At 34.9% G+C, this 72,089-nt stretch overlaps 4 protein-coding genes and 1 long non-coding RNA gene across 5 annotated transcripts; 2 read left to right on the top strand and 3 right to left on the bottom strand.

Moving 5' to 3' along the window:
• Positions 1 to 17,093: 17,093 nt before the first annotated feature.
• Positions 17,094 to 17,845, top strand: LOC127812439 (uncharacterized). Its single transcript, XR_008025915.1, has 2 exons — positions 17,094 to 17,173; positions 17,263 to 17,845. It is a non-coding gene; the product is annotated as an uncharacterized LOC127812439 (long non-coding RNA).
• Positions 17,511 to 19,207, bottom strand: LOC127812438 (probable WRKY transcription factor 41). The gene is made up of 3 exons (XM_052352815.1): positions 18,665 to 19,207; positions 18,427 to 18,555; positions 17,511 to 18,266 (listed from the first exon to the last, which is right to left on the bottom strand). Exons 1-3 carry the CDS (start codon positions 18,970 to 18,972, stop codon positions 17,669 to 17,671), a joined length of 1,035 nt encoding a protein of 344 aa, XP_052208775.1. The 5' UTR covers positions 18,973 to 19,207; the 3' UTR covers positions 17,511 to 17,668.
• Positions 19,208 to 36,795: 17,588 nt separating this feature from the next.
• LOC127813761 (uncharacterized) lies at positions 36,796 to 37,590 on the top strand. The gene has a single exon (XM_052354899.1). The coding sequence runs from the start codon at positions 36,941 to 36,943 to the stop codon at positions 37,421 to 37,423; it is 483 nt and encodes a 160-aa protein (XP_052210859.1). The 5' UTR covers positions 36,796 to 36,940; the 3' UTR covers positions 37,424 to 37,590.
• Positions 37,591 to 45,557: 7,967 nt separating this feature from the next.
• LOC127813760 (high mobility group B protein 6-like) lies at positions 45,558 to 48,148 on the bottom strand. Its single transcript, XM_052354898.1, has 8 exons — positions 47,609 to 48,148; positions 47,245 to 47,370; positions 46,865 to 47,136; positions 46,668 to 46,773; positions 46,507 to 46,572; positions 46,224 to 46,394; positions 46,022 to 46,131; positions 45,558 to 45,886 (listed from the first exon to the last, which is right to left on the bottom strand). The coding sequence occupies exons 1-8, from the start codon at positions 48,071 to 48,073 to the stop codon at positions 45,691 to 45,693; spliced, it is 1,512 nt and encodes a 503-aa protein (XP_052210858.1). The 5' UTR covers positions 48,074 to 48,148; the 3' UTR covers positions 45,558 to 45,690.
• A 2,712-nt stretch (positions 48,149 to 50,860) lies between these two features.
• LOC127813455 (protein trichome birefringence-like 23) lies at positions 50,861 to 53,307 on the bottom strand. The gene is made up of 3 exons (XM_052354414.1): positions 53,085 to 53,307; positions 52,600 to 52,877; positions 50,861 to 51,895 (listed from the first exon to the last, which is right to left on the bottom strand). Exons 1-3 carry the CDS (start codon positions 53,305 to 53,307, stop codon positions 51,113 to 51,115), a joined length of 1,284 nt encoding a protein of 427 aa, XP_052210374.1. The 3' UTR covers positions 50,861 to 51,112.
• Positions 53,308 to 72,089: the final 18,782 nt, after the last annotated feature.

Genomic DNA, 72,089 nt, shown 5'->3' with positions numbered 1-72,089 from the left:
TGTGTGCAAAATTGAGAGAAAGAAAACAGAGAGGGCTTGCTACTGCTTTTAAACAATTCTCCCCCCTTATTTTTATTATTTTTTTATTCTAAATTGAATTATTTTTCTTGTTCGCATAGCCTTCTTTGGTTACTGTACAATCGATAATTGATTTCACAATGCATTATTTGCAATTCGCTGCCAATTACTGTACAATCAATAATTGATTTCATACTATGCATTATTACTGTGCACTATGCACTATTGGCTGGGGGGTCAAATGTCAACTTTTAACCAATCATTTCCAAAGATATATTAAGCACACGATGTCGATTCCAAATACAACACTATATGGTGTGTGACTTTCTAAGTTCACTACTTGTTAGCAATTAGATAACATCGAAATCCTTTTCGGTATTAGTCAACCCCTTGACCCATCACCAAAACTTCTTCAAATCCCGGCGACATTCTAAGAGTTCCTAAATAGCGCCTAGCAGCGGTTCAGGACAGTATAAGTGACAGTGAAGTCTTATTTCAAGTGAATCTATTACAGTTGATTATTACCATGTGCTATAATCCTTCCATCACCTAACGTCCCGACTAAATGAGATCCATAGAGTGACAAACTCAGTAACTATGTGTCAAACCTCATTAATGTGATTAGATGACACCTAAGAAAACACATTTCCTAACTTTCAATTTTCCCTAGGTAGAGACTATCCTGTCACATTAATAGTAGATCACATAGGATGTTCGCTCCATCAAATACTGACGAGGGCGACATATCATATTTCCAACACCTTTCTCCATATACCAGCAATACGGAACCACATAGATGAATGTTTCCACCTCCTTATTAGATGGTTCGGCTCATTAGCAAATCTTGCACACCAATACACAAAATAACATGTCAGTTCAAGTCTAAAGATCAACACACCATTGCAACCTGATAACTCGATCATTATCCACCATGCCATTTGGCCAGTCATCGACGTCATATTTGATTGATCATTTTCTAATGACCACCCACAAGTTTACTGATGACATCTCGTGTCATATGGCACTTAACACACCATCATCCCATCAGTATCCCCATAGCGAATGAGGTAGTAACCCTTGTGCTAGTCCATACTTGATTAATCAGAGTGCCCATCCAAAGAATCTAAGGATTAAAAATAGTTTAAGAAATTCTGTTATCAGATAATCTTATCACACAATCACAACACCTTGAGAATAAGATTCTCACACGGAAGATCTGGAGACTCATTCATATAATTGATTGGAGAAAATATGAATGAATAAAATCTTGCCTTTTATCGATTTATATAAAAATACAATTAATGCATTAAAATAAACCCGCTAGATGTTATCTAAATCTAATATTAAAACACACAATGCTAACAAAAATTTTAGGTGTTTACCCTTCAAACACAATATAATGATAAAACTTTAACTAAAAGACAATTTAACATCATAAATTGTTCAAAAATGTTTATGGTTTATTTGCCTCAACACTTACTCTTTGTTTTTTTCTCTTGAGAGTGGTATTATGTTTGCTCTTCAATCCTTTAAGAAAATGTGTTTGGTCGAAGGATTTTTGTGTTGTCTAGATATCGGTGTGCGTCCACAACAAGTCCTTGGTTTGTTAAGATAAGTGACCCCTGGATGTCTTAACATGTTGTTGGGTTCATTGACTTGTGTCTAGGGTGATTCTTGGTTCGTCGATGTAAGTGACCCCTAGACATCTTAACGAGTCTTCATGTTCATCCATGTGCATCTAAGGCGAGTCCCTAGTTCATCAACACAAGTAACTTTTAGACATCTTAACGGGTCTTCATGTTCATTAGCGTGCTTCCAAAGCGAGTCCCTGTCTCCTTAACACAAGTGGCCATTATCGTCTTAATTAGTCTTCGTGTTTATTTGCATACATCCATAGCCAGTCCTTGGTTCGTATTCATCAGCATGCATTTAGGGCGAGTCCTTTGTTCGTCAATGCAAGTGACCCCTGAATGTCTTAAGGAGTCTTTGTGTTCATTCGTGTGAATCCAAGGTGAGTCCTTAGTTCGTTAACGCAAGTGACCTTTGGATGTCTTAATGGGGCTTAGTGTTCATCCGTGTACATCCAGGGCAAGTCCTTGATTCGTCAACACAAATGACCCCTAGATGTCTTTACGGGTCTTCAGGTTTGAGACTAAAGCGATCTTGAGATGGGTTAAATTAGGTTAGGGTTTAACCATAAGCTACAAAATTTTACATGTCGAGTCTTACAATTTTTCTAGTTTTTATACTATGTGCTTGACAATAAGCTACAGAATCACTGCCTATCTTAACAGTTCTTTATATATTTGTATTGTGTGCATCACAATGAGCTACAAACTCATTGCATATATTAACAGTTCTGTTGGGTTGAGACAACTCTTGACCAAAAAACTCAAAGCAGTAATAACAGAAGATTCAATACTGTAAGCATGCACCAAACAAAATAAAGCAAACACAAAACACCAGAAATTTTTACCGTGGTTCACCCATTAATGAGGGTTACATCTACGTTGAGTTCCGGCAAAGAAAGCTCACTGCACTATTGGGACAAAACGATTACAACCTCAATATGCACAGACTCACTCTCAAATCTCACTGTATAAAATCAACTCTCACCTTAAATCGGCCCCATAACCACAGAACTACAGGCTAGAGGCACAAACCCTAGAGAGAAAATAAACATTCGTAAACTATATAAAGAGAGAAAGAAAACATAGAGAATGAACTGAGCAAACCAAACACGAGGAAGATAATCAGAGGCTGTGCGCACTGCAGATCTCGAGGCCATTGTAGAGGATATAAAGAAGACACCAACGGTGGAGATCAAGTTGTATAAAGGCACAGCAGGCAACATCGATGATCGGGTAAGTAGCAAGAAAAACGACAAGGTAAACATGCCAAGCAAAACGGAAAAGGGGGTTGCCGTTTTGGCCATCCACCTAGGGCCCAAAACACTGCCGTTTTGGGTGGCCCCGAGGGTTGCCAAAGTGGCCATCTTGCCCCTCCATTAAACATAGCGTTTTGAAGCTTCACATAAATATAACAATCTCCACCTTGAAGCTTCAACCTTTAAGGGACAAGTCCACAACAATGCAGTATGCTACAATCTTTGCCTTCATTACTCATGTTGGCACTACAAAAAAACTGGCATTTAGCGGCGGTTTTTTTTGCATTTAGCGGCGGTTTTCAAAACTGCCGCTGAACCAGCCGTCGTGGAGCATTTAGCGGCGGTTTTGACCAACTGCTGGAATAACCGCCGCTAAATCACTGATTTTGCGGCGGTTTTAAAACCGCCGCAAAATCAGTGATTTAGCGGCGGTTTTTTTAATTTTAGCGGCGGTTTTAAAAATCGCCGCTAAAATTAAAAAAAATTAAAATTTTTTATTTTAGCGACGGTTTTTCAACCGCCGCAAAAATTAAAAAAATTAAAATTTAAAAAAAATAAAAAATTAAAAAAAAAATTAAAATTTAAAATTTTAGCGGCGGTTTTAGAAACCGCCGCTAAAATTAAAAAAAATTAAAAATTTTACTCTCTCACCCGCCCGCGCCCACACGGTTGCCCACCGCCCAGCCACGTGGCCGCATATCCGCGCGCCACGTGGCGAGGCTGGAAATTAAATTTCCAGCCTCCCCCCTTCCCCAGTTTCGAACTCACAACCTCCCATATGCCATTGCATGCTTGAAACCGCCTGATCTACCAACTTCCCTTGTTATATAATTACATATATAAATTATATACCACTATTTTTCAGAATTATATTTTATATTTTTTAATATAGAAAGAAAAATATTAATTAATTTATCATTTTTTAAAAGAATAAAGGAATAAATTAAAAATAAATTAATTGAATTAAATTAATTTATTAAAAATAAAAAAATTATATATATTTTAAAATTATTAAAATTTTGTTAAATTTATTTTTATTTTTATTTTTTTAAATTAAATTTTTAACTAGTGGTGAACCCGCGTGATATGTGGGAGAGTTTAATTTAAAAATAAAAAAATAAATTTATTATTTTAAATAATTTTAACTAAATTGATAATTATAATTTTTTTAATCTTTAATCATATTGAAAAAATTTAAGTTTACTTAATTATTCACTATTCAATATGCTAATGGAGAACACTTTTAATTCAATATACTTATAAATTTTTTTTATTATATTATATTTATTTATAAATAAATATTATAAAATCTATAATATTTTCACTTAAAGACGTTCGTTATTTTCTATTTATTATATTATAATTATAAATATAAATTAAAACTCTTAAATATGAGTAAGAATAAGTTTTTTCAATAATAACAAAATTTAAAAAAAATGAATTTTGATTTCTTCCATAGTCTTAAAAATGTGATACCTTAAATATTAATTAGTATTGAAAAACTCTAATACTTGACAACCCTACTAATTGACATTTGGCAAAATACTTTATTTCACTATCATATTTTATTATTATATAAATATACATAGAATAAAGATATAAAAATAATATATTAAATAAATAGATACTTTTCTATGACTTAATTAATAGTTTAAGTTGTCTATTAATATTTCTCATAAAATTCATGCAAATTTAATAGAAAACAATTAGCATTGAAAAACTTGTATATTTAAAATTTATTATTAATTTTACATAATTAGTATATATTATTTCGAAACAATTGAAAGATTTAAATTATTAATGCAAATTACAAAATGTAAATTATTAATGTAATAAGTATTAAATGCAAGTTTTGGGGAAAAATTTTATTACTAGTTATCATTTCAAAGCAATTGAAAGATTTAAATTATTAATGCAAATTACAAAATGCAAATTATTAATTCAATCAGTATTAATTTTAAATCATTAATGCAAGTTTTGGAGGAAAATTTCTTTTTTGAAGACTATCCTATTTTTATATATGTAAAGATGCAAATTACAAAATGTAAATTATTAATGCAATAAGTACTAAACGCAAATCATTAATTTGGGGGAAAATTTTATTACTATTTATTATTTCAAAACAATTGAAAATTTTAAATTATTAATGCAAATTACAAAATACAAATTATTAATGCAATAAGTATTACTTGTAAATCATTAATGCAAGTTTTGGGGGGAAATTTCTTTTTTGAAAACTATCCTTCTTTTATATATATAAAGATGCAAATTACAAAATGTAAATTATTAATGCAAGAAGTATTAAACGTAAATCATTAATGCAAATTTTGGGGGGAAATTTCTTTTTTGAAGACTATCCTACTTTTATATATATAAAGATGCAAATTACAAAATGTAAATTATCAATGCAATAAGTACTAAATGCAAATCATTAATTTGGGAGAAAATTTTATTACTATTTATTATTTCAAAACAATTGAAAATTTTAAATTATTAATGCAAATTACAAAATACAAATTATTAATGCAATAAGTATTATTTGTAAATCATTAATGCAAGTTTTGGGGGGAAATTTCTTTTTTGAAAACTATCCTTCTTTTATATATATAAAGATGCAAATTATAAAATGTAAATTATTAATGCAATAAGTATTAAATGTAAATCATTAATGCAAATTTTGGGGGGAAATTTCTTTTTTGAAGACTATCCTACTTTTATATATATATAAAGATGCAAATTACAAAATGTAAATTATTAATGCAATAAGTACTAAATGCAAATCATTAATTTGGGAGAAAATTTTATTACTATTTATTATTTCAAAACAATTGAAACTTTTAAATTATTAATGCAAATTACAAAATATAAATTATTAATGCAATAAGTATTATTTGTAAATCATTAATGCAAGTTTTGGGGGGAAATTTCTTTTTTGAAAACTATCATTCTTTTATATATATATAAAGATGTAAATTACAAAATGTAAATTATTAATGCAATAAGTATTAAATGTAAATCATTAATGCAAATTTTGGGGGGAAATTTCTTTTTTGAAGACTATCCTACTTTTATATATATAAAGATGCAAATTACAAAATGTAAATTATCAATGCAATAAGTACTAAATGCAAATCATTAATTTGGGAGAAAATTTTATTACTATTTATTATTTCAAAACAATTGAAAATTTTAAATTATTAATACAAATTACAAAATACAAATTATTAATGCAATAAGTATTATTTGTAAATCATTAATGCAAGTTTTGGGGGGAAATTTCTTTTTCGAAAACTATCATTCTTTTATATATATAAAGATGCAAATTACAAAATGTAAATTATTAATGCAATAAGTATTAAATGTAAATCATTAATGCAAATTTTGGGGAAAATTTTTATTACTACTTATTATTTCAAAGCAATTGAAAATTTTAAATTATTAATGCAAATTATAAAATATAAATTATTAATACAATAAGTATTAATTGTAAATTATTAATGCAAGTTTTGGGGGGAAATTTCTTTTTTGAAAACTAAATTAAATATTTTAATGAATTTTGCGACGGTTTTGAAAAATCGCCGCAAATATTAATTTAATTTTAATTATAAATTATTTAATTATTTTTAAATTTAGCGGCGGTTTTTCAGAAACCGCCGCTAAATTAATTTTTTTAATGAATTTTGCGGCGGTTTTGAAAATCGCCGCAAATATTAATTTAATTTTAATTTTAAATTATTTAATAATTTTTGAATTTAGCGGCGGTTTTTCAGAAACCGCCGCAAAATTAATTTTTTTTAATGAATTTTGCGGCGGTTTTGAAAACCGCCGCAAATATTAATTTAATTTTAATTTTAAATTATTTAATAATTTTTGAATTTAGCGGCGGTTTTTCAGAAACCGCCGCTAAATTAAATTTTTTAATGAATTTTGCGGCGGTTTTGAAAACCGCCGCAAATATTAATTTAATTTTAATTTTAAATTATTTAATAATTTTTGAATTTAGCGGCGGTTTTTCAGAAACCGCCGCTAAATTAAATTTTATTTTTTAATTATTTAATTATTTTCTAAATTTAGCGGCGGTTTTTTGAAAACCTTTTCTAAATTTAGCGGCGGTTTTTTGAAAACCGCCGCAAAATGTAAAAAAAAACCGCCGCTAAAATAGTATTTTGCGGCGGTTTGCAAACCGCCGCAAAATTTCATTTTTTGCGGCGGTTTTAGAAACCGCCGCTAAAAAACCGCCGCTAAAAATCAAATTTTTTGTAGTGTGGTTGTTCCTTCAACCAACCGTGACATGCAGCAAGCCCAAACAGTGTTTGAACTTGGCTGTAGTCACAATTTTTGTTCCCATATCAGCTGGGTTGTTTTCTATAGGAACCTTTTGGATACTTACCTTTCCTTTGGCCACTTGGTCCCTTACATAATGGTACTTGACATCTACATGTTTTATTCTTTCATGATAAACAGGATTCTTACATAAATGTATAGCACTTTGGCTATCAGAAAAAACTACAACTTTACCTTGTAACATATGAATTTCTTTCAGCAAACCCTAAAGTCAGATGGCTTTTTTGAAAGCATCAGTGACAGCCACATATTCTGCCTCATTGGAAGACAGTGCAACTAAAGGCTGTAGCTGTGACTTCCAGCTGATGCAATTACCTCCTAAGGTAAAGAAGAAAGCAGTTGTAGATTTTCGAAAGTCCCTGTCACCAGCAAAGTCAGAATCCACATATCCAACAAGATCAAAGACATCACAATTTCTTTTATAAATTAACCCAATATCGGTGGAACCATTGATGTATCTTAACAAGTATTTTAAAACTTCCCAATGAATTTTACCAGGATTAGACATGTATCTACTGAGTAGAGAAATTGAAAAAGCTAGATCAGGCCTGGTACTAATCATTGAGTACGTAATGGTTCCAATGACATTAGCATATGGGATTTTTTCCATTTTAAGCATTTCAAAATTAGATATAGGGCACTGTTTCTTGGATAGAATGAAATGACCAGCCAAGGGAACATTCATAGGTTTACAGTTAGACATGCCAAACTTTTGTACAGATTTTAACAAATAATCATGTTAATGAATTTTTAGACAAGAGTTACTCCTATCTCTTTCAATAATCATTCCCAAAATTTTTCTAGCAGGTTCTAAATCTTTCATATCAAAATTAGTATTTAACAAAGATTTTAACTCACATATTTTAGACTTAAACTTGCTAATTAATAAAATGTCATAAACATACAACAACAAGTAAATAGGAGTATCAGATAACATGAAATAGAAACAATTGTCATATTCACTTCTAACAAAACCAATCCCAATTGCAAAATTGTCAAATTTTTTATACCATTGACGTGGGGATTGTTTTAGCCCATACAAAGACATTTTTTAACAAACGAACATGATCAGGATGTTTTTTGTTAACATAACCAATAGGGTATTCCATATAGATAAGTTCTTCTAAATCTCCATGTAAGAAGGCAGTTTTAACATCAAATTGTTCTAATTCTAGATCATACCGAACAACTATTGCAAGCATCATACGAATGGTTTTAAATTTGACAACAGGAGAAAATATTTTAGTATAATCAATCCCTTCCCTCTGAGTAAACCCTTTAGCAACTAATCTAGCTTTAAACCTTAAAGGATCAGTGGGTAACATACCTTCTTTGATTTTGAACAGCCACTTACACTTCACTAGCTTTTGTTTCTGTGGCCTTGGGACCAACTCTCAGGTGTTGTTGGTTATTAAAGAGGACATTTCTTCCTCCATGGCACACTACCACTTTGTGCTGTCTTGAGAGCCGACAGCCTCCTCATAAGAGGAAGACTCACTGCCTCTCAATTCCATACATGCCACTAAGGCACAATAAACAATATCTGAATATGCATACCTAGCTGGAGGTCTTACTGATCTCTTACTCCTATCTCGGCTTAACTGATAGTCCCTTAAGTTTTGCTGAGGAGAGTCATGATGCTCCACCTCAGCCTCAGGGACTTCAGTTGATTCCTCATGATCATTTTCATGATCAGATGATGAGTCACTTCCAAGGTTGGGATTAACAGAGGCTGGGGCAGCTGGCAGATCAGGCATTCCTAATGGTTGCTTCACCAGAAACTGGGTATTACCTGTTATCACAAAGTCTTCTGGGACACTAGAGTTAGGGTCGGTTTCTAAGTTTTCTAATCTGCAAGGGAAAACATTTTCATTAAATATAAGACCCCTACTTATGATTATTTTAACACCTCTAGAGCTCTTATCCCATAACCTATAACCTTTAGTTCCTTCTTGGTATCCTACAAAGACACACTTTGAGGACCTAGGGTTTAGTTTTCCTATAGATTGGTGAACATAGGCTTGACAACCAAAGACTTTTAAATTATTTAAATTCACTTTTCTGCCTAACCATTTTTCTTCAGGGCATTTTAAATTTAAAACAGTTGAAGGGCTCCTATTAATTAGGTAAGCAACAGTGGATAGGGCTTTCCTCCAAAGGGATTTAGGCATACTGGCTATGAACATTAGACACCTAACCTTTTCTAGGAGAGTAATGTTCATTCTTTCAGCAACCTCATTCTGTTGGGGTGTGTTCCTAACAGTCTTGTGCCTAGTGATGCCTTGTGAATTACAAAATTCATCAAAATCTCTATTACAAAATTATAATCCATTGTTTGTTCTTAAAAATTTAACCCTCTTATCAATCTGATTTTCGACTAAGGCCTTCCATATTTTAAACCTTTATAATGTTTGGTCTTTAGTCCTAAGAGGGAACGCCCAGAATTTTTGAGTAAGGTCATCAATAATGGGTAAAAAATACTTGTTTCCACGAAGAGTTGGTGTTTGAGAGGGACCTCATAGGTTTGCATGCAAGTACTCTAGGCATACCTTTGCCGAGTGAGTTCCTTTATGGAAACTCAGCCTGTGTTGCTTGCTGAGAGTACAAGGCTCACAAAAGTTTAGGGACTCTACAGTCACTGAATCAAGATAACCTTGAGAAGACAGTGCCCGCAAGCCTTTCTGACTCATGTGACCAAGTCTCAAATGCCAGAGATATGTCTTATCAGTTTTAACAATGCATGCAGAAGGAACAGGGTAAAGAGAACAACCATCTAACACATATAAGCCATGCCTTTTAGTACCAGTTAGGATTAGGTTATTGTTTTTAAACACATGCATGAAACCATTTTCAGCAGTATAAGAATAGCCTAATTCATCAAGAATACCAAGTGAAATTAAATTTCGTTTTAGTTCAGCACATATCTGACCTTAGTGAGCATTCTGATTTTGTTATCATGCATTTTAAAGGTTATGTCACATATTCTTTTTATACTACATGATTAATTATTGCCCATATAAACAGTGACAGATTCTTTGTTACTAAAGTTTTGAAACCATGCAATATTAGGACACATATAGAAAGAACACCCAAAGTCCATAATCAACTCATTAGTAACAATTTCATCAAAAATAGTCAGAACTTCAGCTAAAGTGTTAGAATTACTAGCAGCTATGGTTGCATTACTCTCTTGTTTCTGTTTTCGTAAAAGATCATAACAATATTTTTTAATATGTCCCTCTTTCCCACAATGATAGCACTTCCACTTAGGTTTTTGTTTTTCCCTTCTTTTCTTTGTTTTTACCCTTATTCCCCAAACCCCTAGATTGATCTCCATTACCCATGTTGTTTTTCTTTTCAAATTTGCCTTTCACAAACAAGTTATTAGCAAGCCTTTTCGATGCATTTAATTCAAGCTCCCTAGCTTTAATTCCAAATATAACTAAGTCTAGACTAAGTACAATTCTAGTAAATTGATAAGTTTAAAAGAATCATAGCCTCACTAGTATCACCCAGGGCTTGATCTGTTCCTCTTAATAATAAAGCAAGCTTGGTAAACTCATTTATGTTTTCATCCATAGATTTAGAAACATTCATTTTGAAGTTGAATAACATATCCTTTAAATAAACTAAATTAGTAGCAGACAATACAGAATATAATAATTCCAGTTTGTTCCACAGTTCAATAGGGGTATTCATGCCATCAACTTTACAAATAACACCATCACCAAGATGTAGGAAAATAAGATTAAATGCTTCTTCTCTTACCTCATCAGTTCTAGCCAACTGATCTGTTGACCACTTTCTGTCGTCAGCCTCAAGTGCGATAAGCACTTTGTGATGAGAGAGCAGGACTCTCATATTCTTTTTCCAACTACCGAAGTCGTTTTTTCCATCAAATGTACCGATTTCAAATCGGGTTATTGCCATCTTCACTTTGCACGAAGGAACCCTAAAACCCTAGATGCTGTAGAGACTCACACAGTAAACCCTCAACTGATAGAGACTCACAACAAACCCTAGTGCCTTAGACCAACACAAGTAAAAGAAAAATATGACTCAGAAGATGAAATAGCACAGGCTCCGAAAACTCTAACGGTGAATACCAGAGAAATGGATCTGATACCACTATTGGGTCGAGACAATTCTCGACCAAAAAACTCAAAGCAGTAATCACAGAAGATTCAATATTATAAGCATGCACCAAACAAAATAAAGCAAACACAAAACGCCAGAAATTTTTACCATGGTTCACACGTTAATGAGGGTTACGTCCACGTTGAGCTCCGACAAAGAGAGCTCACTGCACTATTGGGACAAAACGATTACAACCTCAGTTTACACAGACTCACTCTCAAATCTCACTATACAAAATCAACTCTCACCTTAAATCGGCCCCATAACCACATAACTACAGGTTAGAGGTACAAACCCTAGAGAGAAAATAAACATTCGTAAACTATACAGAGAGAGAAAGAAAACACAAAGAATGAACTAAGCAAACCAAACATGAGGAAGATAATCGAAGGTTGTGCGCACTGTAGATCTCGAGGCCACTATAAAGGATATAAAGAAGACACCAACGGTGGAGATCAAGTCGTATAAAGGCACAGCAGGCAACATCGACGATTGGATAAGCAACAGGAAAAACGACAAAGTAAGCACGCCATTCTAGGTTTGCTTGTCCATCCATCATTTTTACCCTTTTCCTGCATTCATTGTTCTGAAAAATAAAATTCAAACAAAAAAGAAACTACAACAACGTGAAAGTTTTTATTTAGGCAAAAAAATGTATCATACATCAGAAGGATAACATAACTTTAAATGATTTGTGTTCCATGTTTTGCTTATTTTACTTCTCTGTAAAGTCTATAGTATATATGTGTTTGGTACAATCATTTTTTTGGATTTTATATGGGTCTTCCCAATTAGTGCGAAGTTTACCTTCTTCTTGAAGGGCATTAGTCACTGCTGACTTTTGCAATACGAGATCTCCATTTGCTACAAGCTGGGTCTTTACTCCAAGTTATAATAGTTGGTTACTCTCCATTGATATGTTACCATTATAATACATGTTTGATCTCATTTTTCTTCTAATAGGTCCAAGTTTTCTTTTAGGGCTTCTAAATTAGCTTGTCATCCAAGTCGCTCGATCCGAAAGACCCAACCCCAATCTTGACATGATGAGTGTTTCTATCCCATAGACAAGGTTAAATGGTGTTTCACCAATAGAAACTCAAGGTTGTCTAATATGCCCATAATATAAAAGGTAATTCATCTACCCAAGAACCCTTGGCTTTTACCAGGTAAGTCTTTAACCCATGTAGAATAGTTCTATTGTTCACTTCTGCCTATCCATTAGCTTGTGAATATGCTACTATTCTTAATTGTATTCCCAAATTATCACAAAATAATCTAAAGGCTTCACAATCGAATTGCTTGTCGTTATTTGTGTTAAATATAATTCTAGGTAGACCAAATAGACATAATATATCTTTTCATATCATTGATTCAACTTTTTTGCAATAATGATAGCTAAGGCCTTTACCTTTACCCATTTTGTGAAATAGTCGTCAGTGGCTATAGGAAGTAATTTTTGTTGTCTTGTTATTTAGGTAAAAGGACCTAAAATATCCATTCCCTATTATGCGAGGGGGGTTGGCTGACAAAAATTCTGAATTGTAGTCTAGAAGGGCCATCGATTCTTTTAGATTTTTCTTTTCTGTTTCTCATCCTTTCATCAGAATTTCTTTCCTTTCTTTTCTTTTCTCTTTCCTCGTTTCCCCTGAATAATCTCGTTATTTTAGCTTGTATTATATATTTGTTAGCCTAAACTATTAGATCTGTTAAAGATGTGGGTTGATCTAGAGCGAGTAATTATTACGGTGGTACTAATTTTGTTCCTTGAAGAATCACAGCAACTGCCATTTTTGCTTGTAAGTCTTGAATTTCTAGAGTGGTATTTCTAAATCAATCTACATTTTGCTTAAGGGTTTCTTTATTTCCTTAGCAAAAACTAAACAAGTATGTAGTGTCTTTCTTTCTTTGGCTATTGGTAATGAATACTTTAATAAATTATCTCCTTAATTAATCAAAGGAAGAGATAGATACTTCAATTAGGCCATTAAACGAGGTACATGCACGGTCAGTCAAAGTTAGAGAGAAGGCTTGTCACATAATGACATCCTCCCAGCCATACAGTAACATTATTGACTCGTATTTTTTATTGTGATAACAAGATCTCCTTTTCTAGAGTAAGTACTGCTATGGGACATCTTGACCTTAAAAGGAAGGGTTTCTCCATAATTTCAGGAGTAATGGGATCCTCCTCATGTGTTGGTCTTCTTTAGTGGATACCAATTTCTTTTGTTTTAGTATTTGTTTTATCATTTTTTTTATGCCCTGATTGTCTCTTGTTGCTCTTTTCTTAGCCAAGGCCTAGATAGGATTCTAACCTCTCATGTTGTAGTACTTTTCAAAATTTTGGGTATTTTTCCCTATGGGGTTGAGTGACTCCAACTTTCTTCCAGATTAAGTCTATGTCCAGCCATTCTTGTCAATCTAAGTGGCTCCGCCGCACCCCCCCTTTCTCAGACGGTCTCCGAGAGATGGTCCTGCGAAAGACTCTCCCACAAGGTTTCAAGAGGATTTTCAAGTAATAGTTCATCATATCCACCTTTCACATAATCTTATAAAGTAGGTGGTAGGGCCTAGGGCATGAAGTTCTGTAGAAAAACTGTCATCTCCCAAAGAGACCTGGTACTTGTTTCATGTTGTCGTTTCAATACTTCATAGTCACTTAAATGGACAGTCAAAGGTGTTATCTTGAAGGTTCTAGGAGCTCCCACTGAGGGCATCTTCCACTGCCTACGGGGAGGGTTGTTAACATCGTGACCCTTCTCACTTTGTTTGCTTCTGGCTAATTGGGATCTCATGTGAACCATTTTTAAATGTTTTGTTGTTTTAGCTTTTTGATCAATTTCCCACATCATTGTGAATTTTGGTCGCTAAAACACAATAATAAAATTTATTTGTTAGGAAAAACCATCTTTGATCCTTTGAGAATTCTGCAAAAATTAAAATCATCACAAAACATAAGATATTCCTCTCTCAAACACTCCAATTCTTAACTTAGGTTTTCGGAAATCATAAAAGAAAGTGTAGAACTCTTGAATTAATCGAAAGTGACTTATCTAGAAGGAAATATCTTCTTCTATTTATAGATAAAATTAATAACATATCGAGATTATAATTATTACAAATAATTTTCATCTATTTAAAATTTTTAAGAGGAAATTTCAAAGATTTCTTTGCATGTTTGTCATAGGAATACCCACCAAGGACCACCAAGGAGATTCTCTTGGGGTTTGTTGGCTTTTTTTAACAAACGCCGCTGAGGGAGTCTCTCAAGACCTCTCAACCAATAGGGTTTCTCGAGACTCTTTTTTTGGCAGGGCTTAATTCTTCTAACCCATTATTCTTTTATGCTTTCGAGCTTTGAGTTTTATGAGATTCTTTTGTGGGTCTTGGTCTACATACACATCAAATGGCTTATCAAGATGGGGTATCGTTCGAGGAGATGATCTTTCCTTTAATGATTCCTCGCAATTACTCAAATCGAACAGTTCAAACTAAGCTACAATTAGAGAAGGTTTAATGATTGTCTAGTTTCAGATTTTAGTTTGGTTTCAAAAGGCAATGTTATAGTTCAATTCAGTTTCTCCATTCAGTTGAACACTACACTAAAAATTGAAATCAAACTGCACTCATCGATTTCTTTAAATGGGTGACCTAAAATTGAAATGCTTGCAGGCAAAGCATTGGAGCTCAAACTTCTCAATTTGATTCAATTTCTCGGTTGATATGAGTCAGTCACTTGCACTCCCCTAGTCAAAGCCATTTTAGTCCCCAAAATTGAATTGAATTGAGTTTAAAAGATGTTAATAATAACTTTTTTACATTTATTTTATTATTTATATTTTTTTATAAATAAAAATTCATTAATTAAAAAGAACATACGGAAGATATATCCCGAGCTAAAAGAAAAACATAAAAAACAAGAAAAATCAAATCAACATACTCGAGCATCAGCAAAAGCAATGCTATGGAAGACTCTAGCAATGAACCGATGCCCGATTATGTGGTCAGGGGTGAGCATTGTAATCAAATTGATCGAATTGTTCAAATTGAATATATTAATTTTTTAAAAAAAATTAAACCGAATCGATCAAATAATTGTTTAAATCGAAAAATAAAAAAAATCGAAAGTCACTCAAGTGAGCATAAGTGTTACTCGAGTAAAAAGAATATTACTCGATTAAGAACAATTTTTACTCGATTAACTTTTGTGAACAGATTTTTAATTTAGAAATATTATTTAATTAAAAAGAGTTATCATTCGAATAAAAATAATATTATTTAATTAAAAACATTTATTATTCGAGTAAAAATAATATTACTCGATTCAAAAGATTCGATGGTTGAGTAAAAATAATATTTTAGTCAGTTTAATTATTTTAATTTTTTTAATAAAAAAATTAAATTAAATCAAAAATAATCAAAAGTCTCAAATTAGGAAACCGCAACGAACTAGTCTAGCAATCAAATAGAATCAAAGTGTCAATTTTGACCAATTCAATTCCAGGAAAACCACTAAAAAGTTTTCCGACAGTCCAAACTGGGCTATGAATATTAGAAGTCAACTATTATCTCCAATTGCCCAACGCCACAAAAACAACTATTACTTTGTTCCCGTCAAAAAAAATACACCAATACCTGAAAACTTAGACGAGAAGCAATCTGCCAAAGCTGTTTTCCGCTCTATTTCCTAGCCGCCGAACAGCCCTCCGGCCGCCGGAGTAAGCACAGCAGCAGTGACAGCACCGTATAAAAAGCGCAATTTATGTTTACACGCCGACGTTACCAGCAGTTGCCTGCGCTTCTACACGGCTTGACATTGACGACTCGGTCAGCCAACCAACAATACTTTGTTTTTTCTTTTTTTAAATCTGGGAAATATCAGAAAAATGATTTTTTTTTTTTAATTTCAAGAAAATGCTGATGTACTACCTCTCTTTGCACAAGGTACTTTCAGTTTTAGCCGTTTGAGTGCAATCTAAAAAAATTTATTCAAATTAATTTCTCTTTTAACTTTTAATCAAATTCTATTAATAAAGATTAATATCTTATATATTAATATATAAACTCCAAAATCACTTAAGTATTAAGGCATGTGAGGAGCAAGTGGCTTGCAAGATGTCTTCTGAATTTGAAGATGAGAATATTGGAAGTCTGTAATAATCTCTCGAATAGTAATAACTAAGTAAAGTGTGCATTTTCGAGAGAATTTCTCAGAGACCTCAAGAGACTATCGAGTGAAGTCACTCGATTGTCATTTCATTTCAATCATTTAGTCTTGGTCATCTTAGAATTTCATGCAGGTCTAAGTTATTTCTGTAAATCTTTGTTTTCGATAGATTTTTAAGTCTCTTTCTTTATATTTGAGCTCACTTTATTAGATACAACGAAATTAAAACTAAAAAAAGAAATTGAACCTTATCTTAATTTTTCGCATTTGACAAAAAATCTACTTTTTGTTTACAGCAGACACAAACTATCATTTGACTTCTGTATTTGTGTTTAATTTTTAAAATATTAGATTACTATATAACTTATTAACAATAATTAATAAAAAATATTTTAATATAATTATTATCTTATAATATAATTAGATTATTGATAAAATTATATAGTAAATAAAATATTAATACATAGATTTTCAGATGTAATTACATTATTGATATAATCCAAAATTATGATTGTATGTTTAGTTTGGCTATTACGGTAATAAAAACAGTTCTGACTTCTGGCGTGTTTGGAAGCCGAGAAAAGTTGGGAGAGATGAAGGACAAGGCATTGGCAATGGTAAGATGCAACTTTGTGTTGAATGATTTCGTGGGAAAACTTTGGCGTGAATTAGGGATTTCATTTTCAATAATTTTTGTTTACTGTAGGTTCGCTGCAAATGGAATTCCTTTTGTTTACTTGGGAGTTGGAAACGATTGGATTATGGTCAGATGAAACTTTGTCTCCAGTGATTTCATGGAACAGATTTTTGAGTGAATTAGGGTTAGCTGGGAAAACTTTGTCTAGTCAATTCTTTTCACGTATAAGATGGGAAAACGATTGGCTTGATGGTTGCCCTCTTGTGTTTTGCATGATCCCAAAATGTTTGTGGAAATGCTTCAAAGAGAAATAGAGATATTAAACTAGTGAAATTTAATTGAGAAATTCTATATTGGCAGATTATCCTAAATCCCCTCTCGCTAGCTTATATGTGGACCATGAGTGCGCTCAATCTGTGTCTTGCTAACACCTACTTTATTGCCTTGTTGCTTTCTCTCAATGTTCTAAGCAGAGTTAAGTGAAGAAACCAGGCGTGTCAAATGGGAAATTGGTGTCTAGATCAGCTGGGTCGATCGGGAAATCCAGGTCCACAAGCGGAGAATTGGTAGGTGTATTATTCGTTGAGATCATCTCAGTGAGATCAGACTCCGAATGCTGAAAATTGTGACGCACTCCGAAGCTGCTGTTCTTCTGGGATGGTGGCGCCGAAAAGTAATTCGTTTCAGACCCCGCCGGCGACACAAGCGAAGGGAAAATCTGGGTTTCTCTTTCCATCCATCCGAATGATGTCGAAGGAAAGGTGAATGGAGAAGTCATCGCTTTACTGTCAATCTCTTCTGTATTGACTGTCAAGCTTGCTCTGTAGTTCAAGAGCATGTCACCGTATGGCTGTGGCAGGTGGATATTGGGGTAATCACTTCCTTCCAGTTCTTCTTGCTTTTCTATGGATGCCGGTGCCAGGGCTGTGCCTGTGCCTGTGCTGGGGATCTGCTTGCAGGTATGCTCCCCTTTGTATGTGATCTCAAATATGGTGCAATCATCATCGGATCGCTGCACTTGCTTTGTAGCCCAGCAGTTTTGAGTGTTCTTGTATGTGCATCTGTAATAGCTCCTGCAAACACAAAATAAAAATTGCATTTAGATTGGCAGAAAATCTAATAGAAGATCACGGGTTGTAGTTTTGACAATGGCCAATGCTACGAGATTACAAGTTCGGCCAGTGGAAACAGTCTCTGTGCAGAGACAGCATGTGAATAGGCATTTCAATTCACCTGGGATGTTTGGCACCAAGAATGTCTTTCTGTCCGTACTTTCTCCAGCTGTAGCCATCATCAATGGCCCCTTCGGTTCCATTCTCTGAGGAAACCCTCACCTGCTGGATCCGTATGGGCGTCACCTTTCTGCAACACCAATTCAACAGTTAGGGTTTTCGGAGAAAGGCATTATCAAACTGAAATACTCAAATTCACTAGAGATTCACTCTCAGGTGTTGTTGGAATGTGAATTCACCTCTTCTTTGAGACACCGCTCTGGTCCTGGTGGTGGCTTGGAGGGCTTCCCTCCCCGGAAAGGGAAGATTCCGCAAGGCCCGCCGCGGGATCGGACGGCTGCCTTTGCGGCTGCTGTCCAACTGATCCATTCCAGTTGAGGATCATCAGAGCCTTCTCATAAGAACCCATTATCCTCTGGAGCAAAAACTTCTGGCTCTCAGTGGAGGATGGTGAATCCACATGGAATCTTAGTTGCTTTGCCAGTTCCATGCCCTGAGTCAGCTCGTTGATCAGTGTCCTCTGTTCCCAACTCGAACAACCCTCCATTGTTTCCACCAATTCAAATCCAAAACTAAGCCCACTTCCAGCACAAAATCTCTGGTTCTTGCTAAGCTGCTGTACTCATATGGATGATCCCTGTAATTTGCAGGGCAGAAGAAGACGACCCAGAAGATAAAATCAGAATTGGGTTGAAAGGGTGAGGATTCAGATAGAAAAAAGCTGGGTTTCATGTGTTGTATTTGGGTGTAATTGTGGTGATGCTGGGGAAGATGGGAGTGAAGCTGCTGAATTTATAGGGAGAGGCTCTGTGGAATAATGGGGGGGCGAAGGGAATGAAAAGGAGTGGAAAGAGGGGAGTGAGCGGGGGTTTGAAGTTTGACTGAGAAAGCGAGTGGTTTTTTCTGCATGGACTGGTCTATGGTCACACCCAGAAGTGGATTACTGCGGAGGTCCAAACACTGACCAATTCAACATTCCAGAAACCCAATAATAATATTAATAAAGAATCATATTCTTCAACAATTTCTTTGCTTAAAAGTCTTTCACACTTCATATCACATTGACGATTCCACAACAAAAACAATTGGGCACTCAGCATAAATAATAAAAATAAGGGCTAGTAGCAGTAAAAATTTAAATTTTCTTGCATTTTTGTAATCTAATCTAAATATTTTAATTTTGATAATTGTATTCTAATTGACTTGATTAGATATAATTTTATCTAATATTTAAAATAATTTTGAGAATGTGTGTCATTACTGACATAACACAACACATCATCTATCATTAAAAAATATTTTGAATAGGCCTTATATATAAAGAAAAAGAGAAGAAAGAGCATGGAATGGATGACGATGACAGCGGCACTAGGCTGGAGGCGATGGCCAATTTGGAAGCTGAAGACAACGACGGAGGCCAATCTAGAAGGAGGAGGAGAAAGCCTAGTGATTGTCATCTTTGCCTTATCGCATGATAGTCGACATTTCTTGTTTTTGATCTGAGCTTCCTTTTGCTCATGGTCACCTCACAAAAATCGATCGACAGCCCTCTGCTTTTACCAATCGATGATGTCCTTTGTCGGTCGCCCCACCCTCTTCGTCAGTTGCTTAAGCCTGCCTCATTGATGTCAACGATCGGCCATCAAATTTCTAGATTTTAGATCAGCCTCCTTTTAGATCGGTTGTTGTTGCTATCCATCCTCTGTCTTTCCTTCTCTCTCTCTCTCTCTCTCTCTCTATATATATATATATATGGTTAACATAACATTTTATTTTTTATTTTTTATTATTTTACACGTGTACATATAGAGTCTACTCAAATATTTTTTAATAACAGGTAACATGTCACGTTAGCAATGACGCATGTCTCTCAAACTGATTTCAGGTGTTAGATAAAATTGCACCCAATCAAGTCAACTAGAATACAATTGTCAAAATTGAAATGTTTGGATTAAATTATAAAAACGCAAAAGATTTAGACTTTTGCTTGTATTAGTCCTAAAAATAAATGTAAAACACTTGGATTAATGTCACTTTCATCCTTATAATTTAGATTAATTATATTTCCGATTCAAGGTTTTAAAAAACTAAACTTGAATTGCGGGTGCTCTTTAGCAATGACGTGGTAGTTTGAACTAATGAAAGGCATTTTAAATGTTAAATTTAGATTGTAAGAATGTTCATTATTACGATCTAAATTAGAGTTTCCGTCTAATTTATCCTCCTTTTAAAATTCATTCCTCTACCCTTGCAAAGTGGGGCAAGGGATTTTGTGCACATTGGGCGCTATTTATTGTTTACAAATTCAAAATTTTGATATTTTATGCGACACTCAAAATTAATGATTAGATATTCACCATATAGTAAATAATTACTCATCAAAAAATAATTATTAATGTAACATTTTGATTTTTAATATGATTTCGAGGAATTTTCATAGGGACAGGGTGACCAATTCAAGGGGCCCAAATGGGGGTCTCTTTCCCTTTGAAATTGTGACTGGTTGTTTAAGGATATTGAGAGGCATGAATATGATGATTGAGTTTAAGAAAAGGGTCAGAGGTTGAGATTAAGACGTGATTTAGATTTAGACCAAAGAATCTTCAAACCTGCAATCCGCGTGGCCTTGTTTGCCATCCCCCACAATTAACAAAGACCAAATGCAGACTAAGTCTCTCTTCAATAAACCCTTATTAAGGAGAAATACTCTTTTAACATAATTTCCATGCACAAACAGTCCCTCCATAGTTTCCATAATTGCATGCACCTTTGTTTCCATGCATAAACTTGAATTAGGAAGGATGAAGAACGGGTCATATTTTTGTTAGAAGAAATATTAAGTAGAGAAAACAATGATATAATAGTTTTTTTAGTTTCTTTTAACGAAGAGACATCACATAACTAATGATACCGTTATTAGTCACGACTCATAATATTATTCTTATTTAAAATATTTTACTCAATAAATAAAAATATATCTTTTTAAAAAATATATTTAAACTCTAAACCCTTCAACTTAATAACTTCAAATTTAACCTCTAGGGTAGCGCCGACAATCTGCCTCATGCATTCGGGAGTCTAACATACTTCTAGGTCGTGGGTTTGATTTTACCTTCATACAGAACTATGCAATCGTCTATGTGTCTATTCAGTGGGCTACATCTCGAATTTTGACCCACGATGCTATATTGCACAGAAACGGAAACGAGAAACGTTTTTGATAAAAAAACGAAAACGTGGAAATAAATATTCTTTTAAAAAAAATAGGCATAAATAGGGTCCGAAATTGAAATATGAAACGTTTCGAAAATGGAGAAACGACACCTATAAGATGTTTCCATACAATATAGCTTGTCCGTGCACTTAAGTCAAATTTAAGTGGATCATGAATTTTAAAGAAAGTGAAATAGTTCGGGCCAAAAATTATTTGTCTATTGGGAAATTCGAGTTTGAAAAAAATAAGAATAACTTCAAATTTGAGGCGTTATTCAATAATGTGGAAAACTTAATAATCGATTGAGGTTACGGCAGCACCCAAGAAACCGAGTGACCGTGGAAGAAGGGGTTGAGCAGCAGCAGCGGCAACCGTGTGCTTTGTGGAAATCAAAAATCACAATACTAATGATAATAATAATAAAGTGAAAAAGTAATATTTGATGAAAAGACAGCAACGCAAAAGAAAGCGTCCTCATTGGTTTGCCCATAAAGGGAGAGAGCCCCACACGGGTCGGGTTCTTCTCATATATCATTATCCGACCTCAACCCATTATTATTATTATTATTATTATTATTAGGAAGGTACTTGGTTGGTACTATGTATACGTATGGTTAGAAATTTAAAGAATTTTCAATAAATATTCAACACCCTTTTTCGTCTTTTTTTTTTTTAAATAGAGTTTGTGAGTTTAAATTATATTTTGAAAATTATTATTATTTTGAGCCGTACACGTGTTAATTTGGATGGTTGATATATTGATGTCTAGAAAATTAAATTAAAAGGGAAAAAAGTTTACGATTTAATGGTCCGGGATTAAATTAAAATGTATTTTTGTTTTATAAAAAAATATAATGTATAAATAAAGAGGGAAATTTAAAATGATGACACAATTTTACAATGCATAAAGGACAAGGGGCGGGCGGCAGGGGCAGGGGGTTACTCGTTTGTCATCATTCACCGAGCACTAACCCATTTCCTAGAACTTCCATATGTTGTTTCCATTAAGGGCCAACCCAACATATCAATTCAAGTGAAGTGTCCAAGGGGTTCATAACCTGTTTGGCTTGGTCAATTCTTCAGTTTAATTATGATTCATTAAAAATTTTCCTTTTTTTTTTATTATGAATCCGATTAATTCTTGATTTTATCCATCAAAAGCGGAGTCAGTCCGGTTCACAAATTTATTCAGTAATGTTATTGTTTGAACACAATAATAAATTTATTTATTAAGAAAGTTATCGTCGGACCACTTGAGATTTGCAAGGAAGAAAATGATTAGAGGGCGCAATGCGTTTCCTACACAAACACTCCATTATTTAAGTCAGACATTTGAGATTGTTGAAAAGTTGAATGCAGAACTTCAATTAGTATATGAAACGTTCCTCTTTTGAAATAAGGGCTTATCTATTTATACGAAAGCATTAGGATTTAAGAAAAAATATCATTGATATTCCAAAATTAACTAGAATTAGAACCTTTAATAGATAATTCTTATCCTTTCCAAGACTCTTGGAGAAATTTTTTATTATTGGAGTTATCTATTTACATGTATTTACTAGGGAACCACATTTTCTTTGGACGCATGAGAGGTCTCCAAGAGACCTATGAGTCTCTCAAGGATTCCTTCTTATCCCCTAGGTAGGAATTGAACTAGGAGAGGTTTTTGGGAGACCTACAAGCCTTTTGGGGCTTCTTCTCTCTCGTTAATGCAAAAGTCAATCTAAGAACGGATACTAAATTCATCGGATACTCAACAAATTCATGGTACAAGATATGGGCCTTAATTTGTATTCCTCAATAGGGACCATAGTTACTAAGGTCATTTTGCACCAATTGACATAAATGGTTTCAATAAAAATATATAATAAATAAGGTTACAATCAAATCGAGTAAACTTGAGCTTCATTGAGCTCATGTTCAGCTCGACAAGCCAGTATCTAGGCATGAGCTCAGCTCGTCAATAGCTCAATTCAAGCTTGACTCATCAATCTTTTGAATAGTTGAGCTTGAGTGCTTCCTGGCAAGCCCAAGCTCGGGCTATTAGTAAGGTCGAGCTCGCTAGTGGCATCAAATGTTGGAAACTAACCAATACATGAGGTTATCTAGCGACAGCGACAAAATGAGGGGAAAATGTGTAACGACAGTAAACAGTGCTTAAAAGAGGCGGCAAAGAGCAACAACAGGCAAAAATAAGGCTTGTGGCAGCAAGTGCGTGATAACGGGCAATGCTTCAGAAGGGTGGGAGGATGTTCGACTATAATGAGTAGTCGCAAAGAGAAAGGAATGTGGGAGACGACAGAGGACATGAGGGTGTGTGATAATGGCAAGCAACAACAACACAACGGCCAACTTCAAAAAGGTAGGGGGTATGCAACAATGGCGAACAGTAGTAGCTGGTGATGGTTCAACCTGAGATAGAGACTTGTAGCAGCTGTGACAATGGATGGTGATTATGGGCATCGTTTCTTCTTTCTTTCTTTTCTCTTTTCTTCAATCTCCAATTTATAGTTCACAACTTGTTTTTTTAGATTTTGGGTTTCTAATTTCTAAGTCAACTATTTATTTGTCGTGTTTGGCTAGACCTAATGTTGTATTTTGCTTTATTATATATACATATATTATATTATTTTAAATTATTAAATTAATACATATATAATAATTTTAAACATATTAAATTTAATGACATTATTATAATAATCTAAAGTTTCATAATCTCATGTTCAATTATATATTTATAAAATTATGAATAAACTTATTAATGCATTTATAAATGAGCCTATTCACACACTATTTGCGAACTTCTAATCGAGCATTGTTCACAAGCTTATAACAAGCCCATTCACAAGCCTCTAATCAAACATATTTGTGAGTTTACCGAACCAAACTTTATTGAGCTCAATCTTGACTCAATTACAAATCGAACTTTAAAGTTAGGGTTAAGTTCGGCTTGTTTACCTTAACGAATGAATTCAAACAAAATTTTGTTGAGTAGAATACCAAGCTACTTGTGATCGGCTAAGCTTATTTGGGACCCTAAATATAAATTGATCGTTACTCTATTCTAGTTGAAATATAAATATAAATTTATTTATATATTTTAATATAATATAAAAATCGCATACACATTGGATATTGTTAATGTAGTATGTCTTACTGCTAAATTTAGATGACGTCTAACAGGTTTGTAATAAATACATTTGTTGTATCTTTGTATATATATTAATAAAATGTAAGTTTATCTTCATTCATAAACTCTCTTGTTTAATATATAAATGAGTCCATAGATCTCATGTTTGAAAATCTTATTCTTAGGTGTTATGAATGTTGATGAAATTCTCTGGTGATAGGACTTTTTAAATGATTTATAGTCCTTAGATTAATCAAATGGAGACTCTAATTAGTCGAGTATGGACAAGCACGGACTAGCACAGGGTTTAATACCTTGATCAGTATAAGTTACTAATGGTAAGGGTGGTGAGTCACATATCATATGACATGAGCATGTCTCTAATAAACTCGTGGATGGTTGTTGAAAAACAACGCACTAAATGTGACATTGATGACTAACCACATGACATTGTGGATAATGATCATGTCGTCTAGTTATGATAGTGTAGCTAATCCTTAGACTTGAACTAACACAATTATTTTATGTATTAGTATTCGGGACTTGCTAATGGGCCGAACTATCAAATTGCAAGATAGAGAGTTTCATCTATATAGTTTTATATTGCTAGTATTTGGAAGCAGGTGTTCAAGGATATGATTTGTCACCCTCGTTGTTAAAATGAGATGAACGTCCTATGTGATTTACTATTAGTGTGACAAAATAGTCTCTAGACAAGGTAGATAAATTATTAGGAAAGATATTTCCTAAGATGTCATCTAGTCACTCTAATAAGATCTGACACATAGTTATTGAGTTTGTGAGTTTATCATTCCATGACTCTCCCTAAATAGGGGCATTAGGTGATAATAAGATCTGACACACAGTAATCATCAATTGTAATAGGTTCACATGAAATGAGACTTCACTATCTTCTATATTGTCTTGAACCGCTGTTAGACGCTTCTTAGGAACTCTCGAATCATCATCTGGATATGCAGATATTCTTATGATGGGTCAAGGTGTTGGCCAATGCCAAATGGGTTTTAGTGCTATCTATTTGCTAGCGAGCAGTGAATCTAAAAAATCACAAACCATATAGTGTTGTGTTTAATATCAGCACTATGTATCCATTATATCTGAGATGTGTCATTAAGTATTAATGACAACAATGCATTAATTGTTAACGTGCTGGAGCACTAAGAGTCGACTGCCTCATGTCTGGGAGTCGACTCGCCAATAAACAAGAGTATACTCCTGGTGCAACCTTAGTTTTTCTAAGTGCGGTCCACATGGCAGCAAATTAGAATGATATGTGGAGGCAACAGTGCAACTTGAATTAGACGGAAGGAATTTGGCAGAAATGGGAGATTTTAGCTTGGCTTATGGTTTCTATTTTCCTCTACTTCTTATGTCTTGTTCTATTCTATAATAGGAAAATTAATTGGGAGTGAGAGTCACGAGAGTAAGAGACACACGGGTGCTGGAGGTACGAAATCCTCAGGTTAGCACGAGAAGAGGTGCATGTAGAGGTACTGAATTACACGCTAGGTGTGGATGGACTAGGACCACAATAGCTTGAGGAGGATTCAGTCTCAATACAGAAACGATTTCTATATCCAACCTAACAACGAACTTCAAGTATTTATTTATTGTATTTCATATGATGAAATAATGTGTTATTTAAATATTCAAGTTGTGTATGGTGTGTGTATTTATTGCTTCCACTGTGTATATCTAATGCACATAAAATTTTTAATTTACCCACACCACCATACGTGAATTCCTTTAGTTATAAGATATAATATTGTGAGTGTTTCCTAATTAATTTGACACCTATTCTTTTGAATTGTTTTTACATGCAATTTGGACAAAACATGGTTTCCATGTCTTTTGTTGCAAAGTTGTGTAATTTAGGTGAGAAGACCATTGCAAAGATAAACAAGGGGTTGATGGCAATTAGGTTGCATGAAAATCGAAATGAAAAATATTTTAGATATGAAACGAAAATGGAGAAACGACATTTAAAAAAAAATAGAAAACAGAAATGAGAGGTAAAGTGTAAATTAAAAAAATATAGGGATTTTTTTGTAAATATAATTTTTAATATATAAAATTATAAAAAAATAGTTATTCAATCTCACTAAACCTTTAATTTATGGGATCAAAACACTATCAAACCACAATAAATTGGGCGAGCATCTTAACAATAGAAGTCAATCACTCAATGTCTTGAATTTGGCACATGATTTTGTAACATCTTATCAACCATCTTTCAATCTTATAGTTACAAACTTACAATCTTACGGCAAAAGGGAATGATAGTGATAAGGTCGAGGCTCAAATCGATGGCAACACGAACACCAAGTAACAAGCAATCGACAGCAACAATGAGAAGAAATGACAGTAAGAGGATCGAGACTCAAATCAAAATCGATGACAACACGAGCATCGAGCAACGAGCAATCCCTGAAAATCGATGACAACAACCGATAAGTGTGAGAGTGAGAACAGAGACGAGAGGTTTGAGGCTAGATAATCTTCGAATTCAGAAATTAGGGCTAAATAAGACATGAATGAAGAAGAATACTGGAGAAAATGGGAAGAATAATATAATACATATATATATGTTGGTTAGAGACAAAATTGCTTCTGTCTCTAACCAAATTTGGTCGCTAAAACACGTTTTCAAAAAAAAAAAAATAATTGTGAAAAGCTCCCGAAAAGTTTGGTAAATTACAGAAATGATCCTAAAAACGTTTCAGGCCATATTTAATGTTTCTAAAATGGAAAACGTCTCAAAAACACCGAAACGGCATCTCCAAGCCGTTTTCATGCATCAAAAGATGGCAATACAAAATTGTAATAAAATAAAATTGTAACAAATTAAAAGTTTTTTCTTAATATTAAAAATTTTAAAATTCGATACATAATAAAAAAACATAAAAACAATATGAAATTGGGGAAGAGGAGATTCTTTCTCATGACTAGTTTATATATATAAATGGGAGAAATATATATCTACTCTAATCCTTTTAAGTAAAAGTAACTAGAGAATGTGAATAAACATGAATTAGTCTCAATTAAGTTGATTCCATTATTTTAGTTAGAAATTAGTCTGTCTTGTATTTAGTTACTTAGTAGTTACGACTTTGTTAGTAGAATAGCTAAATTGCTTTAATTTATGACCATATAAAAGGCCATACACATTTATCAAACATATTAGTAAGAATCCATTTTTTGTTCATTACTTCTCTAAACTGTTTCTCTCTGGACTTCTTCTTTCTCTCTCTCTTCAATCTTCTCATGGTATCAGAGCACATTTTGACAGAATCGAGTTCTCTATTCATCACTTACTAGCATCCAATTAATCACTTAATAATTCAACTACTTTTGAGTTCAGATCGATCAAGCTTTAGAACAACTTCATTAGAGATGGAGTACTTTGTTACTCTGGCTATATAAGACACGAAATTTCAATCTTCCGATCAACCTTAATATATATATATATATATATAAGACCAATTATTTGTTCTGGAAGACTCAAATCATGCCTTCTATCAGTGCTTCGGAACTAGAACATCATATCTTTGAGTTGAACAAACCTCCTTCAGAATTTGTTAAAGAACCGTACGTTGATTGATGATTCAAATGGACACTGTGCTGATCAATGAGAATTTAATGGCCAATTAGGTAACTCACTGTTCAACAACTCTTGAATTTGGAAAGTTTTAGTAGACTTTTGTTCACCTAAAAGGTTAATTCTAAATTCTAAAGAAGGGAAAGTTGAGCATTCATGCTTGATTTTGCTCAAAAGATAAAGACTATTTGGGAAGGTTTGATGGTTGGTTGTGGATTATGATGTTAGTGAGTGACAACATTAATTTGGTGGTTAATTTAATATGATTAACGACTAAATATAAATCATTTCGTTATAAGATAAATTTTGACGACAAGCTAAATAAGTCGTCCTTAATATACCACGTTTTTGTCATTATTGACTAAAATTTTTAATTCTAACCATGAAATAATAGAAAAAAAATATTTAGATTTAGCTAACACTTATATAAGCAATCCCTAATATAATTATATTTTTCTATAAATGTACAAATATAATTATTAAACTAATATAATTGACCATTAATGATTTATTGATAATACAATATATTAAAAAATTATGAACATATTTATAAGAATACAATATATCAAACTAATTTATTATAATTATTAGATTTATAATATAATTATATTTTTATATAAATATTAATTTGATGCAATAATTTAAATTATTTTATTATCATATTTTAATTATCATAATTATTAATAATTATCATAATTTAAATTATTTCATCAGTTATCATAAATTATTTTATTTTTATTTAACAACTAAATGTTTCCAAAAAAAAAAAAAAAACTAATTGTAATGGTAGGAGATGTCCAGCCTCTTTCCCTTAGCCAAATCCCCTTTGTCTTCATCTCCCTCTCTCAACCCATTGTCTGCAACCCATCACCTTTGCCTCCCCAACGCCTCCGCTACCTCAAGCTCATCGCCGTGCACCTCACAAGTCTCTTGGTTCTCAGCCTAAGCTCATAGTTTCTTTTTCTTTTGTTTCAAAAAATCAACTCTAAATAAAAATATGTCAGAAGCCCTACATCGTTAAACCCCTCCTATCTCTCTGCCTCAACCCTATATAAGCCCCAAACCCCCCTCTCTCTCTCTCGAGCTTTCGAGAGAGAGAGAGAGAGCTTCAGCATCTATGTTCCTAGCCTCCATAAGGTACTTTCTATGTCTACTTAATTATAGCAGTGCAATTTAGTCACAATATGTTTGTTTTTATGGGTCTTTTGTGTTTGTCAAAATTCACTACTTATTGTCAATTTCTTGAGATTAAATCAGTGGTTGGATTTCGCTATGAGCCACGCTTGAAGCTAGAAGTTATTAACATGTGGAAATGGCTTTCGCACTTAATCTTTCTAATATTTTTCTCAAGACTCAATGAGATGTGTTATACAGGATTCTTGATTATATTCTTAGTTTAATTACCGTGCGCTTGTGCTCATCATCATTTTCGAATTCATGAATGTGTGTGCATTTTTTATTGAAGAGTATGTTTATGAAATTTAAATAATGTGCAAGCACCAATCCGACTCAATTTTGCTAGGTTTAGTAAAGTGGATATTTACTTAGCTAGGCTCTTTATTTGTTTACTTGCTTTTAAAGTTTATTTTTTAAAAAGTTCATACAAGTTTAAGGTCTATATAACTCTAATAATAAAAAGTTAAATTTTGTTATGAATAGCCAACTCTATTTCTTATGGCTTAGCTAAATGATATTATTGTTATATTGTTTAGGTGAAGTACAAGAATTTGTCATTCTTATATGAGATAATGGCACCTAGTAAGAAGTGGATGAATCTTGTAAAGATCGGCTTAATGAAGCTTATCAAATATGGGCACAAAAGTTTTTAGATTATGCTTTGAAGAAGTTGGGTGCCAAAAATAAGATTCGGTGCCCATGTACGAAATGTTGCAACGCTGATTTTGGAACTCATCAGCCTATTAGGGCACATCTAATGATACATGGAATATCTACAAAGTATACATTTTGGTATCATCATGCATGGTGAAATAAGCAACGATCCTCAATTTGAGCCTGAGGATGAAAAAATGGTATCTTACAAGATGGATGCACAGGTTTGAAATTAGTTTCTTATGAAGTTTTAATTATATTTTTAAATTGAATGATTCTAGCTCTATTAAGCTTTTAATTATTATTTTCTATTGCTTCACAAAGAAAGAAATAAAAAATCAAAGTCATGATGGTTTAGTCCGTACTGGACACATTGGCTTGATATTATTTTCTTCTTAAGTTTTTAATGTTATTCTTAATTGAATGATTATAGATTTGTTAAGGTATTTATTTAAAACTTAATAAGGTAAGTTTTTTTTATTTATTGCTTCAAAGGAAAAGAAAGACAAAACCAATCAAATGATGATTCCCAATGTCTTCCAAACAATCCACTAATTATTGATGAAACTACACCACACCTAATAAAGTCAAACCATATCCGTATCAATCATCAAGAAAAAAGAAAGTATGAGGAAAAAATAATGGTATTTATTTATCATAATTTTGATATTTATACACATTAATACATAATTATATAACTCTAACAAATTTATGTGAGACAAAAAGAAAAGAGTTTGAGGAATGAACAAGAACAAAAGAGTTGCAGCTCTAAAAAATGATGACATACTAAAAGTAACTTTCTATCAAAATCGAGCTATTAGACCTAATTATGAGGCTTTTTCAAGACACTTGGGATGGATTGTTTGTGATTTTAATATTTGCTCCGTAAGAGTTCAACTTTAATAATTCTAATGACAAATTGTTAATCGAGTAAAGCCATGTATATATTAATCGAATAACACATTCCTTACTCAAGTGAGGTCAAATGTTAATCGAGTATGTATGTTCAGGAAAATTAGTTTTAACCAATTTTCAAAACATCACTTGAGTATTCAATAATATTAATCTAATAAATTAGTTTGGACTTATTGATAATCGAGTAAAAAAATGATTAGTTGAGTAACAAGTTATTATACTCAACTATCTTATCAATTCAATCGAGTAATATTTGAATTCTCTAAGGTTCAATCGAGTATGTGTTTGTTATACTCGAATATTGCTCTGAAAATTCTTCAATCAAGGAATCTAAATGATATTTGACTAATTGAGATAACAGTCGATAAATATATTTAGTAATAAAGTATGAAATAGAGCTGAAATAGTAAGCCTTTGTGTTTATTTCCTTAATCGAGAATAAAAGAGATTAATAATTATATGATAAGATTAGTCTAATGGAGGAAAGATCTCTCAAATAATCTTTATCAAATGATGATCTTAATTAGAGGATTAGGATAGGTTTGGAAACCTAATCCCGCAATGATAGTGATTCGGTGTTTATAAATAGTTAGCTTTGGTTTAATAATTGTTGGATCATTCTTGATATTCAATGGAGAATCAAACTAAAATTTGAGGAATTATTCCAAAAATTCTTCGCTAAACTCAAATTCCCATACATACCTATAATTTAATCTAAAGCACAAATCACAGGCAAAGAATAATGTAACCTAAAACAAGTCAAGGTACATATTCCCAAACATACTATCTATTGCATAAGGTTTTGATGATCAATATGTTCTACAAAATACTTTAATAAATATACATCTCTAATTATATATATACATATATATATATATCAAAGCTATAAACTTTAAAGATATCTGTTAAATTGACCATATGTTTAAGACTATCGACTAGTTCTTACATTTTCTCCTTAATATAATCTTCAAAGTAGAGGTAGTCGACCAATCATTGTAAACTATCGACAAAATCATAAAAATTGTTGACTAATTATTTAGATTGTCGACGTTCGTTTTGCATGCTCTCGGTCACTTGCTATCGACAACCATTACATCATTTTTAAGCAAAAGTCTCAAGAACAATCGACCAGTTTTTATAAACTGTTCTTTTTAAAAATTTGAAAATCAATTGACTGATTATTCAAATCAATCGATTGGTTTTATTGCATAAACTTAAACAATTAATTGTACTTAATTTCTACCGGTTGTATTTCCCAAACCTTCATATTCTCAAAGCTCTTAAATCTCACTACACTCTATCTTTTTACTCTCAACTTATTTGTCAAAGGCTTGAACCTTCATTTTATTATTTTTTAGCCTCTATTTAAGCAATTTTTTTGTGAGTATATTTCAAGAGTGTTCTTACCACTTGTAGAAGCTAGTAGTTGGGCTAAAACAACTAGCAAGATTTGCTAGTTAGTAAATGCAGTTAATTAAATTCAAAATCTATAGTTGAGATGCTTAGAGTAGTGGATATAGGTGAATTTGAGTCGGACCACTATATATTTTTGTGTTACTAGTATATATACTTTGATTTCTGTCTTCTTATTTGTAGTTCATTGCTTTCATATCTTTCTTGAAAACCTTTACAAAATTTGAAAATTTTTCAAACAACCAATTCCCCTCCCCCTCCTCTCCGACTCCCTTTGAGTGTGTGGTGTCATTCTATTAGACAAATCTAACACTATCAACCTCCAGCCAGTGCATCCATTCATCAAGCTCTTAATTTGATGATATCTTCAGTGATGACTACTTGCATCCTCCCTTCAACTACAACCTTCTCTCACAATGGTGATTACAAAGGCATTATCCTAACAATGAAAGTAGCATAGCCCTTTTCTGCTTCAAGGTGACAGGTAGTGCCATGCCTAAGATTTTGGAGTCCTGAATCGAAATGTAAAAATGGGCCCCTGAATCACATTTAAATTTTATTTTTTATAATAAAATATAAAAAATAAACAAATATTCATTTAGACATGGGCAAAATAGTGATTTACAAATATTCATATAGACACAAGGGCAAAAAATAAACAAATATTCATTTAAACACAGAGAAGATAGAGAGTTCATTCTGTAGATTTTGGATTGGGGTGAGTGATTTATATAGGGGCAAAATCGTCATTTAGACACAGGGACAAAATAGTCATTTTCTCTCAATTTTATGGGCCCCCTTAAATTAACATAATTTCTGGGCCCTGAGACAATGGACTCTTGAATTGCACTATAGGTCCGAACTTGGTGACAAGTGCCCAATTATGGCAACACAAACGATAACTCTTTCTCCGTTGGGCATTCTTTAGCAATCAGTAACAACTAACAATTCTTTCTTTGATCGACAACAACTATTATCCTGAAAACACAAGCAAACCCATTGGTGTCAACTTTAATTGTCGACCTTTCCCAAATCTCACAAGGGACCACAACAATTCAATTTTTTGCAACAAACAAAATAAGATCCTCAATTTTTTTTAATTTTTTGCCATAAATTTTCTCAAACACCAAATAATGATTTCTAAACATTGTAACCTCACAACCAACCCAACCAAAACTCTGATACCACTTGTTAGGATCGAATCACTCCAACCAAAAACAATAAAAAGAACCCAAACGAGAAAATAATGAAACACAAAAAATTAATTTGATTCAACTCAACAACCTATGACCATGATCCCTCCACCAGGGGATAATCCACTAAACAAAGCAAACTAACCTCTCGACTTCATATAACTGGTAACACCACACACTGAAACTCTAGTTATCAAGGTGCAAAGTACTTGAAATAAATACACACAAGTACAACCACAATAATATGAATATTTCCCTCTACAGATTATTAAGAGTAGTCCATCCAAAACTGAACCAAGACTGGTTATTTATAAGTACCAAATCACCATCATAGTGGGATTAAGTTTCTCAAACCTATCTTAATTGCCTAATTAAAATCATCATTTGATAAAGGATTATTTGAGAGATCTTCCTCCATCAGATTAATCTAACCAGATAAGATAACAAATTAACAATTTTAATCAAACTAGAATTTGAGGAGTTATCTCAATAGTAAAGACACCACTTTTACTTCTACAACTAGTTTGGCTTGTTCTTATCCATCTCTTCATCGAAGTACTGTAGGGTTTCTATCTTATAATATCTTTCCCACACTTGACCTAATATTGCATATATTGTTAAAGAACTTAGTTTCTTGTTGCTCCAACTAATTAACATTCATTGGAATGCTTGCAAAAGGGCACTTCAATATCTCAAAGGCACCATAAGGTATGGTATTTGCTTTCGACCTGCTTCTCAACTGAAACTCTAAGTCTTTCTTGATGCAGATTATGCCGGTTGCCCAATTGATCCCCTGTTGGTTTTGAAGCTCCAAATGGCGTCGTTGCATTTAAGCTGATTGGATGGCCACATGCAGCAACCACATGCTGCCATTTGATAGCTGATGGATGGCAGCACGTGGCAACCATCAAGTACCTTCGGTTGGCGCCCGATTGCCCTCTCTTACCCGATCTTATTCCCTGCTCGCCTGCCATTTCTGTTGGAATAATCAATCGTGCTTGCACGATTTGATCCCAGCCATCCATTTGTGCTTTATGAGTCTCGATCCCAGCCATTCATCATCGCTTTTAATCTCGCACCTCGGGATGTGAACTGATCAGACGAAAATCGATTGAGACAAAAGTGACAAAAGCAAAGGAAAAAGAAAAGATTCGGTAGAGGCGAGAGCCTTCGTCTTCGGGGCAGGGTTTGCTTCTCTGTTTTTCCATTCTCTGTAAATGTTGTATAGCTTTGCTTAATTTATATGGTTCGATAGGGTTCTGCCTTTTAATCTGTATTGAGTGATTATTGGGTATTTTTGTATTCTCGAACCATTTTTTGTACAAAGAGTTTGTGAGGGTTTTATGTGGGTGTAATCTCGGATTCATCTCATAGTGCAGTGAGCTCTTCTCTCTCGATCTCAACGTGGACATAGCCTCATTTTGAGGTGAACCACAGTAAATCCCTTGCCTCTTTTCGTTTTTGTTTCTGTTTTGTGTGTATGTTTACTTTGCTTCCAATTTTTGTTCATCAAAAGTCTGTGATTGAAAAGCATCGAAAAATCCCAAGGCTCTTGTTTTAGTTCTCAACATCCCCGTCGCTCTATAGGATGTTTTTTGTGTTTTTCTTAGTGAGAATCTCATTACATGGAGTTCTATAAAGCAATTAGTCATCTCACTCTCTAGGACAAAAGCAAAGTATCAAGCTCTGGCTTCAAGATTTACAAAAATTCTATGGTTGTAGTCCTTATTTACTGAACTCGGCTTGAGTTTTTCTACCCGTCCTAATTAATCTTTGGTGTGATAATCTCTCTACTAACCATGCTCGCACAAAGCATATTTAGAAGTTGATCTTCATTTTATTTATGAGAAAGTGGCTAACTACTCAATAGGTTAAACTTCATATGTCCCAACTACTCATCAGGCTGTAGACATTTTCACAAGTGGTCTTCCACTTAGTCATCTTCAATTCTTGCGTTTGCAAACTCAACCTGGTTTTGTCTTCCATGTCTCGCTTGCAGGACCATGTGAATAAACATGAATTAGTCACAAGCTGCTATTGTTATCTTAGTTAATGATCAACGTATATATCTTGTATTCAGTCCATTACTTAGTTACAAGTTTGTTAGTAGGATAGTTCAATTACTTCAGCTTAGGACTGTATGAAAGGCCATATGCATCTATCAAGCATATTCATTCACTCTTAATGGAAATTCACTTTTGATCTTCTGTTCATTACTTCTTAATTTGAGTACTGTTCTTCTCTGTACTTCTTTCTTTTCTCTTCAACCCTTACAATCATTACCACAATAAGGTTTATTGTAAGGCTACGAAAGAGTGGTCAAAAGCTTCAGATTAAGTTTGTTAATTTATTACCCATACTTGACTGGTAAAAAGAGCTTCGTATTCATGAGTTTATTTGATCCGCACTTAAATAATATAATGATGATGAATCCTCATCAACATATAACGATGCAAGACATGGCCTTAATTAGCATAACAACGAGACTTGTCTTCCTTTACAAGTTTCTTACTCAGGGTATACCCTAAATAAACTAAACATAGGTTGTTTGACTTAATTTATGTATTTTATTTTCATTTCTCTTATACAGTTGTTCACGAAAAAAGACGAAGAAGCCCTATCCTTATTAACCACGCCCACCCCACATGGCCAACCAATCCAATCCATAGTTTAATTTATGTCAGATTATACATTCAATGCCCTTGACTACACGTACGTCACACATATATATATATACCGTTCACGCCCCCACTTCGACTTTGATTATGTCTGAATGATCATAATAATCTTCTGCACCCGCTTTCACTTAACAAGCAAATCAAATCACATTATCTGTATATGTTTTTGTATGGTTGGATTTAATTAGTTAACATGTGTCGTAAAGATAATAACTGTGAGTTAGCTCAGTCGCGTTGTAGAGTGGTTGGTTCGAGGAAGAAAAGGAAAAGGAAAAGGAAAATTTATTAGCTAGAAAGGGAGTCTCCAGGCGTGTGAATTAGAATATCATAACGTAAAAAGCCTTAGGGCCAACCATTTCCCATTAAATGTGACAGCCCTGACCAATAATTAAGAAAGGGCCAAGCTCGTGATTATCCAGAGGTTCATATAAGGAGGACGTGAACTCCTCCTCTTCTTTCCGTTGCATGTCCCTCTCTTCCAAACCAACTTTCCATCCGAATTTTCCCGAGAAACAAACAAACAATGGATAAAGTTCAACAACTACCACCCAGGCCCCTTGTCTGGGATTGCGGAAGCTCTCTCTACGACTCCTTCGAGCTCAGATCCTTCGAGCGCCAACTCGACTCCGCCATAGTTTCGAGGACCCTATCGATGCCTCACTTATCCGACCACAGATCTCGCCCGCCGCCGCCGCCGCCGCTCGCACTACCGCCGCACCCGCCGCCGAACCGCCCAGTTTCCAAGAAGCCTTCGAGATTTTCCCGGCCGTTCCATAAGCTTCTCCGGTCCATCTTCGGGTCAAAACAGGCCACCTGCGGCCCGTTCTTTAAGGTGCAAGAAGGAAGCAAGGATGGATTCTACGTTCTGTACGACAAGTCCAGTGCCCTTTCGACCATTCCGGAGGGTCCCGAAACCGGCGGCCTCTCGCCGGATTTGAAGTCGTTGACGCGGCGCTCTGAGTCCCACAGATTTGCGGCCACTTCTGTAGGTATTTCATGTGCTTGATGGGACTAATTAAAGCCTTTGACTGTTAGATTATTATTATATTGTATCCACAGTGTGTCCAAGTATGTGTCCATGTTATATTATAGGGTTTGTGTGACTCTCGTGTAATAAATAAATAAATAAAACTATAGTAAAAAAATTAATGTTATTAGAACCCATTGTGTCTTTGTCTCTTTTGTGCTCTCCGTTGCTCTTCATTCTTTGTATACCAGCCTTTCCAAACCCATCGGCCATCCTACTAAGTTATGACTTAGTGAAGTAATAACCTACATGACGCCTCAACCTTCTATCTATAGTGACATATCCCAAGGATTTCAAGATTAATAAACCTTCTAGTATCATTGTTGTCACTCTTTTTGTTTCTTCAATCACACTGTTAAACATCATAGCCGTATAGTGATCATCTGAATTCAAGAATGAATGAATCTTGTAGAATTTCCAAGAAATTCTTCAATTTCTTCTAGAATAAGATGATTAATCATTTGCTTCTCACGTTTCGTGAATAACCGAGATATTGAGGAATATCTAGAAAGGCATTTCAAAAATCGGCCAAATTCTATATATCTCTATTCGTTCTGAGAAGAAATGAAGGATCCTAAAGAATCGATCTTTTTTTTAGTTGTTGAATCTCTCTTTGATTGATCAATCTCACATAATCTTTGCATTGAAATTCTGATTCAATAGAACATTACTTGACTTTATATTTTCACGATAACTTCACCCTTATGACTTTTTTTAATTTTGTCAAAAGAAAATGAAAAGTTATGATAGTTAAGGCAAAGAATAAAAGTAAAGAGAAACCCTTAATTTCTTCATTAAATTTTTCATAAAGTGGATAAACACGAGTGAGACTTTCTTTTTCACTTTCATAAAATGTTTCGTCTCTCTCGTTGAAGTACACTATATATATATAACTATATCAATCATAGATTTAGAAATTAATCATATATATACAACCACAAAATAGATGACCCAAAAACTAAAAATATATATGAAGAAGTTTACATGCATATAGATTTCCTCAATTGTTGCTTAAAATACTAAACTTGGTCATTTCCCTCTATAATAGAATAGATAAAGAATAAGAAAGAACAATTCACATATAAGATTTAAGTATGAGAAAATTATTATGTTATTACCCGTATCAGACAACATAAAATTTGTCTAACGCAGACAAAATCAATGAAGGGGCGTGGGCCTCACCTATCTTCACACTTACCCCCTGTATGTCTATGTCGAAGCGAGCAACAGATCAACCCCTAAATATGAATCTCACACTTTATTGAATAATAAAAAACGAAGAACACGTTTCTATTTCATCAATATATAGTTGCTACACCACAACATTTAACAACTTCTATTATCACTTGTATAAAAAATCAGGAAGACTCAACTTAACATCAAATGCAACCACTCCAATCATGGAAATCTTTCCCAATAATCGAGGTGGTTGATAAGAGACAAAGCATCACTAGTGTTTGATTAGATTTATAGTTTTACCCTTTATTTGATTAGATATTTTAAAAGACCAATAATCTCTTCTCATATATAAGCGCTTTTATTTGAAGGCAAAAGATTGAAGCTTCATTTTCCAGTGTTTCCTTTTTATAATAAAATTATAGATTATAGACTAATCTTAAGACAATGGTCAAAGACTAATCTTAATAAAATTATATATTTATAATTTTTTATTTTAAATTAAGAAGAATTTATATTAGTTGATGATAAATGTGTCCTACTCTGTAACATTTTATCAATCAATAAAATTATTTTAGTGAGAATAAAATATAATAAATGTGTATTGTCTTAAAACAATGTGAATGTGGGGTAATGAGATGGCTTTTAATTATCATATAATTTCTTAGTTCAACTGACGGTCTGTGATTATAATAAATTAATAAATTCAATTAGTGAATTACTAATTTAAAAGTTCATTCTAAGGTTACAATAAAGAAAATTTTATCATCGAGATTCACTTTTATTTAAAATTTTCTAAAAATAAAAAAAATCTAAATTATAATTTTTAAATATAACTTATTAAAAATAAATTAACATTTTTTTTAAATACACATCCATAATAATAGCCACCATTAAGCATTTTTTAGGAAAATAATCAAGTATTTTCATCATAAAATGTTGACATTTACGTCAAAAATCTAAAAAAACTTAGGAGGTGAAATCATGTATGGCTTTTATTTTCAAGATTACAAGTGCCGATTTATTGGCGGCTTCCTCTAGCATGTTTTTTTGGGGGGGAGGGGGGGGCCTATTTTCTTATATTATGAGAAATGTCTCATCTCGATTGGTAGTTTTGATATCGTTATTGCGTTTTTTATATAATTTTTTTTTTTTTGTGATGCTCAAAATATGTCCTAGTTAAAGACGTAGACTCTTTAGGATTTTTTTCAATAACTCTTATTTAAAAAAAAAAAAGTCACCTATACTAATATATACAGTCTTGAATTATACATTTTATCATATATTGCATAAATACATGGTTGCAGAGTTTGCTTTAGCCTTCTAAAGTATGGGTTTTGCTTCTTTCGAGGAAGTCAAAGACTTCAAATGTAGATGTGTTAATAATATATGAACAAGTGTAGAGTGTTTTTTTTTTTTTTTTTTCAAGAGATGAGAGAGGTGGGACAATTAATATAGTAATTTTTTTAATGTGATCATAGTGCACGACGTATCCCTTGCCCTAGTCTTGTATAGTTAAGTCTGTTATCACAAAAAAAGTTCATGTTTAAATATGTTATCATTCAATTTCCTAGTTACTAACAACAAAAGATGCCTCTCCAACCTTAGTTTCATTGCGCCTAAGTTCAACTCAATTGGTAAGTGTATGGGCTCAAATTTGAATTTGGCTCTAGCTCGACTCGTCAGAAAGCTTAGCACGGCTCAAAATTGCAAGAGACGAATGAGTAAGTATTGCAAGCGTTTGGTTAAAAAAAGCAAATCGATTGGTGTAACACCATGTGTAATGAGTGTTATAAGATAATAAAAAATAAAATATGATTGAATATTAATGAGAATTTTTAAAAATACCCTTGAGGAGAAAAAATGAAAAAAATGAAACTAAATATGCCTTAGAAAGAGACTATTTAGTAAATTGGATAATATTTCATTAAGGGTAAACTAATAATTTGAAAAAATAATTCCATTATGAATTTGTTTTTATATTTGAAATTTTCTATTCTTGCTCTTAAATTTATGGAGCAATTAAAAATAATGGATGGCCAAGATGGAGGATTGGGAGCCAAGTAAGTGTTTAAGAGTGACACTTGGCAAACTCTTATCCAAGAGAATGGAAGAATTAAATTAATTAAAAAAAATGGTCTTTCTAGCATTTAGAAGAGTCATAATTATAGAGATTAAAGAAATCCTAAATGAAATTAAATTAGTCTCTCATTAAGTCCAAAGTGATCCAAGAGTTGAGATGTAGTCTTAGAAGTAAGATAGGAGAAAATCTAATGGTTTGTATTAAAACCTCCAATTGGCATGAATTGTGTTTCTTTGTATAGTTGAGATTTAATCTCCATTTTTTTTATCAAGAGTTGAGATTAAATATTTTATGGCATGGATTGTGCTAGTTTAAAAGATTGAGATTTTCTCTCATAAAGTAAGATCAAGGGTTATGATTTGATCTTAAATTTGTATGATATCAATACAAAAGAAATTTTCTAAATAGAAAAGAAAGAAATTTGGAGACATTTGAAGAAGTCTCCTATGAGTTAAGAAAGGAAGAGAAGAAAAAGCCTTTGAAAAGTATCAAATAACTCAAGATAAAGGATGACCTTATGGGAGAGTGGCCATGCATACTTTGTAAATATTTGTTATGAAATTTCATGGTGTTTGCAAGCATACATGCATCTTTGTATACTAGTGGAACCTTTGACCATAAAGATGACTAGAATATCGGGAGGAAAATAATAGGTTGTTGCCTGAATCAAGGAAAGTTGTGAGGGCAAAGAAGACCATCCATATATACATAATCTTGCATTTTATGAATATTTATGCTCATATTTACTTTGCATTGCACCCTAATAGGTTTGGCTCATGAGGTTTTTACCTAGCTTGTAGGTGTGGAAAATAAAAAAGGAAAAAAAGTCTTAGAGGGTTAAAGTATGCATGATCCATAAAGAAGGCTCCCAGATATTTTTGAAATGATAGTTTAAGACTTGTTGAAGCTTAAAACCTAGATTTATATCTTTATTTTTTATATATATTGTATAAATATCATGTGAGTTGTGTAATCCTTATCGTGGAGAATGACGAAAGTATTGATGTATTTGAACATGTTTAAACTCCGCGAAAAATCGGCTAATGAGCCAAAAAAAAAAAAAAAAAAAAGGGGTCAAGAAGCATGGGGTAAAGGCAGCTGCTGCTGCCTGGCGTGTCGTGCGCACGCGCACATCTGGCGCGCTGCGCACAGCTGGCCAACACTTGCGATAGGAGGCCCACGTGCGCGACCGACCCTGCGCAAGCACCATAACCGCGGCTAGTGCCCCGCTACAGCCCATTGCCGCTGTCCCTTCGTTCCTTCAATATTTTTTGAAAATTTATGAAAAAAAAATTATGAATTTGGGCTCTAAAAATATTTTTAAAATGAAGAAAAATTGGAAGTATTTTCGAGAAAATTTCAAAATTGGCTAAGTAAAATTTTGGTTAATTTTTGCAAAGAGGAGTTTTAAACCAAAATTTTTTTATGAATTTCTTTGGGTATAAGAAAATGGGTTTGTTGAAGAAGGTCATGTTTTAATTTCCTCTAAGCATTAGTATCTTGGGATATTTTTATGAAACAAAAATTGAGACCCAATTAAAATTTTCCTTATGAATATACTTTTCAACTTTTTGTCGAGGGATCATAAGTCTTCGGAAAGCAAAGTAAGGCGTTGGTATTGGTTTTTAGTTAGGTCCTGGGCAAGTCATCCCCAGCTCATCAGTTTGAACCAAAGAAGGGTGACGCCCACTAGGGATTTTGGGTTTAACGCCTCAAAATTTTTTAATATTCCTTTACCCGTATCCTTGAGTGGATCAAAATGAGGGACGAATCCTAGTTCCCACTTAAGGCGTTTTGCTTAGAAACATAATATGTCTCTTCATCAATGTCCTGGTCTATGAGTAATCCGGTTGATTATTCACTAGTGGTCCTATGGGTGGGGAGTAGGGCGTCACAGTTGGAGAGAAGGCAAATAGCTGGCAATCACCTTCACCGAAGAAGATGGGCAGTCGCAGGCACGGAGGTCACACGTCAATCAATTGGAAAAAATGGACAATGGTGTTGGTCACAACCAATAAGAAGAAGGAGAAGCTATCAATCATCCCTACCTAGTATCGGAAGAAGAAAAAGAGAAACAAGCGACGAAGAGAAAGGGAGAGGAGAGGAACAGGCAAAAAAATGGGTTTCTTAGAAAGATCACCCCCACTAAATCTAATAAAATACTGAATACATATGATATAATGATGATATATATATATATATGTACATATGTTAAATAATATATTTATAAAATACATGTTTAATATATACATATATTATCTAATCAGAAAATAATATATTTATAAAATTATGAATAAATTTATTAATGCATTTATAAACTAACTTATTTCCACGAATTAATCGCAAACTTTTAATCGAATCTACTCGCAAGCCTTTAATTAAGCCAGCTCGAGAGCTAAAGAACCGAACTTTACTGAGCTCAACTCCGCTCCTTTATAAATCGAGTTTTAAAGTTTGAATCAATCTTGACTCATTTATCTTAATGAATAAAGTTAAACGACCTTTTATTGAATCACACACCGAATCGCTCACAAATGACTCACTTATTTGCGACTCTCCTCTCAAGGGTGTCACTTAGTGTGATACTTTTGTATTGGCTACTTATATTATGCCGATACATCATTACTAAATGTCCAAGTAAATCCCTTGAGTAAGAGTGTTTATGGGTGCAAGATGGTGGGGTTGGTGATAATTAGTGGATGGTGTTGAAAGTTATTCATAGGTAGGTAGAATTGGTGCCCATATTCAAGATTTTGATGGTTATATGTATCACTATAATAATAGTTAGTAAACATGTCAAGATAGTCAGCTACGCGTATAGAGGTGGAGGTCATGTTTGTTGGTATATAGTTTGCCTTTTATTTTTATTTTATGTGAGGGTGAAATTATCAATTTACCTCTCATAGTGACAAATCATAATGTCTGTCACAACACCCTATTCCAAGCTATATTGCACGAAAACGAAAATGAAAATGTTTTCGATAGAAAACAAAAACGTAGAAATTGATATTTTTTTTAAAAAAATATGCATAAATAGGGTTCGAAACGAAAATAGAAAACGTTTCGAAAATATTTTAAAAACGAAAAAATAGTTCCTATGAGATGTTTGCATGCAACATAAATTCCAAACACTATTGTCCTCTTATTAATGATAAGTCAATAGCGTTTAACTTCATCTCAATTTTAGAGAAGTCAATAAAATTCAATTTTGGAATCTCAATTTCTAAACACTTATCTAAGAGATTTATTGTTATCCCTTTTATATTTTACGTAATTTTGAGTCAATTATAGTTTTGATTTTTTTATTATTTTAATTATACTATTAAATTTATTATTATTAACAAATTTGTCGAGATATACAATTGATTCAAAATTATAAATTCACAAGTATTTTTGAAATAATAAAAAAATTAAATAAAAAAATATATAACTACATAAATTAAAACATATATTTTATCAGCTATTTGTAACGGAGCCGAGGGTCAATTTGGGTTTAGGGTCAGTTTGGGCAAGAAGATATTTCAGGTGTTAAAAAAGGGTTTCAAGTTGTTAATAAGGTTTTAGTGAATTTTAACCAATTAAAAATAAATATAATAAAAAATAAATGTTAGCAAAATATATTTTTTAACCTCATGTAATTATATTTTTTTTTTTTATTTAGAGAGCCCAACTTTTTGTTGTTTCAAAAATATCCATAAACTTTTAATTTTTAAACTATAAAATTTTGAGTCAATTATACGTCTTAATAAATTTGTTCAAAATAATAAATTTAGGAGTATAATTAAAATAATAAAAAATTTAAAAATACAATTAACTCAAAATTATATAATTTTATGATTTTTTAAAATAATAAAAAATTAATTATATAAATAAAAATATATATACAAATATAAGAACTAAAATATATATTGTGCGAATTGACGTACCTTAAAATAATTTTCTTCCTTTATTTTGATCGACCCAAAAATCTCACTTTCAACGCAATTTTTTGGTCTTTACTTTAGGTTAAAAGGATATTAATACTCTATCAAAAATACCCCAAATTATGAATTTAAGGATTTTGACCGTTCTTCAACAGCGCGTTCAAGTGCACCAATGGAAGCCACCCAACAACCACCGCACGCGGCCATCATTCCGTCGCCGGAAATTGCCCACCTCATCCTCATCCCACTCGCTGAGTTCACCACCTTCCTCCTCCAGACCGACGGCGGCGCCCCAAAAACCAGTCCTCCAATTCCTACCCAAAATCTGTAAACACCAATTTTTCTTCCCCCGGTGAGCTTAGTCGACTTTCCCAGCGGCGTTGAGCCGGAGATTCGGATCTCACTCAGCGTGACTCGGTCGGTCAGGGCGTCGCCCCAGCCCAACTCGCCTCTAGGCCTTAGTGGTTGAACTGAGTCAATCGGCAAAGATTTCAGCTTTCGAAGCCTCCACAAAAACCCTTTCGATTTTCTTCCAGAAGGGTTCTTAGATCGAGAACCAGTGGTCTGGGATTAATGGTGGGGTTCCCCTCGTGGCCGTAGATTCGGATACTCGGCCATGTCTCCACCGCCGGGTTTCTGAGCCGCTGCGGATGGAACTCGGTGCTGGAGAGCGTCGTCCATGCCGTTCCGATCATAGCCGGCCGCTCTACGCTGAACAGAAGATCTTTGGTGTTGTGAGGATTTGAAGGTGGGATTGAGAGAGGGGTGGTGTTGCGGCTGAGTATGTGAAGGCTCGTAGAAGTTGTTCACGTTGTAAAATGAGAAAATTATTCCAATTAATAACAAGTTTAGATTAGAAACTCTAAAAATAACCAATTTTTAAGCTTAGATACGAATCATTTTGATTTACCAATGGCACTGCAAATTGATGTAATAATAAGGGCGCTCTAAGACATCAAATTTAACAGCAAAAAGAAGCATCAATGGCAGAAGAAGAAGATATTCAACAAAACCAATTGAACATCCACGATGATCAATCCATCCGTCATTCCACTACAGCTTTTTCACTGCTCCTTTGCTGCAGATTTGTTGTATTCTTGCAGTTCCTTCTTGTAAGCTTTCATGGCCTCTGCAGCTTTTCCATTCCAAATCTGTTTCTCTTCTTCCCCCAATTCCTTCCATTTCACAGAAATCAGAGCATTCACAGTAGAGTTGTTGATTCCCGGCCGCTCTTCCATCAAATTCTTCCTTTCTTCTTTGCTGCATGGCATGGCAGAAGACAAATCATGACCCAGAATACCCACATGAATTGATTAATTGGGGAAAATTTTCAACTACAATTATTGGTGAAAATCGAGCAAGCAGTCATTGGATCAGCACAATTACTTGGCGTACCTGAAAAGAAGAAATGAAGAAGCAGGCTTCTTGGGCATGTTGGGATCAGAATTCTTCTTCCCTTCCTTCTGCTTCTCCTTCTTCTGCTGCTGCCTGCTCTCTTTGGTTTTCTGCAAGTTAGAAGAATCACACAAAGATTAAAACATCCATGGATGCAGCAATAATGAGAAGCACAACCATGGAAGTCTGTCTCTTCAATAACCTTGATTATGTTCTCTGTCTTCTCTTTCTTCTTGAGCAGTTGCAGAGCTTCTTGCTTCTGAATTTTCATCCGCTCCTCTTCTTCCTTCTTCAGATTGAGAGCTTCTTCATCCTTCTTCTGCTTATAGGCCTCCATTTCTTCCGTATACTTCTCCTTGATCTGCTTTGCCCTCTGCAAATTCCCAACAACAGTATTGAGAAACATGGAAATGGAAGAAGCCATTGAATCGAACTGTAGGAGTTGGAAAAAACTAAAAAAAAAAAAAAAAAACAACAAAGTGGACCTCTTCATAAGGCTTTCTCTGCTTCTCACTCATGTTCTTCCATTCCTCCCCTGTGATCTTGGCAACCTGCCATTAAAATGCCAACGCTGAGAAAACAAACATAGTAACTTGTGGCAGAAAGTTAAAGAATAAATTGAAGGCATTCTTTAGATTAGGCTTACCTCTAGGATATTCTTCTTCTCTGCAAGCAAAGCCGCTCGCCGCTCGCTCGAAAACAGGAAAAAGGCTGACATTGGCTGCTTTGGCTTCAATGGGTCCTTTTCTTTCCTATCAAGCAAAAGATGAAGATTGCCATCATCATTGTACCGGTGACAGATATTCATAATATTAATTAACTTCTATAAGTCATGTTCGTTACTTGGTTTTCTTGCTCTCTTTCTCGGCTTCCTGTTTGAACTGGAGATACTGTTCGAGCAACTCCATGGCTGTTCTCTGTTTCTGCTCCTCCTCCAGTAGCTTCATGGCTTCGTTCTCGCGCTTCTCATTCCCAACAACCTTCAAATAAGCTTCCTTCTCTGCTTCATACGTCTCCTCATAAGGCTTTTTCTCTTCTGCTGTGACGGTCTTCCATTTTGCTCCCAGAATGTTTGAGATGTCTTTAAATTCGGCCTCTGGGTTCGCTTGCTTGATCTGAGAAGAAACCGAATCAAATCCCAATATTAATCATTCACATTGACAAACGCTAGAAATCAAACAAATCATTGAAGACTGAAGAGGAAACATGATTTTGCATTTTACCTCACTCCATTGATCTTTGCACCATAGGATATAAGGTGGAGATGGCCTTTTCATTTGAGGGCATCCTTTCTTCGTCTTCTTCTCTTTCTTTTCTTGGTCATTCAAAGATAGAACCATAGGGAATGTCTAAAGATTTATACAAAAAAGAAAAATTTTAGAACATGAAATCAAGAGTCCCCCCTTAACCAGTATCCGACTTTCTAAGTAAAGAAGGGCTCATTTTGTGAGCGCCATAGGGGGTCGTACTAGTACGATCCTTCTCCTTGCAAAGATTAACTTTACTATATCTAACTTTAAAAGAAAATGCCAAAAAAATTAGGGCAAGTTAGAGGGAAAAAGAAGGGGAATCAAGGAAGCAAGATACCATGGTGGGTTTGAACTCCTTCATCTTCTGCAACTTCTTGAGCTCCATCTGAAGCTTCTCCTGTTCTCGACCCCGCGACTCGATCTCCTCCTCCTTCAGCTTCAGTTCCTCCTCTCGGGCCTTCAACAGCCCCTCAGTCTGCTCCTTCTCGAGCCTCAGCCTCTCAAGCTTCTCTTGCATTTCTTGCAACTCTTGCTCAAAAGACGAGGGTTGCTTCGCCTTCCGGGCCGCCTTCGTTTTCTTGGCCGAGCGAGGCTGCGAGAGGCTCTCGTGGTTCTCCTTCTCGGCGGAGTCCTCCGGCGGCAGCGCAGCAGCGGGCGGAGAGGGCTGAGAGATGGCGGCGGCGGCCAAAATGTTGGCCTCATTCGTTGATGGGCTCTTCTGCTTCAACGCCTTTCTGCCCCGCCCTTTCTTTGCTGGGACTGGCTCGCCCTCACCGGCGCCGGCGATTGAAGTTTGAGTCATGGCTGTGAGATTTGCGGGAAAGAGAGATGGGTTGTTGCTTGTTAATGGTAGGGAGATGCCTTTGGTTAAAACTTGGGGCTTTCTTATATACAGGGAGATGGGGAAGTCAAGTGTTAACGGTTATGTATTTCAAATTCAAAATGGATTCTCAGGTTTTAAGACCAGTTTTGGACCGTTGGTAACTTACCAAAAGTTCCCCAATTCTCAGTTAAAGTTTCTCGGCGAGAGGAAAATTCAGCGAATGTCAGTTGGGCCAACAGGGGCGCGCCACGTGTCATGCGGCAGGCGCGCTCCCACTCCCTCTCAGGCAGTAAGTAGCCCCAAAACATTAAGAAATATGAGGGAAATTTTCAAAAAATAAAATCTTATGTTATTATTATGATAATAAAAATTTTATTCAAAACTCTTATTATAATTATATATATATTTACTAAAATTTTGACGTTATATTCACTTTTTAATATTTTTTATATTCTCAACTTCTAATAACTTAAAATGTATCGAGAACTTACTTAATGGTAATTTAAAATTAAAATATTAACTATTTTCATTATGAAACCCTCTTGATTAAAAATTTTAAAAAAAATTAAATTTACATATTATCTATGTATATATTTACTAGTTTCTAAGATTATTTTATAATTTTTTTATAATAAATCAATACAAAAATCAATATATGTTAAAACTAAATTGTTAATATTATTGAAATCTTACATATACAATAAAATATAGAATAATCTAAAATATCAATACAATCAAAATTTTACATTTTTATACAATCAAAATCCTACTTATATAATCAAATATAAAATATCATTTTTGAAACAAAAGTCACTAAACTTTGAAATTCATGGAGAGAATACACTAAAGAAAACACAAAAAATATTGATGGAGACACTATAGAGAGAGAGAGAAAAAAAAATACTAGAACAGACACAAGAGACGTCAAAGAGAGAGAAGATACACTGGATTAGACAAGGAGACACCGAGAAAAAATAGAGAGAGAGGGAAGCGACGCTAGAGTAGAAGTAGGAGATGTTGAACAAGACGAGAAGACGTCAAAGAGATGTAAGAGATGCTGGACAGATAAATGATACTCTGGAGGAGATAAGGAGATACTGGAGAAGGAGACGTCGAAAGAGAAGCCAAACAAAGACAGAATATGCTGAAAGAGGCGAGGAAACACTACAGAGAGAGATGAGATGTTGAAGGAAATGTAGAGACACCGAAGAAATGCAAGAGACGTGGAAAAGAGAGAATTCAATCTCGTGTTTGAAAATTTTTATAATTTTTAAAAATTAAATGATATTATCTACTGCATTAAATTTTTTACAATAAATAAGAGAGAGAAGCAAATGAGAAGGGAAAAAGAAGTGAGGTGGCAGGTCGGCGAGGCAATTAATAGCGGTGAGGCAATGAGATAGCAGTCGATAAGTTAGCGGTGGATGGAAGGAGAGAAAGATAACGAATAAAAATGGAGGTCTAAAATGATTTTTTTTTTATCTCTACGATAAACAAAATCGCATTCAAAGAGAAGCGGGAGAAATACCTATCACAAGACACGTGACGCACCCTTATTGGCCAATAGGCGTAAAAGAGATGAAGAGAGAAGTTGGACAGGGGTGCCCTTGCCACAGGACACGTGATGATCCCTTACTATGCCAATCCATGAGTGGGCCAATGGATCAGGTCCACTAAAATAGAATGGACCGTATTAATTGGGTTTGAATCGTGAATACAACATTACCATGTCTTCATGGGCGCACTTGAAAGTGGCGTGGGTTATGTTCGACTTTAACTCATCTATTAATAAGTGTATTTAAGTTTCGCTTATTTATAAGTCTGAATTTTTTAAATAATATTCGAGTTATGCTTGTTATTATTTTTTTAAGTTTAAATTCAACTTGTTTATATTTATGAATTAATTAATTTGTTATTTGTTTTAGGGTTTATATATCTACCTAAGCGATCTAGTTTATTAGATATAATTAATTTATATACAAAAATTATATATATACACACATCTTTTAATCAAATATTAAATAAATTATAGATAAATTTTCAAAAAAAAAAATGTAAACGAGCTTGTATTTGACCTTGTTCATAAATATAAACTTTATATTTAACCTTTTCTTGTTTATTAAATAAGTTTTAAAATCTTACTCACTTCCGTTCGATTAATTAAACCAACCAAAATTGAATTTGTTCATAATTTTTTTGTTGAGCATATTAGTTCGATTACCTCCCTCCTACTGTGAACATTTTGTAGCTCCAAAATAATTATATTACACGAAAATGAAAATGAAAAACGGATAAAATATAAAATGAAAACAAGAAAATAATATTTTTTTTAAAAAAAAAGTAAGAAATGGTAATATTGAGAAAATGTATAAATAAAAAAAATATAGAGAGCTTTTTGTAAATATAATTTTTATATTATATATTATAACATATAATATAAAAAAAATTTCCCTATATTTTTATATTATATAATATAGAAAAAAATTCTAAAAAAAAATCGTCTCATGGATGAAAATGCATTTTTCATTTTTTTAATATTATAAAATAGCCATAAAATATTTTCAAAATTATAAAAACGATCTAAACATTTTTTTTTAATATTTTTCTTGACATTTTTATATAAAAAATGTTTTGAAAACATTGAAACGAGACCTACTCTTAGGAAGATAGTGCCCCAACCTCTTTGGGATTGCACTGCAATGCTCGAACTAGAAAAAGTTGCCATTGGGAAGAGGTGTAAAGAAAATAGAAAGAGCAAGATATATAGCTTAATTATTGATTGCCATTTCAAGGATGAAACCAGTACAAGAAACTGTTGGCTTTGAGTATTCACTGAAACATCAGACCCTTCTTATATATGCTACATTATTGTATAGATTGAGTCTGAACTTTGACATATTGTGGGAACCTAGTTAATACAACAGCAAGAACATTTGTAGAATACCAATTTCAACTGTCCAAATTAGGGCAAAAACCAAAAAACAAAAAGAAGAGTCATCATCATCAACATCCAATCTGCTAATTCTGATCACTTCTCATTACCATCTCCATAATCAGATCGTTCCAAGAGTCTATCGGCCCGGGCAAACACCAGTGCAAACAGTCGTTGATAATTTTGGCAGTTTTGTTCTTGGCGAAGGGGTAGAAGTGCCTGTAAGGACCCGGGTGCCCGTCTGGTCTTACCAGCGACAGCTGCATCAGATCGAGAAGTTTGAGGTTCAAACCCTTTTCAGAACCCTGAGCCGCCGCCTTCTCAAACTCTTCCAATTCTATGTCCCGGATGATCTTGATCAGTGGGTTCAACTCGAATTCACCTTCTTTAACTGGAGCCGTTCTTAGGCAGTTTCCACCGTTGGACCAGTCGCCACCCTCGAAGTGATCTGGCATCGTTGTCCTATAAAAGATCGTTCCTTTGCGATTGGATTCAAGGATGAATTTGAACACGTTCTGGAGGACTTTGCGATAGGCGAAATCGTAACCTAGCTCTGTTAGGTTTCTTTTGGGACAGTAATGGCAACCCAACACAGTGTTGTTCTCGTAGTAGATTGCAGTCTTGATAAACCATTTACCACTCGAAAATATCATGTAATCCAAACCCTCGTACTGGTCGGTCCATGTCTTGTCAAGTTTGTCGAGATGAAGCTCCACCTCAGATGTTGAAACGCCATCATAGTTTTCAAAAATGGCGGCTTCCGCAAGGAATGGAGACCAGAGAACAGAAATAGTCAAGTTGTGTGACTGGAAATGCCATCTCTTGGATCTGTAATCTACAGCATGGTAGACTTCAACAGCTGGTTCGACCTTGAGGACAGCATAATTCAATTTGATCAGTTACCGGACACTTCCAGAATAGGCTTCTAGAAGGTTAGTATTAAGCATATATATTATAAGGCATTATCATGCTTAAGAGTTTCTCACAACCTACCTAAAGTCAATTCAATCAGAAGACTAAATTTCAACATAAATTTAAGAAACAATTGAGATATAATCTCCCACTGTTAGGATTGCATCATGCAAACTAAGAACCGTAAACAGTAAATTAAACAAGCAAATTAAATAACAATACACAAAAAATTAATGTGCTTTGCCTCAATAATCTATGTTTACGATCCCACTACAAAGGATAAAGGATAATCCATTAAATAAAGTAAACTAACCTCACAATATCAAATAACTATTTACATCATATATCAAGATTCGTGGCAATTTAGTTCCACGATCCCATTATTAGGGGATAATTCACTAACCAAAACAAATTGAACCCACAATTTTAAATAACTAGTCGCACCACGTACTAAAACTCTAGTTATTAATTTGTAAAATACACAAAACACACGACCACAATAATCTAGACGTGCACGCGATTGCTATTTTGCAACAAATGAGGTTCACATTCGGACGTAGCTAATCACACAGACACACAAGGACATGCATCCCCGGGCGCATGCGCATGCACCCAAATGCGGATGCAAACACTAGTCCTTGACAACAGAAACATTATTTACCTTGGACAGGATGCAAAGCAGGGATTGGACGTGGTTCCGAGATATAGAATCACCAATCAATGCCCATTTCTTATTCCTCATCAACTTAAGAAACTTCACAGGGTCCAACTGAGGCAGCTTGCAGTCTCGTGGACGCCATCTCCAATTAAGATACGCAGTGTCCGGGCGACCATTCTTCATACAGTTCTGATGGCTCTCAATGATGTTGCAGCTCTCGTTAGTGTAACGGGGGCCAACCAGGCTTGGAACCCAATCCCCAGTAAAAATATCACATGTTTCTGCATTGCATTGATTATACAGTTTCATATTTGAGATTTGATTAACAAATGATATACATCATAAGCCCACGATTTCATTCAAAGAGACGATCAATATAACAGTATAGATCAACCAATTTGTTTGTGGCTCCAAAGGTGCAATTAATTGCCGAAATCAAGGGAATGAGAAATTCGTAGAAACAGAAAGAAAAGGAGAAATCTGAGTACCTCGTTTGGGAAAGCGATCTCCCTGAGAGAGTGAGTTTTGGGGTGGTTTGGTGGCATTGGCCTTCGCCATACGAGGAGTCTCTGCAACATCAAAAATCTCAGTTTGTTTGGTGGAAAGAAACCTGAAGGCGAGTCCAAACAAGAGGATTGAGAGGGCCAATTTCGCGAGCAAGGGATTGTGCTTGTGAATCGACCACCATAATGCCTTCCAATTGGGCCTCATATTCCCTTCCCTTCTTCATTCACTCTCCCATCTCTCTCTCTCTCTCTGATCTCCTCTACAATGGCATCGCTGGAAGTCGAAGATTTTGCATTTTTGCCTTCTAATCTAACATGGGCCAAATTCGACCTACAGAGAACTGTTTTTTACCTGTCAAGCGATCATTTTTTTTTTTTCTTTTTTGATTGAATTTGATGCTCAATATTTAGCTTATTTATCAAATATTGTTAAAAATTTATTTTATCATACATTTCAACTTGTAGTTTAGCTAAATTTTACATGAAAAATACTACATTGTCTAACTACATGATTGAGAGGATGACCGAATGCAATATTTTGACAATCAAATTACGAAAATACCCCTCACCTTTTCCTTGGCCACCTTCTCTCTATTTCTTCTTCTCACTTTTCCATGGTTGCTGCTCGTTGCCGCCTTGCCTCATCGCTGCCTTGCCTCAGCCGCGAGGCAAGGTGGCGACGAGCAACGATCATGGAAATGGGAGAAAAGAGAGCAGAGGAAGGTGGCCAGGGGTGAGAGGCATTTTTGTCATTGCACGTACATATGTGAAGCTAAATGTGAACATCTCGAACAATGTAGTAAGGTTCATTTTACATACAATTCTTAGGATCTAACTAATTGCCTCTTTTGTGATTAATAGCCTAAGTAAAATGACTATTTTACTCATGTATTTAACATATTTCTTTCTCTTTCTCTTTTTCTCATCTTCCCCCCCCCCTCTCCACTTTTTCCGTCGTCGATGGTCATTTTTAATATAATTAATTATAAATTATCGTTATATATATATATATGAATATATATATTAAAATTAATTTAAAAAATATGTTAATATAATATATATTTTTGTCATATATATATATATACACACACAATGACGAAAGAAATGGAAGCTGACGGGGGCCATGGCGAATAGTGGGGGCGACGACGATGGTCGATAGAGTTGGGGGCGAATGGGAGACAAAGGATTAAAGAAGAAGGACAATAGTTAAAAATTGCTCAAAATATTGAGAGTAGAATGGTCAACGCAATTTATTTGGTAGAAGCATTTTACAAAAGTTAGAGAAAATAAGCTTTTGCAAAACACCAATGTGACAAATAACTTGGGTAGCTTAAAGCTACAACACCAACTTATAAACGGTACCTAGCGAAACATGGCAGGCTTTTTGAATCAAGTGTCCTTCAAATGCAAAGTTCATGGGTTTTTTGATTCAGATGTTCTCAGATTTAAAGGTTCTTTTGGTTGTTTGATTCAAAGAATCCAATTTCAAGGGTTTAATTTGGGTTTTTTTTACTAGATTCAAGGGTTGTGGGTTATTCAAACTTAATCTTAAATCCGAGCCAGATTTCATAGTATATGGTCGATGATGGCATTGTAGGATTGGTAGAAGAAAATAATTTATTTTAATTAATTTCTCCAAAATTTATCACTTTTGAAAATATATGAAAGATCTTTGATAATACATTTTTTAGTTTTATTTTTAATATTTTTCTAATAGTGATTTTATAATTTAAAATATTAAATTTAGAATGATTAGGATTGAAATGATTTCATTTATTCAAATAAATCAAATTTTAAATATGATAATTTTAAATATGAGTATTTCAAATTAAATTTTTTTAAATATTATCATTTTTAAAAATTTTAAATTGTGAAAAATGTTTAAAGATAAAAAAAAATTGATGATATTATTGTTCGAGCATATCAAAAAAATATTAAATATTAAGAATAAATAAATTCTATGGATATAATAAATTAATTTAATCTTTTAAATTGTTTTTCTATTCAATTAAGATTTTAAAGTATGTGTTAACTAAAAAATTATCTGCAAATCAATTGGTTTAGCTAAAAAAATCTTTAATTGAAAAATTTTGTAGAATGGGAAGGGCATTTTGATGTTAATCTACTTCATGATTTTATTAAATTGTCTTTCTAGTTTATTTATTCATTTTTAATATACTGACTAAATATTTGTTTATATTACAAGTGTTATTAGAAAAATATAATAATAAATTTATAATTGTCTAAAAGTGTTTGTCTTCAATCTTTAATTTCAGAAAAACCTATAAAATAGAAGATATTCAGGAGTGCGGGATGTTCTTGCATGAGACCTTGATAGTTAACTCAGTCTCAACCGAAAAATAGAAAAGTATCCAAATAGTTTGTATTGAAGTTATTACATGCCTCGATCGAAAGGATAACTTCCTATTTATAAATGTTAAAATTAACAGATGGATGAGCATTCGTGCCTTCTCAAGCTTAAAGGCGCATCACACTCGCTTGGGGGAGGGGGGGGGATTGGATGTCTATGAATTTTAAAAATTTTTACAAAATAAATATAAAAGGAATGATTTATAAATAAGAAAATAGAAAGCATAGAATGCAAGAAACTCAAATATTTATAATGGTTCGATAAACCCCGCCTACATCCAATCCCCCAACTACTTGTTGGAGATTTTTCAATCCATTAAAATTATTTATTTAAACAAAGTAGGCCTTCTAGCAAACTACTAGTAAATTACAATCTCTTACTTATATCCAACTAGGCTCTATAGTACAACCCCTATGAAATACAACAACAATTTACAAATAGAAAGATATGGGAGTTGACTCTCTTACAAAGATCTCTCTAAAATATGCAATAAAACTTTAACAAGAAATTACAAATGATATACAAGTTTGGTTGTGAGAAATATTAAAAATATAAGTACAAGTGAGAAGAATAAGAACACTTGTAAGATTCTATGTCTTGATCAACTTCTCTAGTGTATCATTGGGCTGATATTTATAGCTTTCGTCTATCTTTTAAATTAATTAGCTATTGGATGAGCTGTTAGAGCATTTAATGTCAATAAAAACTAGTTGTTTAAACCTGTTAGTGAAGAAATTGTCGACGGTCTTTCAAACTCGTCGACTATTTTCTTCGAGAAATTTGAAACACATTCATGATTTTAGGCAAACATTCAACTTCTATCGGCAATGGTCGACTTCTTAAAAAATCAATCGACAGATTAAGTAATTAGTGGACATTTTTGAAAAACTTTCAACATATTATAATAACAGTCTACATTTTTTGAATTTACACAAAAAGTATAGAGAATGTGAAAATGCCCCGTCGCCAGTTCATAGGAACGATCAATTATTTTTGCATAAAGGTAAAAATTGGTTGACATATTTTAAGAAAACAATCAACCATTTGCAAAAACTATCAACAATTTACAGTTTTTAACTATAAAAAGCTCATTTATCCTTTGGTATTATTTGGATTTTGTAGTTTTGATTTCTAAAAATAAAATATATCGTATTTTTAAATTCCAAATATATAATATATATCATTTTCAAATTCAAAAAATATAAAATTTTTCATTATCAAAAGCAAAACAACACTCCAGATAAAGATCTTGAAGATGAATTGACACATTCTTGACGAGACATAATTGGGTAAAAGTTGTGTATGAAAATAAAAGAAAATTGTATCTTGGGGACCCTAAAAAGGCTATCAAGAGGATCTTCCAGGATACCTAAAAGAGACATTCAATAAAGTCTCCCAAAAAACTACTCTATCAGAAAGATTTCAATGGTTTCCCCCTTTGGCTCTTTCCTCTTTGACAATATTTGAGATTGAGCTCATTTTCTTGAACACAACAACAACAACAAAATTAATTTAAAACATAAAGAATATGTATTCTTAATTTAAAATATTTGTTTCTACATTATCAGAAACAAAGTTAATTGCCAAATAAATTATTATTCTTACACATTTACCCATTTCCTATTTCCTTTCCTCTTAGAGAGAGAGAGAAAAATAGTGTGAAAATTCATTAATTCATTATTTGTTTTCTTTAGAAATAAAGTTAATTCCCATATAAATCATTATCCTTTTACTTTAGAAATAGTATGTAATTTAATTATTCTTACACGTTTGATATTTTATTTTTCCTTTGAATTTTTGAATAGATAAATAGTATGAAATTTTTTTGTTCTTATTTTTCATTTTTTGTTTTCACTCACAATTTTATAAATTAATTTGAATATTTTCCCTATATTTGGATTCCAAACTACATCTTTGTAATTTTTTGTTACATTTATAATTTTTCTGATTTTTTTAATTTTTTTATTTTTTTCATTTCCGTACACAACTTTTTTAATTAATTTGAAGTATCAACTTTTTCCCGTACATAACTAGAGGCGGGTCATACTATATACATGTAAAAAAAAATAAAGTTCATTAGGTGGGTTTTGACAGTAACAATTTACTTTTTAATTTTTTTAAACAAAATTTTGAATAAAATAAATTTTGATATAGTGATAAAATTAGTTAAGTGTTCATGATTTTATGTAACTCATGAATAACACGCAAGTATACGAGATTAAGACAAATAAAATGACGAGTATAGATCGTTATTATAAAAATTGGTAATTATACCTCTTAATTATTAAAATTGGTCATGTTGTTGTCAAAATATGATAATTAAGATTCGTAACGTGCGAACGATGTAGCATCAGTGGAGCGAGGCAAACAATTGGTAGGTATTTTTGTTCATGAAAATATGCAGCGAGTGACTTCGGTCTCCAATTGTCTTATAAGAGTCTCGAATAAGCCCCCGAGTGTATTTCTGGTAGAAAATTAATCAATCCAGGGGTATATTCATGTATGCTCGGGCATAATTACACTCACGAGAATAAGTTAGAAGGCGTGCAGGGATTCCTCATCCCTCATATTCCCTTCGATACTTAAGTCAATATGTGAAGAAAAATAACTATTTGGGAGAACTAGTAGAAGTTTTGTAATATCCCAAAATTTGAAAATAAATAATAATTATTCAAACCGGTGTTGAGGACATTATTGAATATTTGGAAATTTAAGAGAAAGTATTTATTTATGTGGTTTTGAGAAAAAAATAAGAAATTAAAGGTAATTAATTAAATTGTTTGGAGATTTAAGATAAAATGTTTATTTGTGTAATTTTGAGGAAATAGGAAATTTAGGTATTTAATTAAATTATTTGGGAGTAATTATGAAAATAGTGAAATAAATTAATTTAGTAGATTTTCTGAAAATTTGGGGTAAAACTGTAATAAGAGAAATTGGAGTTTGGGGGTGCAAGTGATAATTTTCAGAAGTTTAGGGGTGCTGGTGCAAAAGTTGGAAAGTGACTGAAAGTCACTTTAAATTTAATTGAAGTCACCATATGGTTAAAGGAGTTCGCTAGCGCGGGCGGTCGCGAGTGCACGTGTGCTGGGTGAGGCCGCGGGGGTTCGAGGCCTGGGGCATGTGCTCGTAGACGGGAAATTTTAGCTGATTTTCAGCCAAAGCCATGCCCAAAACGACGTCGTTTTGGGCAAGGCAGTGAGTTCAATTGGCAGCTTCTGGACGCCCATTCTTTTGCCTTTTTAAAGGCTGATTTCAACAGCTTCCAGATTAGTTTTAAGCAGCATTCCAGAGAGCAAAAATAGGAGAAGAAGCAGCACGCAGCAAGGGAGAAAATGGAGGAATTTGAAGGGAAAATTAAGATTAAACTTGGTTTAATCGTGATTTAATTAATTAGATAAGTAAATGATTATGTATTAATAATTTTGTACGGTTAGAATTTAATTAAAAGTTTGATTTCATTAATTTTGAGAGATTATGCTATGTTACGTGTAATAATTTGTTGTGTGAGTATGTATATATATATATATACACTAGTGCACTGTGTGCAAGGGGTGAGCTTACTGTGTGTATATTATTTTGATTGTGAGGGTTTGTGTTGCAGTGAGTGTGCCGTGAGCCAATTTATATATATATATATATATATATGTAAACACAGTGTGTGAGTGTGAATGACACTACGTGTGAGTGTAGGGAATTGAAATAAAAGAAAATGAAAGAATTGCCCTAGCCGTGTTTGCAGGTTAATGGGGATATATGCATATGTTATTAAGCAAATATATATATATATATATACTTTCCTATGTTTATAAGCTAAGCAGGAAGTGATGGTGCATATTGGTGAGTTGCTATTATTATATATTAATTAATTAATTATATACATTGTGGATGTTATTGGTGTAATATAATTTAAATTAAATATAAAATTTATTGGGGTTTTATTTACGGTGTGCCTACGTGAGATTTTAGACGGTTAAATTATTTATATTACACGGTTAGATTTAATTAATGTGAGCCACGGGATTTATTAATCGTTATTAATTGTTTTACTTTGCAGCGGGAGTGTAAGAAGAGCAGAAAACGGCCGTGTAAAGGCAAGCTCCCAACTCTCTCCTCTTATTCTTTAATTCTCGTGAGAGATCCCGTGATTTCTTATATTTTATTATCTCCCTTACTCTAATTCGGTGCCTAGCATTATTTGTTGAATTATTATTCAAATATTTTAATTTAAATTAAATCCAGGGTTTCTAGAGTTTTATTTGTTGTGAGCCTACGGGGATTTGTACCGCCCCCACTCCTTTCAGAATGATGCCGGACCTAGCTTGGGGGCTAGGTTCCTAGACGTGCGGGTTTATTTACGATTTTATCGGGTTTATTTATGGTTCGATTGAGCTATCGAGCAGTGGGACAGGGTCGGCTGTTTGGTGACGTGGAATAGATTACTATACGGCCCTAGAGTGGACCGTCAGGTAGACACTCTTAGTCACTAACGGTTGACTGGTGCCAGACACTGCTAGTTAGCTCTGCCAGTATGTGATATATTGCACGGTTTGATATATTGTATTATCGTTCATGGTTTGATATGCACATGGGTACGAGTTGCATATGGGGATATTCATTTACTGAGTATGCTTGGACATAGGCATTCTAGCGTGGTTAGGTTGCATCCAGCACGGGCATATGCATCGCGTGTGGTTTACTATGTGGGCGGAGCATGGCCTGATGCCTGGATGTATGGGCGCCAGTGTATCACGTTGATGCTCACTACGCCATTGCATTTTTATATGCATTGCATGGTTACTGGTAGTTATTAGTTCTCAGACGAGAGGACCGTTCCGAGGGAGCCTATGGCTCGGGTGTCGGGAGTACCGACACGGACACAGGGGTGACGGGAGCACCGACCCGGGACAGCGCGCACAGGTTTGTTGGAGATATATGTTGCCTCTCAGGGCAGCGGCAGGTTGGTATGGGACTTGGGTGTCGTGTGTCTTATGTGGGCACCAAGGACCGGTATGTGCTTTCATTATGCTATACTATTGTGTGATAGCGTCTCATGACTTGTGTGCGCTTGGGGGTTGGTGTTCTAGGGGAGAGCTTATTGGTTCTATACAACTTTCAGCCTTTCTTCTCTTATGCTTGCTGAGTCTCTCGACTCACCTTGTTTTTCCATCATTCCAAGCAGTGACAACGTGGGCCATGGTCAAGAAAGTCAGCTTTTATCCGGCAGAGTCGGTATGGTGTACAGGTAGTCCCGATCAACTCTGAGAGTTCAATAGGATTTACTTTATTATTTTTACTGTGCCAGGTCTTTTCTCGTGTCTTGTGTATGTCGGCACAGGAGTCTATATCCATTCATTTATCTTGTGACCGTTGTGTTAGCGGGGTACCCGTAGTGCATGCAAGTGTTTAGTTTCACTTCCGTTGTTTTCATTCTTGTGTATGCATGCTAGGGTAGTTTTTGTCTCGTGTCTCATTCTTTCTCCTTCCATAAGTACTCCCGTTCGGGTAGTCCGGGTGATTGGGGATATCCGGCCGGGGGTGCTTACAAGTTTCGTCGAGGGCATAATAAAGATTGCAATATATGAATATAAAATATATACATTTCCCAATGAGGGAGGGGTCGTTTATAGTGTTTTTTTTACCAAATGTTAGGGATGAATATGCACACGGTGAGCGTGAGGACTGTGGTCATTGATCTAAGTTGGATAGGTTTAAGAGAAATCCCCCCCGAAGGACTAAGTGGCCTAAAAAGTCTTCTAAAAAAATCTAGGCCTTACGACGAGCAGTTGAAGCAAGTTCTTGGCCTCTAGGTGTTGTTTATTATTCTGGATTTAGCATCATGCTTCCCAGAGGAATTACACCTAATTAAAGATTATAAGATACTGTATATTTCATAGAGCATCCACGGGTGGCCAAATTGAAAATGGGAGAGCCTAGAGGCAGCCACGTGGCCTAACTAAGAGGACCCACGTGGGATTACATGTTTGCGAGTTGCAATGTGCGAGTATGGAGGAGATTGAAGGCTTTCAAGAATTTTCGGGCTCTAAGTATAATTTCAAAACTTAGAATGAGATTTGTATAAGATTAATATGTGTGCATATATAAATGAGGATGCTTGTAGGTTGAGCAGTCATGCACACGCGTGAGGAATCAGAAGTCTCGAGTTTGAGCTGCATGGAACCATTTTGGGGGCGCCACGTGGCATGCCCGAGAAAGAATGGGCCAGGAAGAGATTTCAGGAAGTCGGGAGTTCCGGAGAGGTTGCCCAGAGAGAAAGGAGAGGCCCAGGAAGAATCTAAGTCCAAAAAAAGGCTACTCGGAGAGAAGTTCTCTCAAAAGAGTGCATGAATATGCTCTTTGGAAGAAGTAAGAAGAGGCTCTCGGGAAGAAACGAGAAGAAGCTTTCTTATGAGAGTCCGAAAAGGAGAAGAGACCCAAGAAGACGTCTTGTGAAGAATATGGTGTCTCAGGGAGACGTCTCAAGAAGGAGATAATGTCTTATCGGGGAATAGTGCACATTCCTAGTGACTAAGCTCTCTTGGGAGATGAAGCTCTCTCAGGAAGAAGATGGCATCTCGGGAAGAATAAGCTCTCTTGGGAAAGTCTAGAAAGAATCTCTTGGGAAGCTGTCTCGGGGAGACGTTTTAGAAAGGCACTTATAAGGAGAAATAACGCTCTTTTTGGAATAGTGCACATTCCTTCTTTCTGCTTTCCCTCGTCTCAAAAAAGTTCCCCTTATGCTCATTTTGTTTCTCTATTTATATGGGGTAGTCTTGCCATTTTCCTTTGGATTATTTTTCCCTTACGCCAATTATTTAATCATTCATTTATTATTTATTTATTAAAAATACGTCCACTTAAATTTATTTTTTAAAAATATGTTTACTTGTATTTATTCATTAAAAACACCTCCAAGTAGACATTTTTGAAAAATCTATGGCACAACAGGTCGCAACTTATATTTGGACAATTGATTATTCAAAGAAATTAAACCTTAAATTGTGTAACTAGAAAAAAAAAAAAAAACTATCAATCACTTAAGTTCTAAAGAATTATAATTTAGTTGATTAAAACCTAAGACTACGTTCTCTTTACTTTTCAATTTTCAGTTTTGAGTTTTGAATTTATTTTTAATTTTTTGTTTTGATAATCTGTTTTTAGAAAATTGAAAACGCATTCTCTTTGCCATTTTGAAAACTATTTTTCAAAACAGAAAATTAGAAAACACGTTCTTTTTGAAATTTTGAAAATATTTTTTTAATGATATTTTATTCAATAAATTTGATTATTAAGTAAATTATAAATATTTTATGTTAATATATTATTAAAAATATATATATACATTTTAAAGTTAATGAAGTTTGTAATATTTTTTTTCATTACAATAATAAAATATGAATAAATAAATAAATAAATAAATGTATTTTGACTTTAGAATTTGTTTTGGATGAAAACACTCAAAACAACTTTTTATTGTTTTGAGTTTTCTTTACAATTTTTTTTTTTTTTTTGGTTTTCAAAAATGCATTCTTAAATATAGCAAAGAGAACGCGTTTTCATTATTTTAGAAAACTGAAAACTAAAAATGACTTGAAAACAGTAAAGAAAACGCAACATAAGCTTTTCTAAATTCACCTAGCAAATCCATTTTATCGAATTAATTCAATCTCAGTTGATATTAGGTTATGAACTATGTCAATCAAGCATTCTAATTTATTTGTTAGCCTATGTCTAATTCTAACAAGTTTATTCAACTAACCTAACTCATTATATGTTTGTGAATTAGAATTAGAGAATACATTAACCATAAGTACTCATAATAGGAAAATATTCATCACAAATATAATCAATGATTGCACATGTAATCAAGTGAATATATTCCCCCATTACCACATGTTATTTTATCCAAGAGTTTATTCTTCACTTATTTATATCTAGCATTATAAGAAATCTCAAATCATATAATTGGTGATCAAGTAATTACAAGTATTAAGTTTAGAACAAAATAAATATAGTAGAAGTAACAATCACAACCAAAAATTAAGTAAACTAATAAAGTTTCAATTCATAGAATTTTTTAGAAACCTTAAACAATTAATTAACCACTCATAATGAATAATATATCCCCAAAATCATCGAAGAGTTGTTGCATAATTGAGTTCCTAAATAATCAAAGAAAAACTTAATTTAAAAGCTAAAACTGATTTTCTTTAATGTCACCTTGACTACTCATTGATGAATCACCACTATTTGTTGAACCTTTTGCCCAAAAAAACTTACTTTTGGTCCCTTTAGAGTTGTTGTGTGACGTTCCGGCCCCCACTACCGAGTGTCACCGTAACCCACGGTTACAATCTCAGCCTATCTCGAAGGACGGCTATGCTCTGCCAACATAAAGTATTAAAATAATATGGGCACCCTGGGTGGGGTCTAAGTTTCGTTGCCTTCGATTGTTGAGAACTAGGGTTTAAAATACATAGACAGCAGAAAATCACTCAATTCTCATGCTCGATTAGGCCTTTAAAATATAAAATTTATTTCCATAAACAAATAAGAAATAAATATCAACATGCCCAATAAAATACTCCAACAATCAAGCATATTTAAACAGATTTTATATCCTGACTGCCACCGATCGATTCAAACAGCCAACAACCCACACACTGAGTTACTCATTGCGGGAACCTTAATTTGATCTTAATCAAATTTTATTTAAACCAAAACCGTCTCCCGTAGTCAAATATAGAGCATATATATATTACATAAACAACACAGAAACACTACCCACATTCCCATTATCTACAATCATTGTCAACTAACGACTCTTCCACCAACACCGTTTTTTCTTTCTTAGACCCCGAGCCATCTATTAGGTTAGAAGGGGTAAAGGGATGAGTCTGAGGACTTAGTAAAGGCAATATGTAATGCAATAAATTAATGAGCATGACATCATAGATAAAAATAAAGTGTAACCTGCATGCAAGCCCATCTACCACACCTATCTCAGGCTCTATATGGCCTCTAGTGGTTTCTTCTAAGATCTTGTCTTAAGACTTTCATGGTCAGAAATTCACCACGCTATGCCTAGGCACTCCCTCAACATCTTATACAAGCCATGTTAAAAATAATTTACATACAAAATATATTAAACCCTTATCGCATATTAATTACTCGCTTTGTACTGGTTATGCATCCCGATTCTCTATATAATTATAACATAAAATAAAATAATATAATCAAGCGCACGATTAGTTTTAATTATCGTTGTTACGTTACAAAATAATATAACCAAACATGTAATTAATTTTAATTAACACTATTAAATAAATTTAAAATATTTTTATACCATACATATACACACAGGCAGAGTTTCAGCATGTCCAAATTTCATAGCATGATACACCGGTGAAACACCGGTATTTATAGGCGAAATGGACTCGAGTGAAAGGGGTGCAAGGCTTAGGGCCAAAGGAAACCCCCCAAAAGGTTGCCACGTGGTTGTAGAAAACAAGAGAAGGGTGGCTAAAAGGGGAAACACGACCGTGCCATGTGGCGCAGCTTGGGTGTGCCTAAAACGCGCGTTTGGCGCATTGAAATGGTGTCTTTTGGCACCCCAAGCTAATTGGAAAAAGTTCCAGCCTTTTCTCCACACCTGCACTGCTTGCTCCCCTATTATATAACATACCCAAATTTAATTTAAATCGCTTTAGCCTTCCCTTGCCAAAGATACTTTAAATATAACATTCTTTATTAATTTTTTCAAATTCATAAATATTCAATAAACCATAATTAAATCCCCATAGCCACAATTCTTTAATAAATCACAAGTAGTTCTTCTTAATCTCACAATTAACCAATAGTCATGCATAAATTGCCATAAATCCAATAATCAATTATTTTCCAAAATTAAGGATGTTACATGTTGCAAAAGTTGAGAATGAGTGAACAAGTGGTTGGAATAAAAAACTCGAAGGAAGAAGGTGTTATATGTATTTCTCGTATCACTCCTTATGGGCTAGACTCAGTCCAGTAGGCTATCCCAATCGCCTGGAGCTCAGAAGGTCTAAGCAACCTCGTCAAAGAAAGCTCATACATCCCTGAAATCCGAGCTCATATCGCGGAACCAAGCAAGTTCCCAGCGAGCTCCCGGTAAGGCTTCCAGTGAGTTCCCAGCGATCGATTTAACAAGCTCCCAATAAAGCCCCTAGTTCGTTGACTCAACCGTTCAACTCGTTGGCCTGAAACTGCCAGCTCGCATGGACAATAAGGCTGTTGAACAACTAGAGGCAGGGACCCACTTACTTTATCTAAGGCGAACCATACTCCTCGTAATGAGGATCCCACTCCCGATTTTATGTAGAAGATAAGGACTATTTGTCCCCTATTATATCATCTTTATATTTTTATATCTTATACAAATTGTAAAGACCCCTCGTTATAAATAGGAGTCAGAAATATCATAAGAGGGGAACAAAAAGAATAATTGGAGTACATTTACGGAGTAGGCATCGTTCTGGCCGAACCAAGTGAAAATTCCTTGTGTTCACCCATATCTATTATTTTGTTTTCTTTCTCTTGGTATTTCAGATTCACTCACTGCGGCCCAAAATGAATCACGGTCAGCCGGAATTGAACATCGACATTTTGGCACTGGAGGAAGGGGTCACTCTAATTAATAGCCATGGCAAGAGGAAGGAATACTCAAAGTTCTGACGCGACAATCGACCCACAAGAAAATCACCGCCATCGACTGCTAGATTTTTCACCAAATTAAGGGCCTGTTGTTTCGACAGCGGATATCCCTTTGCCACCACTGATCGAAAACGCCATTGATATACCACCGTAATTTCCTTTCCAACCCACCACCCAAACCGCTGGGATAGGGGCAATCCAAGACTGGCAGCAATGCCAGGAGGCGTTAGAGAATACAATGATGTAGCTCGCTGACATGGTCAAAATTTTGGCCCAAACTCAAGCACAGGCTGTCCATGATCCACCAGCTTCGCCTCAGAGGGTTCGCCAACCGCAGGAAGAGAGACCCCCACTAGTAGAGGAGGATATTGGAGATAATTACCCGTTTTCAAATTACCATTCTCCAGAACTAAAAAGAAGTAGGCGATCGAAGGCCCAGCGATCTGCGAACTCGGACTCAACCGTGGAAGAGCTGTACCAAAGAGTCTGGCAGTTAGAGGCATAACAAGGAGTCCACAGCCAGAATAATGGTCATGGGGACAGGACGCCATTCACTAGAGAAGTCGAGCTCGAACCCCCCCCTAAGATTTAAAGTCCCGAGTATGCAACAGTACAACGGGGATAGCGACCCCTACGATTACCTGGATGCGTACAATGTTCAAATGAATTTGCAAATAACTAGCTCGCTGGTTAAATGTCGCACATTCCCAGCGATCTTGGGTGATATTCCCCGAGCTTGGTTCAGGAGCCTTCCACCTCGCAGCATCGGCAATTGGGAGAAATGCCAACGGAGATTCCTCAATCAATACGGAGCGCTGAGAAGGTAGCTCGCCCCTCCATGTCACCTCGCCACGGTGTTCCAAAGAGAAAACGAGTCCTTGAAGGACTATATTGTCGGGTTCAGATGCGAGGTGAGTAATGTAGAAGATCCCTCCGATGAAAGAGTCTAGACTGCGATCTCCGCGGGCCTCTATAAAGATATGAGGCTTTATGAGAGCATCTACAGGACCCTAGTTAAAGACTTGGGGGATTCTACGAACGAGTTGCTAAGGAGGTTCGATGGGAAGAGGCCTTCGGTTCGAAGAAACCTACTGAACCGAAAGAAGAAGCTAGGGGCTCCAACTAGAATAAGAAAAGAAATAGCGGAGACACCAAGAGGGAAGCTCGGGGGGAGCGCTCAAACACAAGGTCTTCAAGTGAGCCCACAAGGCGGAGAAGGATGAGCGACCTACGCAGTCACAATATTACAACAGCTACTGTGTCCTGTCTGATCCCCAAGAAAAGACCTTCGCCATGGAAAGAAACAGAGAGGAGTTCGGGAAGCCCAACCCACTGAGAACTCCCAACAAGTTCAAAAATAAGGAAAAATTATGTGCATACTATAACAAGATGGGTCACAACACCTCTGAATGATGGGCCCTAAGGGATGCCATTGAGCACCTGATTAGAAGAGGTCAATTGAAGAACTACGTGGTGTGACCAACAAATCAATCGAACCAATCGCCGGCACAGCAATCGCCTCCCTTCGACGACGAGCGCTCACCAGCAGTACGAACGATCAACACAATTCATGGTGGACCTAACATCGCTGGAATTTCCCACAAGTCTCATGACAAGTACGTGTGCGAGGCAAACCATGTCTTATTGGCAAGGTTGAATGAGTAGTTTGCCCCCGCAAAGCGAGCTAGGGGTGGTCCGACCCCAGGAAATATCATCTTCTTGAAAGAAGAGATCAGAAACGTCCATTGGCCGTACAACAATGCGCTAGTTATACGGGCCCAGATTGACAATTCTAAAGTACGGAGGATAATGTTAGACACAGGCTGCTCGGTAAATGTAATGTATAGAGCATGTTTTGATCAAATGGGGCTGGGACCGAAACAGTTAAGCTCATCCCCGGAACTGCTCTATAAATTCACAGGTGATGTAGTGATCCCTGTCGGACGGATTAGTCTTACTTTTACTATTGGGGATGTGGATCGTTAGGCCACCACTCTGGTGGAGTTCCTAATTATAGACTGCTCTTCGGCATATAACGTCGTGCTTGAGAGGCCGGCAATGAATGATCTGGATCTGGTCACTTCAACCAGATTACTGACAATCAAATTCCCGACCCCCAATGGAGTAGGGTGCGTACGAGGTAAGCAACACCTCGCAAGGCGTTGTTATGAAGATGCGCTAAAAATAGGGGCCAAAGGAAAGAATGTAAATGTCATTGCAAGAGACAACCTGTGACCGATCAGTCAAAATGAGGTTAGCCACGATCTAGATCCCCGTGAGGTAGGTTGTGACAGGCCCACCAGTTATATAGAAGAGCTCGAAGAGATCTCAGTCAGCGAGGCGAACAAGGAAAGGTGCCTCAAGCTAGGAAAAAATCTAGCCCTCGAGGTAAAATCCCAACTTACCGATTTCCTTAAAGCTAGCATTGATGTATTCACATGGAACCATGAGGATGTGATAGGAATAGCCCCAGAGGTTATGTCGCACAGGCTTAACGTAGATCCCAGCTATAAGCCAGTGTGCCAGAAGAGGAGACCAATGACTCCTGAGCGTTATGCCGCTCTTAAGGAAGAAGTGGACAAGCTCTTAGCAAACGAGTTCATTAGAGAGACCTACTACTCGGTCTAGGTGGCTAACCCGATCTTGGTGAAAAAGAAAAATAGAAAATGGAGGACCTTCGTAGACTTCACCGATCTTAACAAGGCTTGCCCTAAGGACAACTTTCATCTCCCAAGAATCAATTAGCTCGTGGATGCAATAGTTGGTCACCAGCTCCTCAGCTTCATGGATGCCTATATAAGCTACAGTCAGGTCTCTATGAACCCTAACGACGAGGAGCACACATCATTCATTACCGACCGAGGGCTCTATTGTTATAAGGTCATGCCCTTTAGGTTGAAAAATGTCGGCGCGACCTACCAAAGGCTGGTCAATACGATATTCGAAGCACTGATCGATAAAACCATGGAAGTATATGTTGACGACATGCTAGAAAAGTCAGAACAAGTAGCAGACCATGTTTCCAATCTGGCAAAAATGTTTAAAGTTCTCAGGAGCTATCAAATGAAACTTAATTCGCTCAAGTGCGCCTTTGGGGTAGCCTTTGAAAAATTTCTGGGGTTTATGGTAAATAACATAGGCATTGAGGCTAATTCGAACAAAATAAGTTCTTTGCTCGACATGAGATCACCTATAAGGAAAAAAAAAGGTACAAAGCCTCAACGGCTAGGTCGTAGCCCTAAGCTGGTTCATTTCTAAGGCAACTGACAAATGTGCCCCGTTCTTTGAACTTTTAAAAAAGGCGCAAGACTTTAAGTGGATAGAAGAATGCGAGTTCATATTCCAGCAGCTGAAGGAATATATGGGACGAGCCCCACTGCTTGCCAAGCCCAAAGAAAGAGAAAAGTTGACCATATACTTAGGAGTCTCCCAACATGCTCTCAGTGTGGCTCTCGTTCGGGGGGATGTAGGGGTGCAACACCCCATATATTACGTCTCCAAAAGCTTGATCAACGCAGAGACAAGGTACACACCAAATGAAAAATTGGCTTACTATTTAATAATGGCATCAAGAAAGTTGCGACCTTATTTTCAAGCTCATGAGATCGAAGTCCTGACCAAGTACCCACTGAGGCAAATCTTGCAAAAGCTAGACACCTTAGGTCGCTTACTAAAGTGGTTCATCGAGCTCACTCAGTTCAATATAAAGTACAAACCAAGGACGACGATAAAGGGACAAGCATTAGCAGATTTCATTCTTGAGTTCACTGGATCGGTTCACAAGGAAGTAGAGAAATTGGAAGGGCCATCTTGGGAATTATACATGGACGGATCATCAAGTGAACAAGGAGCAGGCGCTAGGGTTATGTTGATAAGCCCCGAGAGCCACAAAATCCTCTACATCTTGAGATTCAGATTTTTGGGCACCAATAATGAATTCGAGTACGAGGCCCTATTAGTAGGGCTCTTTCTGGAAAAAGAGGTACGGGCTGAAGCTCTGGTAATCTTCAGTGACTCTCAGCTGGTTGTCAATCAAGTACATGGAGAATACTAGGCCATAGATACGAAGATGGTGGCATACTTACAAAAGGTACGCGAACTCTTAGTCACTTTCAAAAAATATGAAATGTGCTAGATTCCACGCACCCAAAACTCTCATGCTGATGCATTAGCTTTCCTAACAACTACCCGGGATGCGGAGTTCTTGGGAGCCATACCTATGGAGTCCTTAGCTACCCCAAGCACAGAACAACGAACTTAAACACTACCGATCGTGGTGTCACAAAGCTCGTGGATGAATCCCATTCTGGATTACTTGCAAAACGGGAAATTGTCAGAAGACAAAATTGAAACAGATCGGCTGCGAGCTCGAGCGACTCGATATTATATCTATGATAATAGACTGTATAGGAGGGGGTTCTCAGCCCCACTTATGAGGTGCATCGATGGCACCGACTGTCAGACCGTGCTAGAGGAAGTTCACACGAGCCACTGCGGTAATCATGCCAAGGCACTTTCGCTGGCACAAAAGGCACTCTGGCAAGGGTTCTATTAGCCCCACCATAAAGTAAGATACCATAGAGATAGTCAAGAAATACAAGAAATGCCAAAGATTTGCTAAGATTTTACGAGCTCCACCAGCTTACCTACAGCAGATGAGCAGCCCATGGCCTTTTGCTATTTGGGGCATGGATCTGATCGGGCCACTTCCAACACCTCGCTGAGGGTACAAGTATGTCATAGTGGCAGTTGACTACTTCACTAAATGGGTAGAAGCTAAAGAGCTCACATAGATCACCAGCTCGAATGTACAAATATTTACATGGGATAATATCGTCTGCAGGTTTGAAGTTCCACAACAAATAATAACGGACAACGGAACCTAATTCACCAGCGAGCAATTCATCCAGTTTTGCGAATCGATGGGGATCCGAAAAAGTTTTACCGCTGTGGACCACCCCCAAGCTAATAGACAGGTGGAGACTGTCAATAAGATAATCAAACAGATCTTGAAAGCAAAGCTTGAAGCTGGAAATGGGGCTTAGGTAGATGAACTGCAAACAGTGCTATGGGCTTATCAAACAACAGCTCGGAGCAGCACAGGAGAAACCCCATTCTCAATGGTGTACGGATTGGAGGCTATGATCCCAGCCAATAATGAAGTGACCAGCCACCGGAGGGCCACCTTCAATTCAAACCGCAATGACGAGTTGCTGGCAACGAACCTGGACTTGCTTGAGAAAGCAAGGGATACAGCTCGTATGAGGGTTGTCGTCTATCAACAAAGGGTGGCACGATACTACAACCGAAAGGTCCAAATCCGACACTACCATGTCGAAGACCTAGTATTGCACCTAATACTCCTAGGAGCTTGTACGGCAAGTGACGGCACACTAGACCCAAACTAGGAAGGTCCTTTTATCATCAAGGAGAATCTAGGTAACGGAGCATATCATCTGACAAATAAAGATGGGACTCTCCTCCTACGAGCTTGGAATGCGAAACACCTTCATCCCTACTTCCAATAAATGTAATTGTTTTGTCATATGCCTCGAATTCCTATATTGCAATTTACATGCATTGAAATCTTTGGATCTTTACGCATCACGCTTTATTGGAAAGAATGTCACAAAAATAAGGGGTAGGTTAAACCATGGTTTGCGAACTGGGGCCCATGCAACTTAGCCACCGTGCTATCATTTGCGGCTTAACCAAGCATTCATCTTGGTACCCTCCCAGGTCATGGCTTGCAAGCTAAGAACCATTCCTCTTGACTTAGAGTCACGGTCTAGTATCTACTGAGCAATCACTTCCATTAAATAATCTCGAGTCAAAGTTTCACTAGTTGGGGTTCATTCATCTTAACGAACGTCATGGTCTGTGACCTATCTAAGCGTTCTCCCTCGGCCAAATTATTTTTATTA

Source organism: Diospyros lotus, chromosome 11 (genome assembly GCF_014633365.1).
Source record: "Diospyros lotus cultivar Yz01 chromosome 11, ASM1463336v1, whole genome shotgun sequence".
NCBI classification, from domain to species: domain Eukaryota; kingdom Viridiplantae; phylum Streptophyta; class Magnoliopsida; order Ericales; family Ebenaceae; genus Diospyros; species Diospyros lotus.
This window is presented reverse-complemented; position numbering and strand designations above follow the sequence as displayed.

What these genes read in the sequence shown, in the direction of transcription:
- LOC127812438 (XM_052352815.1), bottom strand. Translation starts at nt 18,972, where the DNA reads ATGGAGGGTTGTTCGAGTTGGGAACAGAGGACACTGATCAACGAGCTG. An exon ending in AGCGGTGTCTCAAAGAAGAG is followed by an intron (nt 18,556 to 18,664) that starts GTGAATTCACAT and finishes TTGGTGTTGCAG; the next exon opens with AAAGGTGACGCCCATACGGA. An exon ending in CTTGGTGCCAAACATCCCAG is followed by an intron (nt 18,267 to 18,426) that starts GTGAATTGAAAT and finishes TTGTGTTTGCAG; the next exon opens with GAGCTATTACAGATGCACAT.
- LOC127813761 (XM_052354899.1), top strand. Translation starts at nt 36,941, where the DNA reads ATGGATAAAGTTCAACAACTACCACCCAGGCCCCTTGTCTGGGATTGC.
- LOC127813760 (XM_052354898.1), bottom strand. Translation starts at nt 48,073, where the DNA reads ATGACTCAAACTTCAATCGCCGGCGCCGGTGAGGGCGAGCCAGTCCCA. An exon ending in GCAAAGATCAATGGAGTGAG is followed by an intron (nt 47,137 to 47,244) that starts GTAAAATGCAAA and finishes GTTTCTTCTCAG; the next exon opens with ATCAAGCAAGCGAACCCAGA. An exon ending in AGACAGAGAACATAATCAAG is followed by an intron (nt 46,132 to 46,223) that starts GTTATTGAAGAG and finishes TCTAACTTGCAG; the next exon opens with AAAACCAAAGAGAGCAGGCA.
- LOC127813455 (XM_052354414.1), bottom strand. Translation starts at nt 53,307, where the DNA reads ATGAGGCCCAATTGGAAGGCATTATGGTGGTCGATTCACAAGCACAAT. An exon ending in AGATCGCTTTCCCAAACGAG is followed by an intron (nt 52,878 to 53,084) that starts GTACTCAGATTT and finishes AATGCAATGCAG; the next exon opens with AAACATGTGATATTTTTACT. An exon ending in TGCTTTGCATCCTGTCCAAG is followed by an intron (nt 51,896 to 52,599) that starts GTAAATAATGTT and finishes GCTGTCCTCAAG; the next exon opens with GTCGAACCAGCTGTTGAAGT.